This window comes from Carcharhinus amblyrhynchos, chromosome 1 (genome assembly GCF_965287045.1).
Source record: "Carcharhinus amblyrhynchos chromosome 1, sCarAmb.v2.hapA, whole genome shotgun sequence".
Taxonomy (NCBI): Eukaryota; Metazoa; Chordata; class Chondrichthyes; order Carcharhiniformes; family Carcharhinidae; genus Carcharhinus; species Carcharhinus amblyrhynchos.
The window spans coordinates 57,862,722-57,934,810 of record NC_137324.1 but is presented as its reverse complement, the minus strand read 5'-3'; positions in this window follow the sequence as shown (position 1 = coordinate 57,934,810).

The following is a 72,089-nucleotide window of genomic DNA, read 5'->3' as shown; positions in this document are numbered from 1 at the left end:
AGCCTTTTGTCAAAGCGATGTCTACACAATTTGCCTGGGCTTGGAAAATCTTACTAACTGTCTTGGCTTGAGACAATTCTCTTTAACCGGTGCTTAACACTTTCCACTCACATTATCTATATCTGTAAAGACTTGATTACCTGTTAAGACTCACATTCGAACCATTATCTTCTAATTGACTCTGTGTCTGTGAACTCAACTATTCACTCACCTAATGAAGGAGCAGCACTCCAAAAGCTCATGATTCCAAATAAACCTGGTGTTGTGAGACTTCTTACTACAACAATGGTGATGAAGTGGAAATGGTTGAGATGTTCAAGTTTAGAGGTGTCCAGATCACCAACAACCTGTCATGGTCACTCCACACTGACACCATAGTTAAGAAAGCCCACCAACGCCTCTATCTTTGCAGGAGGCTCAGAAATCTGGCATGTCTGCTATAACTCTCACTAATTTTTATAGATGCACCATAGAAAGCATTGTTTCTGGTATGGCTGGTATAGCTTGGTATGGGTCCTGCTCTGCCCAGAACCCCAAGAAACTACGAAGAGTCGTGAACAAAGCTCAAACCATAACACAAACCAGCCTCCCATCCATTGACACAGTCCACACTTGCTTCTGCCTCAGAAAAGCAACCAGCATAATCAAGAACTCCACACACCCCGGACATTTTCTTTTCTACCCTCGTCTGTTGGGAAAAAGATACAAAAGTCTGAAGATACATACCAACTGACTCAAAAACAGTTTCTTCCCTGTTGCCATCAGACTTTTGAATGGCCCTACCTCAAATTAAGTTGATCTTTCTCTACACCCTAACTACGACTGTAACACTACATTCTGCAGCCTCTCATTTCCTTCTCTATGAATGGTATGCTTTGTCTGTATAGTGCACAAGAAAATACTTTTCACTGTATACCAATACATGTGACAATAATAAATCAAATCTGTTTTTGTGACATCATTGGCATTACTGCAGCTTCATTTATCTTAGAAACTTCGTGGTCTGCTAGGTACAACTTTATTCCAAAAGGGACGCTATTTTTAAATTTTTCCACTTCCCTTGTTTAACTTCATAGACCTATACCATCTATCAAAATCCCCAGTCCCAGATGAGTCGTATCCCAGTTGCCGTGTGAGGCAAGAGAGAAGATTGCTGGGTCTTCTGATGTTAATTTTCAAATCCTGTCTGGCTGCAGGTGAGCCAAAGGACTGGAGGACAACTTGGTGTCTGTAAGAGGAATTTTCTGATGTTTTCCCCTGACGTGCCCTATAATTGTTGAACCTCACTCATAACTGTAAAAGACAGCATATAGTTAAAGAATGAAAAGGAATTTATTTGCTAATGCACGCATCAGGAGAGAGATACAGTAAATGAGGGTTGACTGTCCTCTCTGACCTAATATTTGCAAGGTAAAATTATTATATTCTGAACATTTCAATATCCTGTCTAGTCTCATCAATCAGTCTGGAGAGTCCAATCACAATATCACACATTATTACCTCAGCCAATAATGTTTCACCTATCAACAGGAATAGGAGATTATTAGCTTTTGTCCATGTAGGTTCCTTCGCCTTTACCTAAGAAACCTAACCCATGTCATTACCAGTAACCAAGGTTAGAGTTAACATCTGTGCTTTTTAACTGGTAGAAGGAGTCACTCTTTCGCTGGAAGTGGGGCCTCCTTTATCAACTTGAGAGACTGCTCCAGCCTTGCTTCTCAGGAATGAATTTATTCCCTTAAATAGCAGGCCTATTAAGCTTGCCTTTCGCATATCCAAAAGCAGATAACAGAAGCTGCCTTTCTGTGCTCTACTGCATTGAAAGAATTTGGCCTGTCTACCACTGTTTCCCATCATGCTGCATTCAGAACAAAATTGGCCAAGGTGCACAATACATATATATTGAAAATACAGTTTAAGCTTATAATACTTGGTTAATTTGTGGTTATACACTTTATAATATCTTTGGAGTTTATATTACCTTTGCATATTTTGTTCCAGGTACATTGTGAATTCTCACTGTGTATATAAGGCACTTTATAATGACCTTAAACTACTTTGCTTGTAAAGTAGAACTTAGCTTGTAAAACTAAAATGAAGGGCCTCATACAAAGAATCCTATACTACTCCCCATCAATTATTCAAGAAGGGAAATAGGGAAAAATCAGGTAATTTCCTAATATCTGAGGAATAAGTGGCCTCCTTATTTCTAACACCAAAGTGAATCATTATACACTTTGCTATATTTTTGCCATTTATCTTCCTACACTGCTTTCCCATATTTTGGTGCAATTCTCCAATTTATTAGCTGTATATTTCTGTCCCCTCAGACAGCCCCACCACCCCCTTCCTCCCTACCACCCCCTAACCACATTAGCCATCATCTGCAAATTCCATAACCATAACTCCAATTACTGAGTTCAGCTTATTTATGATCTATAGTCAATAACAGTAGAACAATGGTCCCACTCCAGAACTAGGGGATTTTCACAGTAACTTCATTGCAGTGTTAATGGAAGTCTACTTGTGACACTAATAAAATAAAAAACAACTCTGCAGGACATCACTCCTCACTTTCTGTCAGACTGAGGAAACTTCATTTATTTCTACCCCCAGTTTTTTGTTTTTTATGTGCTGTGTGATTCTATCATCCCTTTATTTACTCTTCCTATTGATGTTTCAATCCATTCTGCATTCTGGGCCCTGACTGCAAACACCTTTGTTTCAAGTCACTCATGTGGCATCTTCTCAAATGTCATTTGAAAATTCATGTCCACTCTATTTACTTGTATATTCACATGGGTATGCATTCACATGTAAATCATATTCACTGTATTCAATAAACTTGGTTACAAATGGCCCTCTTGTTAGAAATCCATTCTATTTTTATTATATTCTCTGTCCTTAGGTGTTCTGTATTTAATCTTTTTTGAAAGATCCTAGGTGGGACTTTCTCACCAAACTTGCCCCATGACCGAAAATCCCACCCGAGGTCAACAATCTTTGCAGGGTCCATGTCCCACCCGCTATGATTCCCATGGCGGGCAGGATGGGAAAATTCTGTCCCCAGTTTTTCTAACCACTCTGTTAAGCTAACTGATCTATATTAACTCACTATTCCTCTTGACTTTTACTAATGACATTTCCTTCTTCAACTGCTTCAGTTGTACAGAACGTTGGTTAGACTGCATTTGGAGTACCGTGTCCAGTTCTGATCACCTTACTGCCGAAAGGACGTGGAGACTCTGGAGAGAGTGCAGAGGAGGTTTACCAGGATGCTGCCTGGTATGGAAGGACTGAGTTACGACAAAAGATTGGAAAAACTGGGGCTCTTCTCCTTAGAAAGACAGAGATTAAGGGGGGATCTGATAGAGGTATATAAAATAATGAAGGGAATAGATAGAGTCAACAGTGGCAGGCTTTTCCCTAGATTGGGGACAACTATTACGAGAGGTCATGATCTAAGGGTGAGGGGGGAGAAGTTTAATTTGGATACTAGAGGAAGGTTTTTCACGCAGAGGGTCGTGGGGGTATGGAACGCGCTACCAAGTAAGGTGGTGGAGGCAGGCACGCTGGACTTGTTTAAGGTTTACTTAGATAGACACATGAGTGAAAGAGGGATGGAGGGTTATAGAAGACGGTATTAAAAAGGGTCAGAGCCTCAGGACGACACTGGAAATGTAATATTACATGTTAATGTTTTGTCTCTTTTAATCCACAGGTGTCGGTCCACCTTGTTGTCAAACGAGGGGCATGCACACGGTGGGTCGTGCGTGGGCTGCTCTTGGAGGTTTCGAGAGTGGCCTAGTACTTCGTGTCATTGTGTGTGCTTAATCCTGGACCAGCAGACGGGCACCACAACAGCTCAGTGACTATCACTGCTAGCTCTGCAGATACATGGATTTGGGCCTGTGTCTGTGGGAGTTTGCGCATTCTCCCTGAGGTTGAGTGGGTTTTCTCCGGGTTCTCCGGTTTCCTCCCACACCCCAAAGATGTGCTCTTAGGCTGATTGGTGTACCAAATTGACCCTACACTATTCTCCCCTGGATCTGGCTACATTAGGGGTACCATTCACATACACACGGGGCAGGGTAGGTGTAGGAAAATGCTTTGTTGAAATGGCGGCGCGGGCTCGTTGGGCCGAAGGGCCTGTTTCCCGTGCTGGGTTGTTCTTTGTTCTTTGTTCTTTGACAAAAGCCAGGATTTTCCGCCCCTCAACCCTGTGGCGTGTTTCCTGGTGGTGGAGACGGATTGCCATTGGTTGGCAATGGGATTTACCAAAGTAAATAATTATTTGTGTTGCTTGCCAGCCAAGCCACCGGGGGACATGTTGCAGGGTCGTTTTCAATGGGACCGGAAGAAAGGTTGGAAAATCCTGGCCAAAATAACTACACAATATCATCTGTGTATTTTGCTTCTGACGACATATCCCTTTCTCAATTCATTTTTTGTTGCTTATATGCCACAGAATATTTTACATTTATATATATTTATTAAATATATTCCTTGCCCTTTTCATTCCTTATTTCCTCTTTGCTGTTCAAATTGTCTTTTGTGCCTGTTTCCTAATTTCATCTGCTTGGTTTCCATATAGCTTTTAATGTTTGTATAATTTACACTGTACTCAGAATCAAAATTGTGGTGGGAAATTTCTGATAGACAATTATCTGGCTGGATAATTATGGTGAATGTCAGCTTGGTAAACTCCTTACCTCAGATCCAATGTAAGTGAAAGAAAAAACTAAAAGTGCTAAAAATCTCAAATAAAAAATAGGAAATGATGGAAGAATATTGTTAGTCAGTTGGCATCTGAAAGGAAAAATTATAAAATGCACCTTTTGTCAGAAACTTGTCAAATGAATATTCGACTTGGGATATTCTGTTCACATTTTGTTTAAAGAAAAGCAGTTGAGTTAAGGTTCATTCCAAGAATATAAATCATGTTAAAGAATAAGTTTCAATTCTTCACTAATTAACATTTCTGTATGCTTGATGTCCATTTATATTCTCCCACATAGGTTTTTCCTGATCATACAGTTCTGCAAAAGGGTCAAACGAAAATAGTAAGCTGTCTTTTTGTTTCATATGCTATGTATTTCCAACAATTTTTTAATGTAGTTTCTTTCATAAGCCTGGTTGCATTTTGTGGTTAGATATTCAAATAGATATTAAATCTCTGTGGAGAACATATTTAAACTGTGGTATGCTTTGTTTTGCAGTGTAGTTTTTCATTCTACCTCTGGAGGTCACTATCTGACCAAACAAAGCCTCATTATTTTCCAGAAAGTCATGCATTGAGGTTAGAATGCAGAACCAGTTTGTGTAGGTGTTTACTTGCAATGAGAGCAAATAGTTCTAATCACATTCAGTTTGCCTATTCCCATATCCAGCACTGGCATGGTGGGCCAAATGGCCTCTTTCTCTGCAATCCCTACATTTACTTTTATGAACAACATTTTAAGAACAAGAGAACAAAGAACAATACAGTACAGGAACAGACCCTTTAGCCACCAAGCCTGTGCCAGTATGCGGTTTCTATCTCTCTGTTTCTCTCCCGTTCATATGTTTATCAAGATACACATTGAATGTTGCTAACGTGCCTGCTTCCACCACCTCCACTGACAGCATATTCCAGACTCACCACCCTCTCTGTGAAAAACTTTCGATGGTAGTGATGATGTGGAGATACCGGCATTGGACTGGGGTAAACGTAGAAGTCTCACAACACCAGGTTAAAGTCCAACAGGTTTATTTGGTAGCAAACGCCACTAGCTTTCAGAGTACCACTTCTTTGTCAGGTGAGTGGGGAAACTCACTTTGGACTTTAACCTGGTATTGTGAGATTTCTTACTGTGAAAAACTTTCCCCATACATCTCCCCTAAACTTACCACCCCCCACTTTAAACTTGTGCCCTCTTGTAGTCGACCCTTCGCACCGTAGGAAAAAGCCTCTGACTATCCACCCTATCTATGTCTCTCATAATTTTGTAGACTTCTATCAGGTTGCCCCTCAGCCTCCATCCTTCCAGTGAAAGCAATCTGAGTTTATACATTATAACTCAGTGTGAGGGCCTGGTCACTTTAAATTCTGGAATTCCTTTACTGTTCCTGACTATCGCCCACCCAAAACAATCAAAGATGATGTTCTAGCTGTGGGATATGAGCAGGAATCAATAAGGCCAACACCATCAGGGAATGCAAGACAGTGGACTCTAAATATTAAAGATAACAATTGGCCCAGAACTTCCATGGAGGGGCAATCACTGTTGGATTGCCACTTCTCTCCTTTTTTACATAGCCAAGTCCGGAGCAGCACATTTCCCACCCGGTCCTGGTGAGAAATGTGCAGCACAGTAACTCTGGAGTCTACTGATTCTAATCAGTACTCTGTAAACTGTGTGTGCCTTTTATATGCTCTGCTGAGACCAGAACACTCTACTCACCTGACGAAGGGGCAAACCCCGAAAGCTTGTGGGTTTACTATCAAATAATCTGGTTGGACTTTAACCTGGTGTTGTGAGACTTCTTACTGGGTGGTAATTGGTCAGGTTGGATTTGTCCTGCTTTTTATCTACAGAATATACCTGGGCAATTTTCCAATTTTGTTCCAATTATAGTCATGTTCAGTGTGAACTTACTAATTACTATTGTCCACCAGTGATTGATAACATGAAAATTCCCCTCATAGAATCATGAACTTTTACCACACAGATGGAGATCCTCGGGCCTTTGTTTCTAAATCTCTCTGAGACTACGTACTTAGTCCCATTCTCCTGTCCATTTGCCTTTTAATTGTTTCTTTCAAGTACTAAATACTAAAAATTAGTCGTAGTCAGAAAGAAAATACAACAGCAAGTAAATAGCCATGTTGTTACTTTGATTTTGAAGATATGAAGAGAGAATGTCCAGATGAAAAAAAACAAGCAATTATTAAAATACTTGGAAGATCCTTTAAATGCCACAAATATTCACCTCTGTTGTAGAAATTAGTTTTAATGCTGCATGAGAGATGTTCTACAGTAATTGTTTATTTTTTAACACAAATAACCTGCGTATTTTTTTTTAACTGTTACGATCCCAGCAGATGTTACTACTGGATAAGTCAGATCCCAGGATGGAACCCATCTTGATAAATCCTGACTTTTATTTTCTGTTTAAATACATTGATGAACAGGGTCACAGGACTGCCAAAGAACTTTTACTCAAAGAATAAAACATTAAACAAGAAAAGATTAATTATAATACAATGGCCAGAAATCTCTGGCCATTGACGGCAGCGAGATTCTCTGGTCTCACTGCAGTGAATGAGTATTTGGCTGTGCCCCAAATTCTCCATCCTTGCTTGCAGTCGTGGTGGGACATAAATGGCCAGAGAATTCTAATCAATACTTCTCCACCCCAACTGTGCCTTTACAGATATATACAGATTTGCAAGGATAACACAAGTTATAAGATTTATGCTATAATGCTCACATTAAGTTCACAGTCCATGTAAAACAATAGGCAAAATGTGGTCAAACGCCCCACCCTCTGACAACATGTGACAGAAGGCACTCAATGCAACTTCTGCAGATTTCTCATCAATTCCCCACAGAGGCTTGTCACACTATGAATTCACTGGTGTCACTGGAATTGTACTGGCATGCCCGTCCTGGAATCAGGGCGGGCATGGCTCGTAGAATGGAATTCTCTTTTGGCCTCAGGCAGGATTTTACAAGCCTCACCCGAACAAGGTCATAACACACCAGCCAAGCTTTCCAATCTCCACTCTCAAAGAACATGGATTGGAATCTTGTGGTAAACAATGCTTTCTCTCGGATGTCTTCATCAAGGAATCGGTCCACGGTTTCAGCCTTTCCTTTCAGTGTTCCTTTCTTCTAAATCACCGTGTGCATTCAAGCTTTCACTTAAGCTCTTAGGTTCCAGCCACACCAAGAGTATACCACTGTTTCACAAGCTGTATTAAGGTGTCACTAACCTTTTGATTAGCCCTATATATTTGGCTTCTCACTATCTGACATCTCCAGGTTTGCACCTTGCAGCTGCGTCTTTAACTGGGAGACTCTGTCTCTGCTCATGACTTCACTGAGTTAACCTATTTTCAAGATTTCTGTTCTTTGTTCCTTTAGTGTCCTCAAACTCTCTTCTGTCCTACTCCCTAGTTTCTGGGAATTTCTATTCTTTAGCTTCTGGGACTTGTTTTCTATCACTCTATATTGTCTTTCCTGCCTTGAATGCTCCTTGCCTCTGGGTTACCTGTTTCCAAACTGACTCTTAACTACTTCTGCTTGTTCAGTATGGGCCTCTGGTTGCTAAGCAACAACTAAGTTTTTTTGACCTTTTGTTTGTTTTAAAGGTCATAAAACCTTATTACAATGCAAGCAAAGTTTAAAATGAAAATAAAATTGAACCAAACTGAATTTATTAACCCTTCTTTGCACAAACGTGCTGATACACAAATTATGCTTAAACTTAAAATGGTATCTTATTTCTAATACATACATTGCGAATACAACTTATTTAAACCATGTCTCTGTGTTAACAAATACAACAACAACATTAATTCATTTTTAGTACAATACAATTTTAGAATTGAAAATAATTCTGGCCAATTGCGCTGCAGCTAATGGGTAGTTGTGAGCCCAAAAATGTTGGACCTGCCGTAAGCTAGTAAAGCTCAATATTAATCCAGTAATTCCCATCCATTTCTTCATCTTCTCAAGGGCAAGACATGCTGAGCTTACTAGTGACACTCATGAAAGAATTCAAAAAATAAAGACAGTAAAACATTCATAATGAGGAAACCTTACACTTATCAGAGTTACCAAAGTTAGTTAGCATTTTCTGGTTATATTAGAAAGAAGCAATGCTTGTAATGTCACTTACAAGTTACACCAGGAGCTAGATTTTGTTTTAGCCTCATCCACAATAAGGAATAGAGCGAATTCAAATCTGAGGTCAAAGATGTTTTGCTCTAACAAAAGCAATATCTGCAGAGAGAGAAACAGGTTTCACATTTGATCACCTTTCATCATTATTTTATTGATTAGGAGGAGTTTGGTAGAGATGTAGGTCAATTCTCCCCATAAAACTCTAAGTATCAAATTCAATAAAAAATGGAATAAATCCCATTGTTATTTTCAGCAGAAGTTTCATAACGAATCTCCCTCACAGAGTGCACGAACGTGAATCTCACTGAAAATCAGTGCGCGGGGCTTATTCCCACTGGAGAGACCAGCAGCCTAATGCCAATCTGTCAGTGCTGAGATTGGCGCATGCACAGTAACCCTGCACTGTCCAGCCTTTTCACTGGCCAGCCCCACAACCCTGCATAGCTGCCTCTCTGACCCCTCCATGGCCAGATTGCTGGCCCCCAAACATGTCTGAGCACCCTCTTCTGCCCCCTGTTGCCTTGATCTCTCTTCCCTCCACAGACCCGATCCCCCCCCCCGCCCCCGCAATCCCAACATCTCCTCCATTGCAGCCCTGACCCCATCAGCAGGCCAACCACCCCCCCATGCCCCCATACCCAGCCATGATCGGTGGCCTCCCTTCCTCCATCACTGATCCCAGGCCACCACCCCCACTGATCGCCACTCCAGAGGCTCTGCCCTATTAGACCCTGTCGTCCTCCAGCCCTGCCCCCTTGTACTGCCTAATACCCAGTGGGCAATGCAAATATAACTCCTGGGCATTGCCAATTTGCTGCTTGGGCGGAACTGCCAAGCTGGTAATGCCCGGGGGGGGCACCCCTCTCACCCCTGACCTCCTGGGGGGGACCTCGATTTTCCCCCCTTTACTCCATCGGGGTTGGGCCACCAGTTCCTTGGAGTGAAACATTCCTGCCGGGCAAGGGAGAGATTCTAGCTGGCTCGGAGACTTCAGTCCTGGGCCCACTAATTGCACTTAAACTGTATTAAAATCAGCATTTGCATACATTATACACACCGGAGACTCATGGAGGCCACAGCACCCAATGGGAAGCTGTATTTGGGTGAGTCAGGTTTGTCCTTTTTAATGAACTGGTTGTGCACATTCTCCCATATCGTCAGGTACCTGCCAGTTTTTGACTGTAATATATGCTGAACAGAGATGCCCAGGCCTTTAGCACTACAGACTAGCATCTCCAATACACACAACTACATCTTAATGAATAAAATTACAAGATGCTGACATATATGATCCATGAAACCTCAGGAAGTGACTGAAAACATTTATCCACCATACTTTTGACTGATGATGTTTGCAAACATTTCAACCTAGGTACTATTATGTTTGATAAGGGAATATTGACATAGATTCCTCCCCCACTGATTACTTGACAATCCATTTCTATTCTTGTTGCCTGAGGTCGGGCGGAGAGCTTTTTTCGCACTTGTATGTCGTGACATAATTTGCCCTGTCTATAAGTTTTTAGTGTGTTCAGCATACAGGTAGCCCTAAGTTGTAGTTGCACTTAGTTGATACCTGTTTTTAAAAAATTCTTTCACAGGATGTAAATGAAGTCAGCGTACGTGGTCCAACCCTAATTGTTTTTGAGAATTATGGTGCTGCTTTTGGCACACCCTGTGTGTACAATCTCCATTGAATCAGGATTGTGATATTAATAGTTTGACAATCTGCTCCTATAAGTGGCCATAGCTCTCTGCCAATGTGTAAATTTGAAAAATTACACTTTGTGCCCCTTGCTGCAATATGACAATGGCAACACTTCTTGTGGACTTACTCACCAGAACTTTATCAGCCAGCCCGCCGCAGGAATCAGAGTGAGTGAGGGGTGGACAACAGGAAGGCCCGTTGACTTCAGGTGAGATTTTCCGGCCTCAGGTCAAGTGAGGCCATAATCTTTGCCTGGGACAAAATAAATAGAAATACTAACTGATGGTTTTCATCTTACTTGATTCACAGTTTAATGCTTGAATTTTTGGTGCTTCAGTGTTTGATGTTTGATATTTTGTCAAAACAGTGTCAATTCTTGTTCAGTTCTTTTGAGATGACATTTTTGTGCAACATTGTCCTTGTCTGAAGGGCAAAACAGTTATTTTTTTTGTGTCTAAATATATGCACATACTGCAAATAAATAAATGATCTTCAATGTTTATTAAGTGTTTATTTGCACAATTGTCTCTAATCAATTTTTTGCTAATTAGGAATAACGTGCTCTAGAAGTGAAATGTTATATTTATGAGCCTGCACTGACAATAATCCCACCTAGACCCTATCCCCATAACTCCACATACTTATCCTGCTAATCCTGCTGATGCTAAGGGGCAACTGAACATGGCCAAGCAACTGTGCACATGCTTTAAATCCTGGAAATCTGAACAGAAGATGCTGGAAACAATTGGTAAGCTGATCAGCAGCATGAAGAGAATAAAAACATTTACATTTTCATTAAGTTCTTTCTCAGAATGGAGAAGGAACAGTGGACATCCTTCTGCATTATAGGGATTCTATGATTCTACTGTAATATTCCCTGGGAATAGATATTGAAATCTAATGTGATACCATTTATAATTTGTTTCCTATAAGCTGGAAGGAATAGTTTTAAATGTGTTGGGTAAGAAAACAGGCCAGAATTTGCTGGAATGCGTTTTGTGGCAGGTCCTACAAAGTGAGATTTTCCTCAGCAATCAGGTTGAAACATTTTTCCAACACACATTGCGAGAAATGTAAGTTAATGGTAAAGTAAATGGACCAGTCGGAATCTTGGTGAACAAGGTAACTTATCCATTTTACCAAAAGAAATTTAAAGATACACATAAAATGGGGACAGAAGAGAAGGAAATAATGTGAATTAAAGTAAAATTAGACGCTGAAAGATAAGTAAAGAGAGGGAAAGAAAGAAGAGAGAAAGAGAGAGAAAAGAATAAAAAAAAATTAGGGAAAAAACCTCTCAGAGCAATTAAGCACCTGCAAGAGTGACCCACCATTGTTTCAAACATGTCTCCTTTGGATCTCCAAGGCTGAGTGTCCATACAAAAACAGGCCTTGTCATTCAAGTGATCCTTACATCATTAAATACCAGCCCTAGTTTCTGTGTGTCCTGTAATTTCTTGAAATTTCTGGACAGATTGAGAGACTAATTCATTTCTTATTAATTCATCAAATCTCTGTGCTACTGGCAATCCCAGCATTTATTGCTGTTGTGGGAAATTCTTTTAAGTGGCCTGATTAATTTAAAGACTGAATCTTTTTATTAAACATTTCATTTCACAAAGGCAAAAAAAATTGTTCAGTTCAGTGAAATTCTTCCTTCAACAAGTTTTATTAAAACATTGAAATGTTAGAATCAAAAACATTACACAGTCAGACAATATTCAGACAAAAATACAATTAGGGCAAGACAAATCTCATTTTGGCCAAAATGGGACATCAGTTGTCCCAACTACACAGCTAACACGCTAGCAGGCTTTCACAAAAGATCTCCGATTTTTTTTATCAGATTAGCCTGCCCAGCATTTAATTAACAGCAATCTTATTCATTCACCGATCTGTCAATCTACTGATGACATGTCTTTCAATCAATAATTGTCTGACACCTTCAAATATAACTATTATTAGTCAGTCTGTTTACGGAAGTTCTCTCTCAAAAAGTGGCTTCTTATGATTCAACACTTTTCTAACCAATTTAAACCATCTATTGGACTTACTTACCCCGGCTTAGATATGCATTGGTAACTTACTTTGTTGCATTATTCGTGCCTGACTTGTGCTGATATCTTTCATGAATACATCTTTCATTTTAATGCCATGTTAAAAATATTTCTTAGAGATATTAAGATGTTACTTATTTTGTATTATTCTCAAACCACATAGCTGCTAATTATCCTCATGTTGGGTATTTAGAATGATCAGATTTCTCAACTACATTGCTTAACCCTAACTGCCCTTGAGAAGGCGGTGGTGAGCTGCCTTCATAAGCCACTACAGTCAGTCCATGGTGTCGGTGCATCAACCATGTTTTTAGGAAGAGTGAAAATCCTGGAACACCCTCTTCAGGAAGGGAGTTCCAGGATTTTCACCCAGCAACAGTGAAATAATGACAATATAATTCTAAGACAGATTTGATGTTTGATTTATAGGGGAACTTGCAGGTGGTGAGTACCTTTGTGTCTGCCACCCTTGTTCTTCTAAGTGATAGAGGTATATATTTGGAAGGTACTGGTGAAGGAGCCCGGCAAATTTCAGGTGTTGGCTAGGTACAATCCAACAAGTGCAAAAGTTAAGTGAACTAAAACCAGAACTCCTTGGATGCTGAGGGAAATAGGCAATGTGATAAAACAAAAAAGCTACATTATGCAAGTCAGATGAATTACTCAAGCAAGAGCTAGTATAAATACACTAAGTTGAGAGGGGAAATGAAGAGAAAAATACAGCTGCTAAAGAGAGAGTATAAGAAAAAAAGGCAGTAAACATAAAATTCAACCACAAAATCTTCTAGAAATATGTAAATAGCAGGCAGGTTGTAAGAGTTGGAGTGGGTTCTATTATTGGCACAGGGGATAATATAGCTCAGAGGAGAAGAGCAAAGGCTAGAATATTTAAAGTATGTTGTATTGAAATTTACCAAGAAAAAGGATATTGACAAAGTATCAGTAGAAGCAGAGATGGTAGACGTAATGGATGACATGAAAATTGGTAGGAAGAACTAGAAAGGCTGACTATGTTTAGTGTGGATAAGTCAGCAGGTCCAGATGGCTTGCATTCTAGGTTGTTAAAGGAAGGGAAGTGGAGATAGCGAGAAGGCTTGCCTTAGTCTTCCAATCTTCCCAAGGCGCAGGGTGGTGGAAGAGGATGTCAAAGGATCGGAACATGGCAAATGTGTCATCCTTATTCCAGAAATGGGGCAAGGATATTCCTTGTAACAACAGGCTGCTCAATTTAACATTGGTGGTGTATAATGTTTTAGAAACAATAATCAGGAAAATATCAAGGGGCACTTGGAGAGGTTTCAGTTAATTAAGAGCCAGCACAGATTTGCAAAAGACAGATGGTGCTTGGCCAAGCCAATTGAAATTTTTATTGAAGTAACAGAGAACATTGATGAAGGGAAAGTATTTCATGTTCTCTATATGGATTTGAAGAAAGCCTTTGGCAAAGTATCACATAAAAGGCTAGTTGACCAAAGTGAGGCTCATAGAATAGGAGGATCGGTACCTGTTTGGATAAAAGAAATAGGCTAAAGGACAGAAAACACTGATTCATAGTAAATGGCTATTTTTCAGACTGGAGGAAGAGTCAGTGTGTTTTGATATATATGAATGACTTGTATAATGCAGTTCAAAGTAAAATTTCAAATTTGCCAATGATACCAAACTCAGAGGCGTGGCTGGCAGTGAAAATTATGCCAATCATTTGCGACATGAGATAGATAGGCTCGCAGAATGGACAGACAAGTGGCAATGGAATTTAATAGAAAGAAGTGTAAGATGATACACCTTGACGGAAGGAATGAGAGGCAATATAGACTTAATGGTACAGTTCTAAAAAGTATACAGAGACAGAGGGACTAGGAGTTCATATGTATAGCTCATTGAATGTGGCAGGACATGTTGAGAAAGCAGTTAGTAAAGCATATGGGATCTTGGTAATGAGTAAAAAGCAGGGAAGTTATGCTGAACTTGGATAAAGCTTGATTAGGCCACAACCAAAAGTATTGCATTCAGTTCTGGTCACCACAAGGAAAGGTAGGAGAATCCTTGAGAGAATGCAGTGAAAAGTTACCAGATTTGTTGCCGTGATGAGGGATGATAGTTATAAAGTTAGTTTGGAGAAGCTGGGGTTGTTCTTCTTGGATAATAGGAAACTGAGATTTGATGGGGCTATATCAGATTATAACAAGTTTAGATAAGGTAAATAAAGAAAAGCTGTTCCTAATAGCTGATGGTGTAAGAACTAGGGGCAGTAACTTAAGGCTGTGGGCAAGAGATGCAGAGGGGTGATGAGAGGAAAAACCTTAGCAGTGAATAGAAACGACCTGAAGCTCCCTGCCTGCAACAGTGTTGAAAGTGGAGACAATGAATGAATTCAAAAGGAAACTGGAGGGGTACTTGATGTGCTCATAGTCACAGGGACTCCCCCACACTTCCCCCCACCCCCACCCCCAGATATTAATGGTCGAGAATTCCATGATGGTGATGCTGTTGGACATCAGGGAATTTTTTGCCTAAAACATTAATAATTGCTGAGATTTCTATTTTATCAATGGAACCAAGGAAAGATCAAAAAGATATCCAAATTTCTTGGGGGGCTTCAAAATGAAGCAAATCAAAATTGTGAAGAGATGATGGCCTAGTGGTATTATTGGTAGACTATTAATCCAGAAACTCAATTAATGCCCTGGTGACCCGAGTTCAAATCCGGCCGTGGCAGATGGTGGAATTTGAATTCAATTAAAAAAAATCTAGAATTAAGAATGTACTGATGACCATGAAACTATTGTCTCATGTTGGAAAAACCCATCAGGTTCACTAATGTCCTTGAGGGAAGGAAATCTGCCGTCCTTACCCGGTCTGGCCCACATGTGACTCTAGTCCCACAGCAATGTGGTTGACTCTTAGCTGCCCTCCAAGGGCAACTAGGGATGGGCAATAAATGCTGGCCAGCCAGCGACACCCATGTTCGATGAATGAATAAAAAAAATTCAGGGACAATTACTCACTGAAAGTTCTTTAACACTACTGCTGAGATTGCGGTGTCCATGGTATTGGCCACAAAACAAGCTTCTCAAATTGGAGCTGAGCCAGCATACACAATACACAAGAATACACAATGGACAGGGAGTAATCTATCAAAATTCAAGCATGCCATAAGTGTGCTCAGGTGAGGCACTATCCACATGAACGTTGGAGCAAAGAAAATAAATGTAGAAACTAAGCTCTGGCTAGGAAGGCCACACAACTAAAGCATCTTGGGCACAACAAACTTCTCCAACCCCAAGGGTATGTAAACACAAGAGCATGTCAAGATCTAGAAAAGGCGTCGAAAAAATATCTGAGGAGGACGAAAATTTCCAAAATGATACCGGACCAGGGAAGCTCCAAAACTAGGTGTCCTATCCACGAAAGGGGATATCTAAAAGTTCTGGGTTTATCCAAAGTTAGACAGACAAGATGTAAAGATGGAAGTAGATAAAAGAGCTGCTGTATCACTTCTTCTGGAAAATATGTGAAATCTGAAGCAGATACACTTACCACAAGCGTAACCCTGCAAGCTTATACAGAGGAGGTAGTTCCACTGAAGAGGTACATCGTGGTCCAAGTAGAAGCAAATGGTCAATAAACAGAATTGCCTCCATACATTATAAAGGGAAATTTTTCTGCACTCTTTGGAAGAACCTGGTTACACAAAATCAAGCTAAACTGGGGAGGAAGAACATGCTACCAAAACTTCTGGAAACATTTAGGAACGTGTTCAAGGATACCCTAGGATCTGTGAATGATGTGGAAACAAAGCTCAAGATCAAACCTGAAAGCAACCCTAAATGCTTCCAGGCAAGAATTATGTCTTGTGCAATTAAACTGAAGTTAGAAGTAGAACGAGAGAAATTAGTCAAGTAAGGAGTGATTGAACCTGCAACAATGAGCAATTGGGCAGCACCAATCAGCCAAGTTATTAAATCTGATGGTTCTCTATGTATCTGTGAGGACTTTAAGACAACAATAACTCCAATGTTGTGTGTCAACCAGTATCCCTTATCACTAATTGAGGACCTATTTGCAGGAGTGGCTGATGGTCAGCAAGGTAGGCTTGCTCCAAGAATACCTTCAGATGAGGGTGGCAACTGAGTCGCAACCATTGCTAATAATTGTTACTCAAAAGGGATTGTTCCAATGTAAGCACCTACCATTCAGAATAACAGCAGCATTGGCCATTTTCCAGAAATTTCTGGACCAAATCATAAGTGGCCTCCACAGTGTCCAGTGTAATTTGGATGACATTCTAATCCCAGGCAGAACTGAACAGGAACATTTACACAGCTTAGAGGAAACACTGGAGCACCGAAGAAAGTACAACCTCGGCATGAAAAAAACAAAATGTGAATTTTTCAAATCATCCATCAATTATTTAGGTCACGTAGACAAGGATGGCCTCCACAAGGATCCTAAGAAAAATACAATGATTCTATTTGTGCTGAGTCCACAGTTATGATTATTTTTAGGATCAATTAATTGTTACAGGAAGTTGTCCCCAAATCTTACAACACTAAAGCAACTTAATACCTAATTTGTTCAAACTAACAATGGAATTGGATGAAGGAGTGGGAAAGGCATACAAAGAACAAAGACTACAGGCACAGGAACAGACCCTTCAGCCCACAAAGTCTGTATCGAAACCGATGCCTCTCTAATTGAATATTTTCTTGCCCCTATGTGGTTCATATCATGAATGTTATCAAGCGCAGAACAAAATTTTGAACAACTTGAGAAAGAAGCACTCAGCATAATTTTTGGCGTTAAATGATTTCACCAATATCTGTATGGGAGATGATTTACTTTCTTGACTGAACATAATCTGTTGACAACCATTTTTGGTCCATACCAGAATACTCCATCATTAGCCACAAGTCATTTACAAAGGTGAGCACTAATATTCTCAACGGATAATTATGAAATCAAGTATCAGAGATCAAAACTATGTGCTGGTGCACATATCTTATTGAGGTTGTCACTTCAGGACAAAGCCAAATCACAAGACAGCTACATCAAGATATTGCCCGGAATTCTACAGCTGTTCACGCTGGAGGGATTCTCCAGTGTCGCCAGCAGTGCCTGTAGGTTTTGTGGTGGCATAGGGTGACATCAATGACAAATCCCTTTGACAGCAGCAGGACCAGAAAACCCCACTGCCAATGAACAGCACATCACTTTCCACTGCCAGGAAACACGTAGCTGGGAGACCGGAGAATCTCGCCCAGTATATTTTTCCCAGGTAGAGAATGTCCCAATAATGTCGTCTCAGGTACAAATGTACATGCGGAATGACTCGGTAATTGGTAGGGTCATGGATAGTGTTTTAATAGGAACATCATTGGAAAAACAAAAGAAAATCCAGAATTCAGATCTTACATACAAAGAACAAAGAACAAAGAGAATTACAGCACAGGAACAGGCCCTTCAGCCCTCCAAGCCTGTACCGACCGTGCTGCCTGACTTAGCTAAAACCCCCTACCCTTCTGGGGACCATATCCCTCTATTCCCATCTTATTCATGTACTTGCCAAGATGCCCTTAGAAGTCATACCATATTCGTTTCCAGTACTTCCCCTGGCAATGAGTTCCAGGCACCCACCACTCTCTGTGTAAAAAATCTGCCTCATATATCTCTTTTAAAACTTGTCCCTCGCACCTTAAACTATGCCCCCGAGTAATTGACTCTTCCACACTGAGAAAAAGCTTCTGACTATCCACTCTGTCCATGCCCCTCATAATCTTGTAGACTTCTATCAGGTCACCCCTCAACCTTCGTCGCTTCAGTGAGAACAAACCAAGTTTCTCCAACCTCTCCTCATAGCTAATGCCCTCCATATCAGGCAACATCTTGGTAAATATTTTCTGTACCCTCTCCAAAGCTGCCACATCCTTCTGGTAGTGTGGCGACCAGAATTGAACACTATATTCCAAGTGCAGCCTCACTAAGGTTCTATAAAGCGTCAACATGACTTGCTGACTTCTAAACTCAATACCCCGGCTGATGAAGGCAAGCATGCCATATACCTTCTTAACTACCTTCTCCACCTGCATTGCCACTCTTAGTGACCTGTGCACCTGTACACGCAGATCCCTTTGCCTATCAATACTCCTAAGGGTTCTGCCATTTACTGTATATTTCCTATTTGTGTTAGACCCTCCAAAATGCATTAGCTCAGACTTGTCCAGATTAAACTCCATCTGCCATCTTTCCGCCCAAGTCTCCAACTGATCTATATCCTGCTGTATCCTCTGATGATCCTTATTGCTATCTGCAAATCCACCAACCTTTGTGTCGTCTGCAAACTTACTAATCAATCCAGTTACATTTTCCTCCAAATCATTTATATATATTATAAACCGTAATACAAACAATTATATTATATAATAAGGGAACTTGAATTAACTGTCCAAAATGGAGTATTGCTCTGGGAAGTCATGCACACAAAGCCAAATCCTGGATCAACTGCACAAAGATCATCCAAGGGCAATGCAGATAAAAGAGCTTGCGTGAAGCTACTTTAGTGGCCGAGACCTGACTCACTCATAGGAAAAAACACAGAGGAATGTCTGTCATTCGCTAGAATAAGGAATACTCCACCTCTACAATAATTTCACCCATAGGATTGGCCAAGTTAACTTTGGCAGAGGATACATATCGATTTTGAGGGACCTGTGGAAGGCAACATGTTTCTTGTCCTACTGAATGCACATTCAAAGTGGCCTGAAGTCAGGATGATGAAATGCACCATGACGGAAAGGAACATACAGGAGTTGGATGAGTTGTTTGCAAGACTTGGACAGCCTGAACAACCAGTCAGTTATGATAGGTTGCAATTCATATCCCAGGAATTGTAGATTACCTTTAAGAACAATGGCATACAACACGTAAGGACTGCCCCATATCATTTGTCCGCTAATGGATTGGCCGAGAGGCTACTGCAGTCACTGAAACATGGCATCAAAGTGTCAAAAGCTGAAGGCTCTATATCCAGGTCCATTGACTCATGCCATCACACAAAATTCACTGGCAATGTTCTTTCTGAGAAGGAAACTGAGAACTAAATTCAATCCACTCACACTACCTGACACTAATAGAACAACAAGCACAAGTTACTCGCCATGAACAAACATTGACACTGAGGAGTTTCATACAGGAGAAAGGATTTCAGTGAGAAAGTACTCTATAAGTGAGAAGTGGTTACCTGCAACTATTCTAGCTGAGGCAGAACCAATTTCTTATACATTGCAACTTGATGACAAGAGAATATGGTGGAAACACACGGACCAAATCCTCACTTCAAAAAGTGAATCAGCGAAGACAGCATCAGAAAGGCTTGTGTCAGACGTCCAAGGTTTTGCAATCCCTGACAAAAAGATTACTACAGAACCAAGTTCACATTCTACTCCAATAGAACAACCAACATCTCTGGAAGCTGACAATGTAGCAACTTTACAAGATGAATAATTGAATACTCATGAGGAACAGTTTACCGAGGATATCAAAGATCAGACTCCGGAATATCATATCTTACAGAAATGAAACTGACATCCACCAAAATCATTCTTGTATTAATTGTATATGTGTAGATAATAATACTTGATAATGTACCTGATCTTCATAGTGGGTAATCAATCATGTCTAAAGTTTGGTGTCTCATTACTGAAGTAAAGGGGGAGGGATATTATGTATTGTCAAACAATTGCATCTCTGTGTGTTTAGTGTGCTGGGTCATCACCAGGGGCAATCGTGGGTTTTTATCTCTCTTCCATCTTGAACTCCTATTAGGCAATGTCCTGTAAATAAATCTGCAGTGAGAAGGTTCAAAACTCACAGTGTGGCATCTTATCATCCTTTGTCATATTAGTTGTATCGGTCAAATCATCTAAGACATAACAGATAGATAAACTGAAAGTTGATAAGTGTAGTGCACTGGAAGACTTTAATGATACAGCACTTACTATTAATTTAAACCTTGTCATTTCTTAAGATTTAGGACCCAGTGTTTATTTTTGAAGCGAGAACAGCTGCATGACTTTTTCGGTCTAAACACAACTCTAGCTAACCCTTTGATGTAATCAATGCCAGAGAGTGACTGTTGGATAGGAGTTTGGTAATGTTATTTCCCCAGATAATACTGATGGCTATGAAGACTCTAGTCAAATTGCACCAACTCAAACGTTCACAACAGCAGATGGCACAACAGCTGAAAAAGTTCAAAAAGCAGCTGCACTAACAGGCTGAATGCAGAAGAAGTGTCCAGCTCGAAAATTAGTGCCTATCGCAGCTCCACCAGCTGTCGCAAATAATTAGTGCATACCAGAGTGTTAATGTTTAGAAGGATGTCTTAAGAGCAATTAGTTAGCACTGTATTTAAGGAGAAATCAAATAAGGTGAGCTCATTAAGTGAGTTAATAAGTAAAAAGTAAAGTTGCCATAGATCCAGATGACCAGAGGCTGCTTTCCCCTTTGAGTAAGAGAACTGTCCGGTGGTGATTTAACCTGAGGATCACCACACCTCAGGTGAGGGACGAGGTTGAGAAGATGGAGCCTTTATGAATAAATTTTATATGTGTACCATAAGTGGATGTGGCACAAAAGACAACAAGTCACAATAAAATCATCAATGCAAATTCACTATTACCACTAATTAGCATAAAATTGAATGAGGCCTAAAATGGACATGAGACTTAGAAAAACAAGCATGAGTATCATGATGCACAACTATCCTCTGTCCATTGCTCCCATGCATTTAGCATTCCAAACCCATGGTAAGGGCAGCAGGCACATGGGAACACCATCACCAGTAAATTTGCTTCTAAGCTACCTTGACTCGGGAATATATCGTCGGCTGGGTCAAAATCCTGGGAATGCCCTTCCTGCAGCATAGGGATGTCAACGGCTCAACTGCCCCCTGTTTAAGTGCAACTAGGGGTGGACAACAAATGTTGGTTTTGCAAAAGAAAAGTGAAAGCTGGGGTCGAGAAGCTGTCTGTACTCTTGACATCCTGTCTACTCGTTTTAAATGATTGTTTTGTACAGCTGGCACTAATTGACAAGTGACGACAAGCCTGTGCAGGGGCTACAGAATTGTGGGAGGTTACCACCACTTGAAGCTAGCCTGTGGTACGTGAAGCAGAACTAAATTAGCTTCCAGACAAATTTTGAGAAGGCAGTGGGAGCAGATAGCAGTGGCAGGCAATGTCAAGAGTACAGCTCCAAGGCTGTACTCTTTTTGTTTTGCAAGACCAGCATTTCTTATCCACCCTTAATTGCCCTTAGACAGAAGGTGGTTGAGCCACTGAAGTTCTGTGGTATGGAAATTTTGACCCAGCCGACGATATATTTCCAAGTCAGGTTGGCTTAGAAACGAACTTGTCGTGGTGATGATTTTCCCATGCACCTGCTGGCCTTGTCATAGGTTGGAATGTCTGTCAAAACAGCCTTGATGAATTGCTGCAGTGCATTTTGTAAATAGCAGACCTTTCTGCCATGGTGCACTGGTGGTGGAGGAATGATACAAATGGAGCGAATGGCATATTGATCATGTGGGCTGTTTTGTCCTGGATGATGTTGTGTTCTTTTAAGTTGTTGGAGCTGTGACATGTGCCTTATTGATGGTGGACAGATTTTGGGGAGTCAGCAAGTGAGTTACTCGCTGTAGGATTCCAAGCCTCTGACCTGCTCTTGTAGCCATAGGATTTATGTGGCAGACCCAATTAAATTTCTGGTTAACAATGACCCTCAGAATCTTGATGTTGGGGATTCAATGAAGATAATGTCATTGAATATCAAGGATAGGTGGTTAGACTCAGCCTTGTTGAAGATGGTCATTTCCTGACACTTATGCATTACAAATGTTTCTTGCCACTTATCAGATAAGCTTGAATGTTATCCAGGTCATGTTACATACAACCAAGGACTGCTCCAGTATCTAAAGAATTGTGAATTGTGCTGAATATTGTGTAATCATCAGCAAACATCCTCACTTCTGACTTTATGATGGAAGGAATGTCATTTATGAAGAAGCCAAAGATGGTTGGGCCTAGGGTACTACCCTGGCAAACTCCTGCAACTTAACTTGAGGCTGAGATGATTGGCCTTCAAAAAACACAACCACCTTCACTTGTGCTAGGTATGACTCCAACCAATGGAGAGATTTACCCTTGAATCCCATTGCCTTTAGAACAAAGGACAAACAGACCAAAAAAAAAGCACTGGTTTGATTCGTAAGTTTGCAGATGACACAAAGGTTGGTGGATTTACGGATAGCGATAAGGACCATCAGAGGATACAGCAGGATATAGATCGGTTGGAGGCTTGTGCAGAGAGATGGCAGATGGAGATTAATCCGGACAATTGTGAAGTAATGCATTTTGGAAGGTCTAATACAGATAGGAAATATACACTAAGTGGCAGAACCCTTAAGAGTATTGATAAGCAAAGGGACCTGGGTGTACAGGCACACAGGTCACTGAAAGTGGCAATGCAGGTAGAGAAGGTAGTCAAGAAGGCATACAGCATGCTTGCCTTCACTGGCCAGGGCACTGAGTTTAAAAACTGGCAAGTCATGTTGCAGCTTTATAGAAACTTAGTTAGGCTGCACTGGAATATAGTGTTCAATTCTGGTCACCACACCACCAGAAGGATGTGGAGGCTTTGGAGAGGGCACAAAAAATATTTACCAGGATGTTGCCTATATGGAGGGCATTAGCTTTGTTCTCACTGGAACGACAAAGGTTGAGGGGCAACCTGATAGAAGTCTACAAGATTATGAGGGGCACAGGCAGAGTGGATAGTCAGAAGCTTTTTCCTAGGGTGGAAGAGTCAATTACTCGGGGCACAGGTTTAAGGTGCGAGGGGCAAGTCTCAAATGAGGTGTATGAGACAGATTTTTTACACAGAGAGTAGTAACATAAGAACATAAGAACATAAGAAATAGGAGCAGGAGTAGGCCATCTAGCCCTACGAGCCTGCCCTGCCATTCAATAAGATCATGGCTGATCTGAAGCGGATAAGCTCCACTTTCCCGCTTTCTCCCCATAACCCTAATTCCCCTGTCTATCAGAAACCTATCTACCCATGACTTAAACATATTCAGCGAAGTAGCCTCCACCACTTCAATGAGCAGAGAGTTCCAGAGAATCACCACCCTTTGAGTGAAGAAGTTCCTCCTCAACTCCGATCTAAACTGCCCTTATCTTGAGGCTGTGCCCTCTAGTCCTGCTATCCTTTCTAAGTGGGAAGAATCTCTCTACCTCTACCCTATCCATCCCCTTCATTATCGTATACGTCTCTATAAGATCCCCCCTCAGCCTTCTAAACTCTAACCAGTACAGACCCAGTCTATTCAGTCTCTCTTCATAGGCTAGCCCCCTCATCTCCGGTATCAGCCCAGTGAACCTCCTCTGCACTCCCTCCAAGGCCAATATATCCTTCCGCAAGTGCGGCGACCAAAACTGCACACAGTACTCCAGCTGCAGCCTCACCAGTGCCCTGTACAGTTGCAGCAAGACCTCGCTGCTTTTACATTCTATCCCCCTCGCTATAAAGGCCAGCATCCCATTCGCCTTCTTGATCACCTGCTGCACCTGCAGACTGGGTTTTTGCGACTCGTGCACAAGGACCCCCAGGTCCCTCTGCACCATGGCATGCTGCAGCTTTTCGCCTTTTAAATAATAATCCTTCCTACTATTATTGCTACCAAAGTGGATAACCTCGCACTTGCTAACATTATACTCCATCTGCCAGGTCCTTGCCCACTCGCTCAGCCTATCCAGATCTCTCTGCAGACTTTCCACACCTTCCACGCAATTTGCTTTTCCACTCATCTTCGTGTCATCAGCAAATTTCATCACCCTACACTCAGCCCCCTCCTCCAGATCGTCTATATAAATGGTAAACAGTTGAGGCCCCAGCACCAATCCCTGCGGCACTCCACTGGTCACCAACTGCCAACCAGAATATCACCCATTGATTCCAACTCTCTGCTTCCTATTAGATAGCCAATCCTCAATCCACGTTAACACCTTACCCCAACTCCGTGCACCCTAACCTTCTGCAACAACCTTTTGTGAGGCACCTTATCAAATGCCTTTTGGAAATCTAAAAACACCACATCCACCGGTTCCCCTCTGTCAACCACACTAGTCACAACCTCACAGAAATCCAATAAATTCGTTAAACACGACTTCCTCTTAACGAATCCGTGCTACATCTGCTCGATCAAACCATTCTTTTCTAGGTGCCTCGCTATTTCTTCTTTGATGATGGATTCTAGCATTTTTCCAACTACAGATGTTAAACTAGTTTAACTAACTAGTGGGTGCCTGGAACTCATTGTCAGGGGAGGTAGTGGAAGCGGATATGGTAGTGACTTTTAAGTGGCATCTTGACAAATACGTGAATAGGATGGGAATAGAGGGATATGGTCCCTGGAAGGGTAAGGGTTTTAGTTAAGTCAGGCAGCATGGTCGGTGCAGGCTTGGAGGGCTGAAGGTCCTGTTCCTGTGCTGTAATTTTCTTCGTTCTTTGTTGGAATAGGCCCTCCAGGCCTCCAAGCCTGCTCCGACCATGCTGCTTGTCTAAACTAAAATCCCCTACCCTTCCAAGAACCATATCCCTCTATTCTCATCCTATTATTGTATTTGTCAAGGCACCCCTTAAAAGTCACTATTGTATCTGCTTTCACTACCTCCCCTGGCAGTGAGTTCAAGGCACCAACCACCCTCTGTTTAAAAAACCTGTCTCATACATTTGCTTTAAACCCAACCTCCCACAACCTCCCTCGCTCCTTAAGCCCATGCCCCCGAATAATTGACTCTTGCATCCTGGGAAAAAACTTCTTACTATCTACTCTGTCCCTCATAATTTTGTAGATTTCTATCAGGCCACCTTGCAACCTTTGTTGTTCCAACCATTCCTCATAGTTAATGCTCTCTATGCCAGGCAACATCCTGGTAAATTTTTTCTGTACCCTCTCCAAAGCCTCCACATCCTTCTGGTAGTGTGGCGACCAAATTGAACACTACATTCCAAGTGCGGTCTAAATATGGCTCTATAATGCTGCAACATGACTTGTCAATTTTTAAACTCTTTGCCCCAGCCGATGAAGGTAAGCATGCCGTATGCATTCTTGACTACCTTCCCCAACAGTGTTGTCACTTGCAGTGACCTGTGTATCTGTACACCCAGATCCCTCTGTCTATCAATACTCATAAGGGTTCTTCCATATACTGTATGTTTCCCATCTGTACCATTCCAAATGCATTATCTTACGTTTATCTGGAATTTATTCAGACTCCTTGATGCCACATTCACTCATGTATAGCTTTGGTGTTAAGCACAATCACTTTCACCTCACCTCTTGAGTTGAGCTCTGATGTCCAGGTTTGCACCAAGGCTGCCAATTGGATCAAACTCACCATTGGTGAGAAGGTTATTTTTGAGTAAATACTTACCACTACTATCAACAACACCTTCCATCACTTTGTTGATGATTGAAAATAGACTAATGAAGTGGTAATTGACCAGAATGATTTGTCCTGCATGTTATGGACAGGAACTACCTGGGCAAATTTCTAGTTTGCCCCTTGTTGCTGTGCTGTAGCCGTATTGCAATAGCTTGGCTAGAGATGCAGGTACTTCTGAAGCATTGCAGCCGCTACGCTGTAGGGACTCATAACATTTGCTGTTTCCAGTGCATTCAGCCGTTGCTTGATATCACATGGAATGATTCAATTTGACTGAAGGTGACTGCCATCCATAACCAGATATGGTAGGACTGCAGAGCTTTGATTTGATCTGTGCAAAATTGCTTAGCTCCGTTGGTAGTGGACTGCTTTCATTGTTTGACGATGATGTAACCCCATGTTGTAATTTAATCATTGATGGGTACAGAAAGCGCAGCTCCAAAAGCTAGTGGCGTTTGCTACCAAATAAACCTGTTGGACTTTAACCTGGTGTTGTGAGACGTCTTACTAAAAATAAAGATAGCCATTGGAAATGATGGGTTGCACAGAGTCAACACTTTGGGCCTGTCTGTAGATGTTCAGAAGGATTCAGCCAATCTGTGTAACGTGCTGGAGGATCAGCTGCGTGTAAAGGTGAACTTTAGAATACACAATTTGGAGCTGATGGCCGAAAAACCACATCACAAGAATCAGTCGATCAGATTGTCAGCAAGTGCCATGACAAGTGCAAGGACTGTAATTTCTCAGAAGCTAATTGTCCAACTAAATATTGGGGCTGGTTGTAGCTTCAACACTAATTGAAGCTTTCCAGAAAGATCTTATTGAGAAAAATAAAGGTCATGATGTTGACACACTGCTCAAAGATGGCGAAAAATAAGAAACCATTGTTGCTGGACATAGAGACGTGCAAGGGTATGAGCAACAACCAGTACTGCACAGTCAACAGAACAGAGAAAGCAACAAGTCACATGGAAGTGGGTTGTGCTGCACTCACTGCAAAATTGTCCTGCATTCCAAGATCTTTGTAAGTTATGTGGTGTAAAAGGGCATTGGGCACACCTATGCATGAAACCTTGTTCCAGAGTTGCGATCAGAGGTAAGATTCAATCAAACAAAAAGTATGTGCAACATACTGACAGCAACAGTAGGGAGCGCATCAGAGATTGACAAAAGTGCAAGCACAATGTGAAGGCAGAACTTCATCTCCACAAGGACTGTGTGGTGGTGTCTTCTACTGATGCTGTCACAGACAGATGGATCTGCAGCAGGCAGTTTGGTGAGGATGAAGCAAAGTGTGTTTTCTTCCTTCTTGTTGGTTTCCTGACCTCCTGCCACAGACCCAGTGTAGCAGCCATGTCCTTTAGGATGCAAGCAGCTCGGTTAGGAGTCATGTCTTGAAACACCCCACTCTGCACTCATACCTTGCTACCTTCTGTTCTTTCAAGTGCTGTTAAACATGATGGAGTACAGATTTATCAGTATTGGATCAGTGTAATGGATTACATCTGCTTCTGTATTGGTCTCATTTTAAAAACTTCAGGCACCTAGCTCCCTCGCTGCAGTAGCTTTCTATTCACCGTGTCGTCTTAGCCACATGCTTTTCCATGAACTGTTGCTGTTCCTCATCCAAAGGAGTGGCAATGCTCAGATTGTGGCATTGTTACGTAATGTGCAGTTACAATTTTACCAACCTTCACTGGGTCATATTGTTAACATCGCAGAAAATAAAACAACGAGGCAAGCCATAAAGAATCAGCTTGCTTTGATATTTCACTGAAAGAAATATGTCCTTAACCTGACAGGAACTGTTCCAGAAAATTAGAAAGTAAATTAAAGCACTCATCATCATTCATAAGCATTTTGCACATGTGAACATCTGCTGGATCCAGATCACAACTGGATGCAGTCATGCAACATCAAAGAAATTCATTTTAAGAATAAAAGCTAATTAAGTTTGTTAGGGATAAGTCTTTGGCTTTCATTTCTTATTATCATTACTCAAAGAACTCTACCATAAAGCATTAAAGGATCACTTTTGCATGACAAAGGAGGATCAAAAAGTTACTAGAAAAATCCTCTTTAACCAGTTTCTTGAACTTGATCCAACACTGTACAAGTTTTCCTCATGACAGATTGCAGGTGAAGGTGAACGTGACTGATGCTTTAGCAGTGACGATGAAGCAGTTAGCTCGCTGACATTTGCTGAGGTCCAGAAACCACTACAATTTGTCAGTGTTTAAATAAATGCCTTTGAGCCATTTCTTGCAACATTTAATTCACCTGTTTACAGAATCTGGTGTGTAGTGAATGCAACACCAGAACACATATTGATTAAGAAGCCTCAAATAAAACAGTTGTAAGAACAAAGCTGCTCTCTTTTACAAAATAGGATCAGATATACTTAATGATTCATTCCACAGTGTCCTCTAAAACTAACATCTGGTTGCTTCGCCCTATGAAGGTAATTCTTTGAACATTATAAATGCCTCAAACTCAACATCATCATCAAAGTAAAGGATTAGCACAGGTGGGGAATTGATTAGTTTGTGGACAGTTGTAACACCTGATTTGAATGGTTCAATGCTGTTGACTACTGCCTGAAATGTGATAGACGCATTACTCACATGTCACGACTTGTACCACTGGATAAAAATAGATTCATGCTTTTGAACTTGATATTTAAAAATGTTTGCTTTTGAACAGTAAAGCAGCTGGACAATTACTAGTTCCATCATATTTTAGAATTAATGAAAGAAGAGCACAAAACACTGTTGACAAAAAGCTCCTGTGTATGGGTATCTCTGCTTTTTCAGTAGCATCAAAGAGTTAAAGAAAATCTTTAAGTTTTTAGTTTGTTTATTATGTCACATGTAGGTTCACATTAACACTGCAATAACGTTACTGTGAAAATCCCCCAGTCGCCACTCTCCGGCGCCTGTTCGGGTATACTGAGGGAGAATTTCGTACGGCCAATGCACCTAACCAGCATATTTTTCAGACTCTGGGAAGAAACCGGAGCACCTGAAGGAAACCCATGCAGAAACGGGGAGAATGTGCAGTCTCCACACAGACAGTGACCGAAGCCAGGAATCTAACCCAGGTCCCTGATACTGTGAGGCAGCAGTGCTAACCATTGTGCTGCCATTTAATCCAAAATCTAATTATCTTGGGCTTCTGTACCTGGGAAATATTTCCTGTGAGCTTCATGTGTAGAAAATTTACAAATTAGTTCTACAACTTATTTGGGCTATGGCGAATGAGTACTGGAGGTCTGTTGTTTGGACTAATTGGATAGTTATTTCAAAGAAACTGCAAAGGCAAGATGGGCCAAATGGTCTCCTTTCTGCTTTTTAAGATTCTGTGATTTTTTGATACGATTTTGCAACTAACATAGTTCACAGAAAACTCGCCCCAGAACGTTGTTGCTGAAATTCTAATCAAGTTCTAGTTTCTTCAATGTTAGTTCTGGAAAACAAAATCAGTTTTCATGCAATTTTCTAGTTCTTGGTAACAGATTTTGGATTCTATTTTAATGATGTCTGTCTGGAGGATGCTTGGTGAGTGGGCACTTAAAAATTAGCTCTTTTCCTAGATTGAAATGCTCTTTTCCCTGTTTTTCTGCTTGGAGTTAGCTGGAGTGTGGGAGGTGGAATACAAAGTAGGGTAGTCATCTCTGGGTTACTCCCTTGCCACGCACTAGCCAGTGAAGAAATAGAAAGACGGGGAGGATCAGTGGATCGCTTGGAGCATGGTGCTAGATGAAGAGATTCAGATTCTTGGGGCATTGGGATAATTTTGGGACAGGTGGCACCCATTTCAATGGCTACTGGTGCATCTCAACAAGACTGGGACCAATGTACCCTTGGAATGGTTCAGAAATTTGCCCAGGGAGGGTTTAAACTAAATTGGAAAGGGGCGGCCACATGGAAGTGGAAAAGTGGAATAAGATGAGACTGTTGAAGACCGAAGATGTACTTGTGAGAGCAAAGACAGAGGCCATTCGGTTAACATTGAGAAGCAAAATAGGAAGGAAAGAACAAGCTGCTAGGGATTTTAGATGGACCTCCAAATAGTGAGAGACAAAGGCAGGTAAATCACAGAGATATGAAACATTTATAAAGTGATGATACTGGGGACTCAAATATCAACTGGGATATGTTAGAGTAAAGGGTAAGGAGGAAGAGGAATTTCCGAAATGGGTTCAGGAGAACTTCCTTAATCAATATGTTCTTTACCCCGCCAGACAGGAGGCATTGTGGGATCTGATGTAGCAAATGGAAGTGGGCCAAGTGGACTATGTGTCTGTGGGAGAACATTAGAGGAAAGTGATCATTATGTCATAAGGTTTAAATCAGTGAGGAACAATTATAGAGTTTATAAATGAAGATGCTTTGTTTACATTCCAACAAGGTTAAAAGGTAAAGGAGCCAAGCACTGAACTCTTTGAATGACAAGGGAGATAGATATTCTGATGAAACAAAAAAGTTGGTATATGATACTTTTCGGGTGAATTCTTGAAGCGAGAACCAGGTCAAATACAATAGGTTGCGAGGGGATATGAAGGAGAATATGAGCTTGGCATAGAGAATGGACGGGAATAGTATGCTAGTTATCATAACACAGAACCTGAAAATTACAGTACAATAACCAGCCATTCAGCCCAGCAGTTCTTTGCCAATGTGCATACTTCATCCTTTCTCATTTACTTCTATCAACATATCCTGTGAAAAGACAACTCCAATGCAGATTCGATCCTTCTGCATTATACCGGTCTATGATTCAATAAGAGACTAAGCCTCCACAGTCTAACTGTTCTGTCTGATAACAGAGTACATGAATGGAGTCAGACTCTCAAAGCCTCTTTATATTATGTCTTTCCTGAATTGAAAGCCGGAATTGCCTGCAATCTGGGCATCCATTGACTATCGGAACTGCTGCCAGGGGCCTCGTGCTCTGCAGTAGAGTTCACTGATCTATCATGTAGCTGCAGTGATTGGCTGCAGTGTTGTAGTACCCCAGGCCTTCACACAGATTGAAGTTGGACTTTTCATTATTTCAAATATTATGCATATCAGCTGACCCCCAATCAGTAATCAGTGAGAATAGGCAACAGCACCTCCTCCATGATCATCGTCAACATTGGTGCCCCACAGGGCATAGTCCTCATCCCCTTAGTATACTCCTTATACACCTATGATTATGTGGCCAAATTCCCCTCAAACTCAATTTTCAAGTTTGCTGAAGAAGTGGGTTGGATTTCAAACTATGACGAGACAAAGTACAGGAAAGAGATGGAGAATCTGGTGAACTGATTTGAGGACAATAATCCCTCCCTCAAAGTCAACAAAATGAAGGAGATAGTCATCGACTTCAGTAACTGTAGTGGAAGACATGCCCCTTCTACATCAATGGGGACTAAGTAGAAATGGTCAAGAGCTTCCAGTTTTTAGGTGTCCAGATCACCAACAGCCTGTCTTGGCCTCTTCATACTGGCACTATAGATAAGAATGCCCACCAATGCCTCTACTTTCTCAGAAGGCTAAGGAAATTTAGCATGTCAGCTACAAATCTCACAACTTTTACAGATACACTATAGAAAGCATTCTTTCTGGTTGTATCACAGCTTGGTATGGCTTCTGCTCTGTCCAAACCTCAAGAAACTACAAAGGGTCAGCCCATCACTCAAACCAGGCTCCCATCCATTGACACTGTCCACACTTCCTGCTACCTCATAAAAGCAGCAACATAATTAAGGACCTAACGTACCCTGGATGTACTCTCTTCCACTTTCTTCTAGAACATAGAACATAGAACACTACAGCACAAACAGGCCCTTCGGCCCACAAGTTGTGCTGATCACATCAATACCTACCAATCCATAGACATATCTATAACCCCCAATCCCATTAAATCCCATATACTCATCCAGAAGTCTTTTAAAAGACCCCAGCGAGTTAGAACATAGAACATAGAACATTACAGCGCAGAACAGGCCCTTCGGCCCACGATGTTGCGCCGACCAGTTAAAAAACAATGACCCTCTAACCTAAACCAATCCCTTTTCATCCATAAACCTATCTACGGATCTCTTAAACGCCCCCAAACTAGGCGCATTTACAACTGCAGCAGGCAGGGCATTCCAATCCCTCACCACCCTCTGGGTAAAGAACTTACCCCTGACATCCGTCCTATAACCACCCCCCCTTAATTTAAAGCCATGCCCCCTCGTGCTAGCTTTCTCCATCCGAGGAAAAAGGCTATCACTATCCACCCTATCTAAACCTCTAATCATCTTATATGTTTCAATAAGATCCCCTCTTAGCCGCCTTCTTTCTAGCGAAAACAACCCCAAATCCCTCAGTCTCTCCTCATAGGACCTCCCCTCCATACCAGGCAACATCCTGGTAAACCTCGTCTGCACCCTCTCCAAAGCCTCCACATCCTTCCTATAATGTGGGGACCAGAACTGCACACAGTACTCCAAGTGCGGCCGCACCAGAGTTGTGTACAGTTGCATCATGACACTGCGACTCCTAAATTCAATCCCCCTACCAATAAACGCCAAGACACCGTATGCCTTCTTAACAACCTTATCTACTTGATTCCCTACTTTCAGGGATCTATGTACACATACACCTAGATCCCTCTGTTCATCCACACTATTCAGAGTCCTCCCATTAGCCCTATACTCGACACATCTGTTATTCCTACCAAAGTGAATTACCTCACACTTCTCCGCATTAAACTCCATCCGCCACCTCTCGGCCCAGCTCTGCAACCTGTCTAAGTCACCCTGCAAACTACGACACTCTTCCTCACAATCTACCACACCTCCGACTTTGGTGTCATCAGCAAATTTACTAATCCACCCAACTATACCCTCATCCAGATCATTAATAAAAATTACAAACAGCAGTGGCCCCAAAACAGATCCCTGAGGCACACCACTCATAACTGAACTCCATGACGAATATTTACCATCAACCACCACCCTCTGTCTCCTATCTGCTAGCCAATTCCTGATCCAATTTCCTAGATTACCCTCAATCCCATACATCCGCATTTTCTGCAGAAGCCTACCATGGTGAACCTTATCAAACGCCTTACTAAAATCAATATATACCATGTCAACTGCCTTACCCCCATCCACCTCTTTGGTCACTTTCTCAAAAAACTCAATAAGGTTAGTAAGGCACGACCTACCCGCTACAAAACCATGCTGACTATCTCCAATCAATTCATTACTCTCCAAATAACTATAAATCCTATCCCTAATAATTTTTTCTAAAACCTTGCCCACAACAGAAGTAAGACTCGCCGGTCTATAATTCCTGGGGAAGTCTCTGTTCCCCTTCTTAAACAATGGGACAACATTCGCTATCCTCCAATCTTCCGGTACTATACCTGAGACCAACGACGACCTGAAGATCAGAGCCAGAGGCTCTGCAATCACCTCTCTTGCCTCCCAGAGAATCCTAGGGTAACACCGAAGAGAAATATTGGTTCAATGCCTCACCAATCTCTTCCGGTTCCACACACAACTTCCCTCTGCTGTCTGTAACTGGCCCTAATCTTGCCCTAACCAACCTTCTGTTCTTAACATACCTATAGAACGCCTTAGGATTCTCCTTAATCCTATCAGCCAAAGTCTTCTCATGTCCTCTTTTAGCCCTTCTTAATTCACTCTTCAACTACCTCCTAGCCAATCTAAAGCTTTCTAGTGCACTACCTGAGCCCTCAAGTCTCATCCGAACATAAGCCTCCTTTTTCTTTTTCTTTTTTTTTTCTTTTTCGCCTCCACCACCACTGACGGCAGCCGATTCCATTCACTCACCACCCTCTGAGTGAAAAACTTACCCCTAACATCACTTCTGTACTTGCCTCCCCGCACCTTAAATCTGCGTCCTCTCGTAGCGACCATTTCAACCCGGGGAAATAGCCTCTGAGAATCCACCCTATCTATTCCTCTCAACATTTTATAAACCTCTATCAGGTCACCTCTCAACCTTCGTCTCTCCAGGGAAAAGAGACCCAGCTCCCTCAACCTAACTTCATAAGGCATGCCTCCCAGTCCAGGCAACATCCTTGTAAATCTCCTCTGTACCCTTTCAATAGCTTCTACGTCCTTCCTATAGTGAGGCGACCAGAACTGCGCACAAGGAAAAGGATCGGGAAAAGGATCTAAATGTCTGAGGACACACTGATTCAAAAACAGCTTCTCTCCTCCTGCCATCAGACTTTTGAATGGACGTATCTCACATTAAGTTGATCTTTCTCTACACCATGGTTATGACTGTAATACTATATTCTGCACTCTATCATTTCTTTTTCTATGAATGATATGCTTTGTCTGTATAATGTGCAAGAATAATAAATCAAATCAAATCAAATCAAATCAAAATCAAACCCCATCCACAACACATTCTGACACTATCCCTACATAACAGCAAACTTAACCTTTGCTCCACCACTCTTCTAATAGTGGATGGTACGCATCAGAGTATTGGAGGCAATAGTTCTATGTTAAATTGTTACTAATTTACCTGTAAAGAAGGCTTTTCAGTTATAATTCAAAATGGGCATTGACCCAAATACTCATGGTGAAATATTAAGATGTGTACAGAACTACGTAACTATTATCAATTGTTTAATTTCAATCACACTTTTCCTTTCTCTTAGCATATGTCACATGATGAAATATTTTATAAAATTAAGTTTTGCTCATAGATATATTTGTGCACCATTCAAGTTGACAAAGATAAAAATATTAAAATGATAATATACAATTAAAATGACCATGTAAACGCTTCTGTGAATATAAGTTCCTTTTAACATTCCATTAATTTTACACACAAACTCTGAATTATTCTGTTGGAGGCAACAATGCTAATATTTATAAAGCATTTAATTACCTCTGAGCATGAGTGACTTAACTAAATAAAGAATGACAAGGAATGGAAGACCTATGCAAGTGTTGTGTCTAAAGAAGTTAAAATTTACAAAATCTAGAACCCCCCCTCTCCCTCCCACCATTCCCTCACCACCCCCTGCACCCTCCCCTGCAAATTTCTTTAGGTTTCTTGTACGAAAAATTGTTTTTTTCATCCAAAGTTTGCCTGGCCCAGAATTTAGGTGCAGACACCACAACACATAAAATTAAGGAGTGATTACTTGTTCGTCTGACAAACTGCAGCACCTGAAGGGATATATGGATGCATTGGAGGCTTTTTTGTTCTGATATACTACCACATGAAAGTGTATGAAGCACAGATCATGTAAATCAGATAGCACCTGCAGATTTCTAATCTTCTGAAGAAAGCAGGTGTATTTAACATATTGAAAAGCAGTTTGGCCACATCTATGAAAAACTTCTAACAGTGAAACATTCACAGGGATAAAACATTTTGGGGAATAACAGTATTATATTCTCTTTATTACAGTATACACCACTGTTGCATAATGGGAACCTTCAGATGTTCTAACCCATTTACAACTATGGTAATTGCCCAAGTTATTTAAACTTCCAGTGGGTAGGTTTGCGCTGCTCAGGCCCCTCCATGAATTTCTCTGCCGCTGACTTCAATTACTTTAGTGTTGTCCAGCTGCTGGTTTCTGCCACAGGTCAGTGATTAACAGCACAGCTCACCCCATCACATTTGCCACACACCATTCACACTCCCAACCTACTCTCCGAACTTGATGACCCCCCAACTCAACTGCCCATCTTGCCTATAACACCCCAGCTTGACAATGCAGCCCTTTTAACCTGACTACTCAGGGCCTAATCCAGCTACCTCACCTGATTACCCACTCCATTGACTCAACTACCCATTGCTGCAAGATGACTGCTCACTGCCCCGGATATTCCCCTGAGCCAAATACTGCCACCTGATTACTACACTGTCTACCAACCCCACCACCACCCCCCATCCTCACCACAACCCCCCCCCCACCCCCGCATAACCAATCCAACCAACCATTCCCAACCCAATCACCCACCCTGCCTACTCAATGATGCATTCTCCCCAGCTTAATTAACCACCCAACTACTCCTCCAACTTATCTATTTCTCTGATTACTGGCCCCCACATTGACTACCCAGCCCACCAACTATCCACCTACTGAATACCCACCCCCTGACTACCAATCCCCCTGACCACTCATCCCACCATTCACTCACCCGCCCACTCACTCACCCATGTACTCATTCACCCAACCATTCACAGACCCATTCACTAACCCATGAAAACTCCTAAGAACTTTAAGACATACCGGAACACCATAGTTGGCATAATAAACAGGGTGTGAGCTTTCCGTTGCTTCTCCTTGCTATTGGTTTTTGTGGATGACTAAACCAAGGGAGTGCTGCTGCAGCTGATACAGGAAGATCTGGCTGTGAGGACAGAAAAAGCTTCAATTATTTTCATAATCAGCAGCGATTGCCCCACTAGCCCAGCAGATCTGGTTTAATAACATCCAGTGGTATCAATAAATAGTCCCCAACATTTCACTCTACTAAAATTTCCAATTGCCGTTACCTCATCCATCATCCAATCCTGGATGATTAGAAAATTCCTCCACCTAAGCATCACTTTCATAGGATTGTACTGTAGGCCCCCAAATAGTCAGTGGGAAATTGAGGAGCAAATATGTAAGGAGGTTACATTTAGCTCCAAGAAAAATAGGGTGGTAATAATAGGAGACTTTAATTTTTCCAACATTGACAGGGACAGCCATACTATTAGGGGTTTGGATGGAAAGAAATTTGTTGAGTATATTCAGGAAGAATTTCTCATTTAATATGTAGATGGCCTGACTAGAGAGGGGATAAAACTGGAACTTCTCTCGGGAAATAAGGAAGGGCAGGTGACAGAAGTATTAGTGAGGGATCACTTTGGGACTAGTGACCATAGTTCCATTAGTTTTAAGATAGCTATGGAGAATGATATGCCTGGCCCAAAAAACAAGATAAAAAAAATTGGGGCAAGGCCAATTTTGATGGTATCAGGCAGGAACTTTCAACTGGAGGAGTCTATGCGACGGCAAAGGGATGTCTGGTAAGTGGGAGACTTTCAAAAGTGTGTTAACCAAGGTTCAGGGTAAGCACATTCCTTTTAGAGTGAACGGCAATGCTGGTAGAAGTAGGGAACCCTGGTGATTCAGGATATTGAGGCCCCGGTCAAGAAGAAGAAGGCGGTATATGACATGTATACGAAGTTTGGATCAGGTAGAATTATGAAGGAAATCAGGAGGGCAAAAAGGAGACATGAGATTGCTTTGGCAGATAAGGAAAAGGAGAATCCAAAGGACTTTTACAAATACATGAAGGGCAAAAGAGTAACTAGGGAGAGAGTAGGGTCTCTTAAGGATCAACAACGTCATTTATGTGTGGATCCACAAAAGATGAGTAAGATCCCAAATGCATATTTCTCACCAGTATTTACTGTTGAGAAAGGCATGGATGTTAAGGAACTTGGGGATATGTACATATTACGAAGAAGGAGATGCTGGAAGACATAAAGCACAACAAGGTAGATAAATCCCCAGGACCTGATGAAATGTATCTCAGGACATAGAGGGAGGCTAGGGAGGAAATTGTGGGCCCCCCTAGCAGAGATATTTGAATAATTGATAATCACAAGTGAGGTGCTTGAAGATTGGAGAGGCAAATGTTGTGCCTTTGTTGATGAAGAACTGCAGAGAAAAGCCTGAGAGGGGAGAGATACAAAAGTCTCCAGAGGGGCAATATTTTCACACAGAGGGTGATGAGTATCTGTAACGAACTGCCAGAGGTAGTAGTAGAGATGGGTACAATTTTTATCTTTCAGAAAGCATTTAGACAGTTACATGGGTAAGATGGGTATAGAGGGGTGTGGGCCAAACACGAGCAACTGGGACTAGCTTAATGGTAAAAACTGGACAGTTGAACCAAAGGGCCTGTTTTCATGCTGTAAACCTCTATGATTCAATGACTCTCAGACCAAAATCATTGTCTTTGGCCCTTGCCACAACTCAGTTCCCATCTCATCTATTCCCTCCATCTCCATGGCAACTGTCTGAAGTGGAACAGACTGCTCACAACCTCAATGTCATAATTGAACCCAAGAATAACTTCCAATGACATTTCCATGTTTAGGACTCCGCGCCTGCATAAGATCATCTGTGACTGAAACTGACTGTTTAGTGATCTCCCAGCTGGTCTCCATATTCTATGCTACTTGAGGCCATCCAAAAATCTATAGTCCATGTCCTAACTCACCCGAAATCCCATTCAGCCATCACCTGAGTTAAGCAATGCCTTGATTTTAAAAATCCATGGTCTTGCCTTTCCTTATCTCTAATTTTGGTCTCTGAATCGCCTACTTTTAATCATTCAGCCAATGATAGCTGAGATTTCATCAGCCAAGGCCACAAGCTGTGGAATTCCCTTTCCACACATCTCCAGTCTTGTACCTCTGCCTCCTCCTTAATGCCGCTTAACACCTACCTCTTTGATCAAGTTTTTGGTCATCTCCTGTAATATCTCTTTGGATGGCTTGGTATCAAATGTTGTCAAACATATGCCAAACTCTTACTGGCATTTACACCGGCGGGAATTTATAGTACTGCCGAAGGTGCGGCAAGGGATGTATTCAGTGGGAAACACCACTGACAATGAAAGGATCATAAAATCCTGCCATCAGTGAACAGCACACCGCCTCCTGCTATGGGAAAACACTTCATGGGGGGGGGGGAATCCCTTAAGATGTGTTACCATGTTAAAGGTACTATATAAATACCAATTTGCTATTATTTTTGTTGAGTTTATATCAACCCCGCACTGGAGTCTGAATTGTTGAATGGTTTCAAGAAGGAGATAAATACATTTCTAAGAAAATAAAAAGGATAATGGATATGGGGAACAGGTGGGCACGTGGATTCAAGATCTGATTGAATAGCAAAGCAGGCTCAAAGGACTGAATTTGCCTACTTCTGCTCCTGATTTCTATGTTCCTATGTTCCTCCCATCTGTAAATAAAGGCAAGTTGTTGGTCCACCAATGGCAGCCCCTATTCTGTAAAGAATCAGAGAAGATTGCTTATTTCCACCACATCATTCCCACTCCACATGGTTTATAGACCCAGTCTTATTTTTGATATTGCAACAGTGAACATATTTGAAACATGAGGAACACAGCATTTTATGTAACCATGAAGTGACCACTGTATTGAACTCTTTTGCTACCTCAATGTTTTTTGTCATATTAGTCCAACTGCAGCTCGCTATTGGTAATGCACAGTGTAAATTATGACCCAAAGGGGATGAGAAGTAGCCTGTTTCTACAGAATAGCACTCTCCCAACAAGTGCAAAGAGCAATTGATTAAACACATGGCTTCTGAAAGCTTCATGCAATAACTTCCTCAATTCTATTATGAAAAGATTCACTGTTATTCAGAACCAATTAGTTTGTGACACCAGTCTTCTTTCCTGCATATTAATGCCTGCCACCCACAAACATAAGAACATAAGAACACAAAGCAGCCAATACAATTTCATTATCTGTCAGACTAGTCTTGATGACACAAAGCCATGCATCAGGATGATAGACTGGTGACGAAGCTACCCTTATGCCAGCAAATGGACATCTGCTAACAGAGAGGTGATAGATACAGTGAGAACCGTGCAGCTAAAAGAAGTGTGATTATGCAGTCTATAGAAATTCTCAAGTCTTGTTTTAGGAAGCTAGATAGATGCAGCCAAGCAAGAGTCTCCAGATCATTGTGGCTTGCTGCATACAACATAACATTGTGGTGAAGAAAGTTTAGGGATTTTGAAAAGCTGAAGGTTTTCATAATGATGACAGGGACAAACACTTCAGTGCCTCAAACATGAAGAGAGAACCATCTGCCAAAAATCAGAGAAAGGAAGAGACATCTTATAAGCCAATGCTTTCAATAAATAAAGATGGTACACCAATTAAAGCCACTTCATGTGTACACATTCTACTTTGTACTCCTAAATTCTTTCGGTGAGAAAATCATTCAATTTCTCCTTTTTTCAGCCATCATTCAACTCCAAGAAGTTGCATGCAAATCTAGAAATGAAGTCAGAACACTAAATGGGCAAGTCCTATCCTGTTTACTTTCTGGACGAGTTTGTCCCAAGTTGTAGACAAATCCAGCCACACAATATCCATTCTACATCTAACTTGCCTATTCTAACTCCAAATTTACCACCAGGCAGATGATGATATCTTGGCAAAGTTACTGGACTAGTAATCCAGATGCTTGGGCATCTGTCTAGAGACATGAATTCACATCTCACAACTGCTGCTGGGAGTTTTTAAATTTAATTAATCAAATTGCAATTAAAAATCTTGTCTCAGTAATGATGATCATTAAATGGTCAGTTGTAAAATCCTATCAGTGCACTACTGCCCTCAGAAGGAAATTTGCTGGTCTGAGGTACATGCGACTCCAGAAACACAGCAATGTGGTTAATTCTTTTTTGTGTCTTAAAATGACTGAGCAAGCCACGCAGCTATATCAAAACACAGACAAAAACATTATATAAGAATAAAGCAGGATGGAACATCAAACTGGGCACTGACCATGATGCAGGCACACAGCTCAGTTGATGCTGTAAATTTCTCCCTCTAACATCTGGGAACCTGTACCAAAATTGGGAAGATGCTCAATAGGCTAGTCAAACAATGCCTGATATAGTCATACTCATTAAATCATACCTGACAGCCAAAGTCTCAGATTCCGCCATACCATCCCTGGGTATGGTCTGCCTCTATGGGAGGACACTCCCACCATTGGTAGAGACACAGTATGTAGAGTGGCCCTTGTCACTCATCGCCTGGTTTGATATTCCAATCTGCTTTATGCTTATGTAACTTTTCTGTCAAGTGTTTTGATACAGCTCAGTAGCTTGCTTGGTCATTTCAACATTTACTCTGAGCCTAATGACACCAGGTGATGGAAATCTCCTGTTGTTACTACCTACTGTCCTCTCTCTGAGAGGAGCCAAAGCATATTGTGCAGCCCATCAAGCCTGTTCTACCATTCACTATGATCCAGGCAAATCACTGGCCTTAGCTCCACTTTCCTACCTGCTTCCCCTATCTTGTGATATCCTGAGACACCATAAATCTGTCCATCTCAGCCTTAAATATATTTAGTGATACAGCATCCACAGTCCTCTGGGGTAGAGAATTCCAAAGATTCACAACCTTTTGACTGAAGAAATTTCTTACCTTAGTCCTAAATGATTAACTCATCTAATTTTCAGCATTTTTTGTACAAGAACACCCAACTCTGTCAGAACGTCAACATTTAGAAGTTTTACACCTTTTAAAAATATTCTGCTTTCATATTCTTACTAGAAAAGAAAATAACCTCCCACCTACATCGCTCTCCATCCTCTTGTTGTCCACTCACTTAATCTCATTGCAGGCTCCTTGTATCTTCTTCACAATTTATATTCCAACCAAGTTCTGTATTATCAGCAAAAGCTGGATATAGTGCGATCTGCCTTTTTTGTTTAAGTCATTAATATAGATTATAAATAGCTAAGGCCCCGGCACTGTTATTGTACTATAGAATCATAGAATCCCTACAGTGCAAAAGAAGGAAATTTGGCCCATCAAGTCCACAGCATCTCTCTGACAGATCATCCCACCCATGCCCTATCACTGTATTTACACTGCTAATCCCCCTAATCCTATACATTTTCAGGCACCAAGGGGTAACTTAGCATGGTCAATCAACCTAAACTGCACATTTTTGGAATGTGGGAGGAAACTGGAGAACTCAAAGGAAACACACACAGGCACAGGGAGAATGTGCAAACCCCACACAGGCAGTCATCCAAGGCTGGAATTGAACCTGGGCCTCTCGTGCTGTGAGGCAGCAGTGCTAACCACTGCATCACCGTTGTGCTCACAGTAGTACTAATCTAATGTCATTGGGCTCAAAGTAAATGTTGAGGTCTCTGAGGGCCTCTCCCACCTACTGCACCTCTACCAATGGTGGGTCTGTCCTAGCATACATGTAGCACTGTAATAGCTGTAAACTGCCAACTTATAAATGCCCCATTTATTACTATTCTGTTTTTTACCCATTAACAAATCCCATATCCATTCTAATAAGTTATCCTAAACTCCATGAACCCTTACATTGTGCATTAACCTTTTGTCTGGCACCTTATTGAATGTCTTTTGCGAAGTATACTAAACCTGCTGGTTCCCCTTTATCCACCCTATCAGTTCTTACTCTATGCTATTACCACTATTACTACTACTACTATAGTTACGACAACTCTCTCAGTTATATTCTCAAACAACCCTAATACATTTATCAAATACGATTTCCCTTTTATAAAACTTTGCCTGATCGTTCAATATGTGCATTGTTAAGACTTCATGGAAAAGAGATTTGAGCAATTTTCCAAAACAGATGTCAGGCTAACTGGTCTATAGCCAATGTTTCTCTTCTCTCTCTCTACTTCCTCTCTCTCCAGTTTTGAATGGCAGAGTTAATCAAACAGTCGTGACTATTCTAGATTCTAAGGACTTTTAGAAAATCATAACTAGTGTAGTCATTATCTCTGCAGCTACCTCTTTTATAGATGTAGAATATAGGCCCTTGTGTACTGGTGATTTGTCAACTTTCATCCCTTAAATTTCTTCAATTATTTTTCACTGCTGACATTAATTATTTTAAGTTTTTCAATGTCTTTAGCTACTTGATTCCCTACCATTTCAATTTGCATTTTCTATTGTGAAGACAGGAATAAAATATTTGTTTGATGTTTCTTTATTTTCTCATTCCTTGTGACAGTTTCTACTGTCTGCTTCTAAGGGACCTAATGTGTAATTTAACTACTTTCCTCATTTTGAATACTTGTAAAAACTTCAGCAATCTGTGTAATGAGGCTTGGCTGAGAACCCAAATTCTTAAAAAAAGAGGATTATAAGAATGAGTTAATTTATACAGGTGCAGAGAAGTGTTGACTATGCTTGATTAGCATCTCTGTGAGGTTATAATAAGTAGTTATTTTTGCAAATGCCGGCCTTCTTTGTTCCAGTTTATTCTTTCATTGGGTGTTGCTGCCATTGAAAAGGCCAGCATTTGTCACCCATCCGTTATTACCCTCAAGCTGAGTAGTGTGCTAATCCATTTGTTTATCAGTACTAATAATTATTCACGTTAAATAATACAGAAGCTATTTTCTTTCTAATTTTGCTGAGTAGCTTGCTAGACCAGGGGTGGCATGGTGCTATAGTGGTTAGACTGCTGCCTCACAGTGCCAGGGACCCAGGTTCAATTCCGGCCTCAGGTCATTGACTGTGTGGAGTTTGCACTTTCTCCCTGTGTCTGCATGGGTTTCCTCTGGGTGCTCCGGTTTCTTCCCACACTCCAAAGATGTGCAGGTTAGGTGGATTGGCCATGCTACATTGACCCTAATGTTAATATTAGGGGATTAGCAGAATAAATACGTGACGTTACGGAAATAGGGCCTGGATGGGACTGTGGTCGGTGCAGAATGCTCCTATGTCTTCTGGCCTTATGGTCTTATGATGGGTCAAATGGCCACATTCTGCACTGTAGGGATTCTATTCTATTCTATGATTTCAAGGCACAGTTGAGAGTCAACCACATTGCAGTGGACCTGTCATCACGTGTAGGTAAGCATGGCAGATTTCCTTCCCCATATGGGCATTAGTGAACCAGAAAGGTTTTTAACAGCAATCAAAGATCGTCGTCACCGTTCCTAAGACTAGCTTTATATTCCAGATTTGTTAACTGAATTTAAATTCCACCAGCTGCTCTGTTGAGGTTTAAATCCAAGGCCCATTAACATGGATCACTGGATTGATAGCCCAATGGCATTACCACTACAGCACCATCACAACAATAACTAGTCATTAATTAGCCAGTAAAGGACCTCAGTAGGGCAGCACATTGGCATAATGGTTAGTACTCCTGCCTCACAGCGTTTGGGCCCGAGTTCGATTCCCAGCTTGAGTCAGTGTCTGTGTGGGAATCTGCACACTCCCCCTGCATCTGCATGGGTTTGCTCTGGGTGCTCTGGTATCCTTCCACAGTCCAAAAGACATGCTGGTTACATACATTGGCCACGCTAAATTCTCCCTCAGTGTTCCCAAACAGGCGCTGGAGTGTGGCGATTTTCACAGTGACTTCATTGCAATGTTAATGTCAGCCTACATGTGGCACTAATAACTAAACTTTAAACTTAGGCCCAGGAGTGGGTAGGTTGATGCCTTGCCTACCAATCGCATTATGCATCACAGCTCAGAGGTGGATGGGAAGGCAGTGGGTTAGTCACCTGTCCTACTTTATGTGCCTGCCCGCCAACTGCAAATCCACCATGAACTTAACTTAAACATTTTCACTGGCTACCTGACTTGCTGAGTATTTCCAGCATTCTCTGTTTTTACATTGGATTACTAATTTCTACCACAAACTATAACTGGTACCCGCAGGAGAAATTTTTTCTCTTGGTGTTTAAAATTTAAAACATGTACCTATTGGTATTAGGAGTTTTGTAAAATATAGAAATGAAATAATTTTGCGGTGCTGATATCAGAACTACAGCCTCAGATGTTGGTGATGGTGTAATTGGTATTAATACACATTTGTATCATGCTTATAAATATTATACTTCCACTTGTTGACCCAATGACACTCTAAATCCATTCTCTAAACTTTTGTGGAATGAACAGTTTGAAGTATACAGAAAGAAAGTAGCTTCTTCATGATTTAACAAGAATATTTATTAGTACTCATAACCAGCAGAAAAATACATTAAAAGTACAGCAATTTATTAAATTGAACAAAGAACAAGAACAATAAAACACAGGAACAAGTCCTTAGGATATTAAGGTGGCGCTTATACATGATTTCTATCCCTCTGTTCGCCTCCTGTTCATCTGTCTATCAAGATACATTTTGAATGTTGCTAATATGCCCGCTTGCACCATCTCTACTGGCAGCATGTTCCAGGTACCCACCACCATCTGTGTGAAAAAGTTTTCCCGCATGTCTTCCCCAAACTTACCACCTCTCCCTTAAACCTGTGCCCTCTTGCAGTTGACCCTTCTATCCTGGTAAAAAAAACCTCTTGACTATCCACCAAATGCCTCTCATAATTTTGTAGACTTCTATCAGGTCGCTCCTCAGCCTCCATCTTTCCAGTGAACACACTCCGAGTTTATCCAATCTCTCCTCATACCCTATAGGTTTTTTAAACTGCCTTCTGCTTTGCTGAAGAACATAAGAAAGCAAGGAATGATAATTTGTAAGTCTGGTTGGTCCACAGATTGCATGCGATTTATTAATCCCAGATTCTTTTCTGAAATGTTCTTCTGATCCCTGAATATTTTCAAACACAATTGCAGGACAGTTGCCAATCCTTTCAATCTATTATCTAACTCCGGCTCACAACCAATGAAGGCATTTATCCCCTCAATCCCATTTCCCAACCTCTGCAACTGATGAGTGGAGCACAGTGTACCAAAATCAAATGGAAGACTTTGTTGGTCATCTCACATGCTAATAGATAGCCTGGTGATGACAGCCCATTTGATTTTCCTTACCATTTTCCATAGGAAGAAATAGAACCTGCCTTCTACTAGTACAGCCTGGCCAAGATCAGGAAGCCACAAAGTCAAGTTTAAACCTGAATCCTTCAATTTCATGTTACATAGATGCTTAATCCATAGAATAACTACATTGCAGATCAGTAATTTTTAAGGAGTGCGTAATGTCTATTATGAATTGAATACAGAATTTATCAAGAGCAGTATAGGGCTAAAGCAGCTTAGTGAAAAGTACAACCCTTGATCTTTATGGATAAAGGTTACAAATACAACATTGTTATCTATATTCTACTGAATATGGATACAGATAACCCAGCAGGTCAGGCAGCATTGTTCATACCACATTATGATGTGAATCCTCTGCTGCTAGACAGTCTGACTAATTCTGGTCTAAATGGTGAAATGTTGGGCAGGGGAGGGGAAGTTGATGAATAAAGAGCCCAGGTGCACAAACCATTAAAAGCTGGCTTGCAGGTGCAAAAGAATTGATCAAAAGGGCTTATATGATGCAGGACTTCACCAAAAGATATTTGGAAGATAAAAGCAAAAGGATACTTACTATAAGGTACTTCACATAGTCTACTTATAAATACCCAGTCCTAGAAATAATATGATTGCCTTGAAGAAAGTTGACTGATGATTCACAACTAAAGATCTGAACTGAAGGATCTGATTTATGATCGGAAACTGGGTAAACTCAATTTATACCCCCTGAAGATGTAAAGGTTATGGGCTGATAACATTGAAACACTCAAAATAATAATGTGATTTACCAAGGTAGAGAAGGTATAACTTCCTTTTAATAAAAAGCAGAAACAGGGGCAGGCATTGCAATCATTGGTGCAAAATGTATGCTAGTAATTCAAATGCAGAAGGCCTATTTCAAGTTTGGAGTTTGCTCCATATTGAATGAAAACAACTCAGAAAAAGGCAAAATACAAGCACTTTAATTGTGAAGAGGTTGCATGCAACCATATACAAACTCACTGGATTCCAGAATAGATTTCAGAATTGAAAATTGGGCATATATAAATTTCAGGAAATTGAAAACAGTTAAGGCTCTTGAGGAATACAAAGATAGAAGGAAAGAGCTTGAACAGGGACATAGGAGGGCAAAAAGCGGCCATGGAATGTCCTTGGCAGGCAAGATTAAGGATAATCCCAAGGCTTCTTATGCGTAGATAAGGGGGAAGAGGGTAGCTAAGAAAAGGATAGGTCCACCCAAGGACGGTGGAGGAAATTTCTGTGTCTTCTGCACCCAAGGCTCATCATCCCAGGATTTGGCCTGTTACTGGCCTGCTAAGTGCCTCAGTAGAGCACAATGTGATGGGTCATCCTGGAAAGAAGCGACTCTGAATAGTGTTGATGAACAGAGGGATCTAGGTGTATGTGTACATAGATCCCTGAAAGTTGGGAATCAAGTAGATAAGGTTGTTAGGAAGGCATACGGTGTCTTGGCGTTTATTGGTAGGGGGATTGAGTTTAGGAGCCGCAGCGTCATGATGCAACTGTACAAAACTCTGATGCGGCCACACTTGGAGTATTGTGTGTAGTTCTGGTCCCCACATTATAGGAAGGATGTGGAGGCATTGGAGAGGGTGCAGACGAGGTTTACCAGGATGTTGCCTGGTATGGAGGGGAGGTCCTATGAGGAGAGACTGAGGGATTTGAGGTTGTTTTCGTTAGAAAGAAGGCGGCTAAGAGGGGACCTTATTGAAACATATAAGATGATTAGAGGTTTAGATAGGGTGGACAGTGATAGCCTTTTTCCTCGGATGGAGAAAGCTAGCACGAGGGGGCATAGCTTTAAATTAAGGGGTGGTAGTTATAGGACGGATGTCAGGGGTAGGTTCTTTACCCAGAGGGTGGTGAGGGATTGGAATGCCCTGCCTGCTGCAGTTGTAAATGCGCCTAGTTTGGGGGCGTTTAAGAGATCCGTGGATAGGTTTATGGACGGAAAGGGATTGGTTTAGGTTAGAGGGTCATTGCTTTTTAATTGGTCGGCGCAACATCGTGGGCCGAAGGGCCTATTCTGCGCTGTAATGTTCTATGTTCTATGTTCTATGGAGCTCTCACTGGCTGTACAGACAGCAGCGAGACCCTCCCATCACCTCCTTAACATTCCAATCCAAGTCACTGCAATGGCACACCTAAACCATTTATCTCTATTTGTATCACTGGTCTAACAATCTTATTGCAGATACTCTGTGCATTCAGATAAAATGACTTCAATCTTTCTTTTTGCTATTATTTTCTGCATGCCTTTACTCTATTATTACTTTTAAACTCTCTGTACTTTTCTGGCCCATTCAGCTTGTCTTTAACCACACCTAGATTGTTGCCTCAATTACATTTGGAATCCCCTTTCTTCTGACCTTCCGCCCACCTCCCCATTTTTCCCTTCTCTGACCGTCTTTGCTGGTACTCACGTTTGTACGCTCCCTCCCTATCTGTCACACTCTGGGTACTATCACCTGTATCATTACCCAGCCTTGTCTCAACATTCCAAATATTCTCTCATGTGAACCTTCCCCTCTTGTACCCATTCTACCCCTCTCCCCCACCCCAACCCAATCTGTTTATTTTGAAGGATTCTTTACTGCCCTAGTTATGGGACTGAGCAGGACATCAAGGCCCTGGCCCAGTGTGGTTCATGTGAAGGTTTCATTGAAAGGAATACTGTATAACAGAAAACCTATGCAGTATAATTAACTTACTGCTCCCATTAAAGTCAAATGTCTGCTCACAAAGCCAATTGAGGCATTTTGAGATTTACTTTGAAAATGTGTTTAAAGAAAATGGAAAAAGGCTAGAGAATTGGGATTAAAGAGAAACTGCCAGGAATAGAACAATGGGCAGAATGGCTTACTTTGTCTTTGTGGTTAAAAGGGAGGCAGATAGAAGGAGACTCTGATTATAACTACATGTGAAACTTGAGAAACCAACACCGTTGAAACTCTTATGCCCACTTAATGGAAATATGTAGCGTCAGTCTGCTGCCCCACGCGCTCAATCAGAAATCTAGTTATTGGTATTCCTGAGAGTATAGGAACCAAAGAGCCAAACTGATTGGTATGAGTCATACTGAAAGAAATACTGTGTTGCACTGAAGTGACTTTGTAAATGAGCTGAGATTCTGAGTAGCACCACATAGGGTGGAAAATCAGATATCTTGTAACAACCTTTTAACATTACACCATTAAAGAGCTGGAAATATAAACCCACAGTATCAAAACACAGCAAGACTTTGAAAACATCTGATATACCATGCAGGCATTTCAACTGGAGAGAGGAGAAGATGGAAGGAAGCGAGAGTGGAAAAACTTGCATGTTCTTATTAAAGCTTAAGAAGATCGTTATATTATTTGCAATGATATTTGCAGCTGCCAGGCGAAAGACAATAAAAAAATTGATTTGTATCCAAAATGGCATCAGCTATTTCTCATCCAGCTACATCAACAAAAGAAAGAACTGACAGGTGTATTCAGCAGTGTTAATATGATATCTGAGTCAATGGCCCATCTCACTGATATCTGTAGCTTAATCAGTAAGGGTTTTTTGTGTGCATTGGTTCATGGGTAGCACGTCAAGCAGAGACAAGTCTCTTGAATTTTGTCTGAGATAAAGCAGTAAACTGATACACATATGTGTGAAACTTCACACAAAATTTATGATTCAAAGATAAGAGCAAAAATGAGTATCAAATGTCTTAAGATGATCAAATGTTACAGGTGGTACCTAACCAGGAACAGTAGACAAACTCTATCAATTTAAATATATTTACCTGGGAAGTACGTACCAGAGTTGGAGAACATGATACCAGCACTTTTCTCCCACAACTTTTATATCCATAAGGTGAGGAATGATAATGTAAAGAAATGTGATGTTTTCCCTTACAGGCACCTACCTATAGGCAGCATGGTGGCACTGTGGTTAGCACTACTGCCTCATAGCTCTAGGATCCTCAGTTCAATTCTAGCTTATGGCTACTGTCTGTCTGGAGTTTGTACATTCTCCGGTTTCTTCCCACACTCCAAAGATGTACGAATTAGGTGGATTAGCTGTGCTAAATTGCCCCTTAGTGTCAGGGGAATTAGCAGAGTAAATATGTGAGGATACAGTGATAGAGTGTGGATGCTTGTTCAGGCTTGATGTGCCGAATGGCCTCCTTCTGCACTACAGGAATTCTATGAAGCTAGTTATTATTGAGAAGTTAAATTATGGTTATTGTGCCAGTGTGTCACCCATTAAAAAAAATTTCTATTACATCACCAAAAATAATCATTCTCAGTTTCTATAAGCTGCTTCATTTCCTTACATGCATTTCAAAAATAAATTAATTTACATAGAAGTATCGGAGCATAGAAGAAAAGAGCAGGAGGAGGCTATTTGGTCCTTCGAACCTGCTCTGCCATTCATTACAATCATGGTTGATCATCCAACTCAATGGTCTAATCCTGCTTTTTCCCCGTAATCTTTGACTCCATTCGTCCCAAGTGCCAAATCCAGCCATCTCTTGAATACATTTAATGTTTTGGCATCAACCACTTCCTGTCGTAATGAATTCCACAGGTTCACATAAGAACATAAGAAATAGGAGCAGGAGTAGGCCATCTAGCCCTTCGAGCCTGCCCCGCCATTCAATAAGATCATGGCTGATCTGAAGTGGATCAGTTCCACTTTCCTGCTTTCTCCCCATAACCCTTAATTCCCTTGTCTGTCAAAAGCCTATCTACCCGTGACTTAAATATATTTAGCGAGGTACCCTCCACCACTTCAACGGGCAGAGAATTCCAGAGATTCACCAACCTTTGAATGAAGAAGTTCCTCCTCAACTCCGTTCTAAACTGCCCCCCCCTTATCTAGAGGCTGTGCCCTCTAGTCCTGCTATCCTTTCTAAGCGGGAAGAATCTCTCTACCTCTACCCTATCCATCCCCTTCATTATCTTATACGTCTCTATAAGATCCCCCCTCATCCTTCTAAACTCCAACAAGTACAGACCCAGTCTATTTAGTCTCTCTTCATAGTCCAATCCCCTCATCTCCGGTATCAGCCTAGTGAACCTCCTCTGCACTCCCTCCAAGGCCAAAATATCCTTGCGCAAGTGCGGTGACCAAAACTGCACACAGTACTCCAGCTGGGGCCTCACCAGTACCCTGTACTGTTGCAGCAAGACCTCCCAGCTTTTATATTCTATCCCCCTCGCTATAAAGGCCAACATTCCATTCGCCTTCTTGATCACCTGCTGCACCTGCAGACTGGGTTTTTGCGACTCATGCACAAGGACCCCCAGGTCCCTCTACACCGTAGCATGCTACAGCTTTTCGCTCTTTAAATAGTAATCCCTCCTACTATTATTTCTGCGAAAGTGGATAACCTCACACTTGCTAACATTGTACTCCATCTGCCAAGTCCTCGCCCACTCGCTCAGCATATCCAGATCTCTCTGCAGACTTTCACCACTCTTTGGGTGAAGAAATGTCTCCTCACCTCCATCCTAAATGGTCTAGCCTTAATCCTCAGGCTGTGACCTCTGTTCTGGATTCCCCCACCATCGGGAATATCCTCCCTTCATCTACCCTGTCTAGTCCTGTTAGAATTTTATAAGCCACTATGAGATCCCCCCTCATTCATCTGAACTCCAGTGAAAACAATCCTAACCTTGTCAACCTCTCCACATACATCAGTCTCGCCATCCCCAGAATCAACCTGGTAAACCTTCACTGCCTTCCCTCGAAAGCAAGAATATCCTTCCCCAGAAAAGAAGACCAAAACTGTACAAAATACTCTAGGTGTGGCCTCAGCAAGACCCTGTACAATTGCAACAACACATTCTTGCTTCTGTACTCGAAACCTTTTGCAATGAAGAATCATTTGATGTGAAATCCTGAGAATAAATTAAGATTCTCTTGAATACATCTAATGTTTTGGTATCAAATACTTCATGTGGTAATAAATTCCATAGGCCCACCACTCTTTGGGTGAAGAAATGTCTCCTCATCTCCGTCCTAAATAGTCTACCCTTATGAGAAACGTGGCAGATGCCGGGCAGAGATCCATCGTTCAGTACTCCGTGGTGATGTACATTGGTTCTTCAGAATGCTAAGCTATCATTTTAACTGAGAGCTCAGTTTTTAGTTCACTGCTGCAATATGACAGTTAAAGGAACATTTGTTGATTAACATGGGTTATCTGAAACATTTTGTCATGTGCTGATAAATAAGAAAATAATCAGGGCATTTGAGAAGCCCAAATAAAAACTGGAAAATGCTCTTTGAAAGTAGCTAATGATGGGCATTGTCACAACTTGAACAATGCAATCCTTGGCTTAAGTAGTAGAAAATCATTTGATTACTTGATATTAATTCTCAATTTAGTGCCTTTCGACTTAAGTTTTGTATCATTTTGATAGGGATTCCAGATTATGCCACTTGATGGCAGCAGTTCTTCTGGGTCAGATTAGTAACAATATAAAAGTTTAGTATCAGCAGTACAAACTTATTTCATTGAATCCTAAAATCTATTATGCACATTTTTAAATGCTCTGATGATAGATGAAGAATTATTTTCAGAAATTATTTGTTACATCAGCATTTTTCCAAGAAAAGGTTTCTTACAGCACTAAGCACAATGCAGCTGGAGTTTTTCCTCAGCTACTTTCAGGTGCTCTTTTTCCTGCCAGCTCTTGGTCTGATTTGATTTGATTTGATATATTAGTATACAGTGAAAATTTTGTTTCTTTCTCACTATACGGACAAAGCATACCGTTCATAGAGAGGGAAAGGAGAGGGTGCAGAATGTAGTGTTACAATCATAGCTAGACTGTAGAGAAAGATCAACTTAATGAGATATAGGTCCATTCAAAAATTTGATGGTAGCAGGAAAGAAGCTGTTCTTGAGTGAGTTGGTAGGTATCCTCCGACTTTTGTATCATTTTCCCAATGGAAGAAGGTGGATGAGAGAATGTCCGGGTTGCGGGAATCCTTAACTATGCTGGCTGCTTTTCTGAGGCAATGGGAAGTGATAGAGTCAATGGATGGGAGGCTGGTTTGAATGACGGACTGGACTTTGTTCATGACCCTTTGTAGTTTCTTGCGATCTTGGACAGAGCAGGAGACTTACCAAGCTGTGATACAACCAGAAAGAATGTTTTCTATGGTTCATTTGTAAAAGTTGGTGAGAGTTGTAGTGGACATACCAAATTTACTTAGTCTTCTAAGAAAGTAGAAGCACTGGTGAGCTTTCTTAACTACAGAGTCAGCGTGGAGGGACCAGGACAGATTGTTGGTGATCTGACACCTAAAAACTTGAAGCATTCAACTATTTCGACTTCATCCCCATTGGCTTAGACAGGAGCATGTCCTCCACGACACTTCCTGAAGTTGATGACTATCTACTTTGTTTTGTTGACATTGAGTCAACAAAACTCTGCATTAATGGTGAAACATCTTCATGTGCTAAAAATTCACTGTGTGCATATAAGGGTGAATCCCCCCTCTGAAAAGTTGTAGATTCATAGATATTTATTCATAGAATCCCTGCAGTGCTGAAGAAGGCCATTCAGCCCATCAAGTCTGCACCAACTCTCCGACAGAGAGTCTTACCCAATCCCCATCCCCATAACACCACATATTTACCCACTAATCCCCCATCTTGGGACACTAAAGAAGAATTTAACATGGCCAATCCATCTAACCTACACACCTTTGGACTGTGGGAGGAAACTGTAGCACCAGGAGGAAACCCACGTAAACACAGGGAGAACATGCAAACTCCACACAGACAGTGATCCAAGGATGGAATTGAACCTGGATCCCTGGACTGTGAGGCAGCAGTGCTAACCACTGTGTTCACAGCACAGAAGGAGGCCATTCGATCGATCGTATCCACTCAGTCAACAAACTTCTGATAGCTAATTCCATTTTGCAAAGCTTGGCCCAGATCTCTGAAGGTTACGACAGCACTAGTGAATGTCTAAATACTTCTTCAGTTTCCCAGCTCAGATTGCTAAACGAGATTTTACAATCAGTTGATCTATTTCTTCCACATGCCTCTCTGACTTGAGAAATTTGGGCTAATTTTAAGGTAAACAAATTGTTGCCAAAACAGTCATGTGCATCAATTATCCCTCTCTAATGGAAGAGATGCTTACAGTCCTTTGTGCATTAATGCTGATTGCATAATTATATGGGCTGGAATTTTCCAGCAGTTGTTGCCAGCAAGATCTTCCGGTACTGCCGACAGTGAACCTCCGCCAATTCGAAAGGGAAAACCCAGTGACAGCAGTGGGATCAGAAGATCCTGCCACCAGCCGATGACAGATTCCTTCCGGGCCGGGGGGAGCCTGGAAAATCCCAACCAAGTTGTCCAAGCAGAAAGTATGTTCCTTACTTTGACAGCAATTTTATAATGAAACAGCATTGACTGAGTCAACATTAAATGACAAATTCTTATATTGTGAAGTTACAAAAAAGAGTATACATCAGCATGGCAAATTATATACAACAGAAACAAAAGTTCTATAGGATTGTTTATGGTGAATTGATAGGCAGGATAGATTAGAAATTTGACATGCTGACAGCAGATGGAGAGTCAGTGGAGCCTCAGTATCCAGCCCAATTCAACATCAGTCATCAACAGAATATGGCACCATTTGCCTTGAGCACCAGTTTGTGTCTAAGGTGCTTTCCCACCTATATAGCGCTGCTTTTCAGGTGCAGCCATCGGTTAAATTTCTCCTCCAAAGTTTTGCAATGATAGTTTCTGTCATTACATCAGGGACACTAATTTATAGTTACTGGATAAATCAAGTTTTACTTAAGTTTCGCTGTGAAATTCTGCTGGGAATTTAGAGTCATCAGTTCAACAAGTCTATTATTCTGTGAAAGTTGTCTTTCTGAAAGTCAACCTTGGCCCAGCAGCAGTAAACTCACCACTTCAGGGACTTGTGTACACAATCTCAGCTGAGTTGTTATTGCAGCACATTGCTGTTTTGTCAGAGAAATTATTTTACAGGTGAAACTTCAAATGAAGTCACAACTGACCTCACAGGGGATTTTCACAGTAACTTCATTGCAGTGCTAATATAAGCCTACTTGTGACACCAATGAATGAACTTAAACTTCAATTTAAATGTAGTCACAGATGAATCAAAGAAGGAGTCGGGGGCGGAGGGGTTCCTCCAATGTCTAACCACAAAAAACAATAAATTTATAACCTTCCTTATGCTTCTTACGGGACATTGCAGGGCACAAATGAGTTCTCATGCCTACCTGCAAATGTCCACATTACAAAAGTCTTTGAAAGTTTTTTCCACCACCTGGAAATTCCCCTCCAAGTCACTCAGCAATCTGACTAAAAAATAAATTGCCATTCCTTCAATGTCACTGGGTTAAAATCCTGGAACTCCCTCCCTAATAGCACTGTTGGTGTAGCTACAGAAGAGAAACCGCTGTGGTTCAAAAAGGCAGCTCACATCACCTTTTCAAGGGCAATTAGGGATGGGCAATAAATGCCGGCCTAGCACTTGATTGTTAGGTTGATTGGCCATGCTAAAATTGCCCTTAGTGTCCTGAGATGTGTAGGTTAGAGGGATTAGTGGGTAAATATGTAGGGATGTGGGGATAGGGCCTGGGTGGGATTATGGTCAGTGCAGACACGATGGGCCAAATGTATTGTACAGTTTCTATGATTCTATGATGACTTCATTTCCCTTCCTTGGTTCCCAGTATTTTTCAACTTCATATTAATATTCTGTTTAGAAGTAGTGAGCCCAGACAAAATGACAGTCTGCTGTTTTCTTTATCTTTTTTATGTCAACAGGCCTGCATATTTTCAACAGGATTTTTATTTCATATTAATGTTCGCTGGCATTTTCCTTTACATATTGTTTCATGTGTATACAGCATATCTTGTGATGGCACTAAACAGATTGGTAACAGTAATTCCCATGTCAACTTCCATAACACGCTCGTGTCTTCTCAACTGGAGAGTTCTATAACCCTTGATCTGCTAATATCAGCTCCATTAGTTGATCTTCTACTTAGGCTGATATTAGTTTGTCAGCTGAATGCATTTTTCTCAATATTATTCAATCTTCCTGATCTTGTACAGGATTTTCTTACTTTGCTGATTTTTGAACAACCTCATCTCAGGCATGCAAGTTGAGCAGTAGAGTAGAAATGAATGACCTTGATTCACTCTCAATGCTATGATCATGTATGATCACTATCCATGCTATGACCTTTATAGCCAAATCTACCTCTATTAAAGATCAATAGTAGCATATGTCAGAAGGTTGTGGTCTGACTTCAGACACTCGAGCACAAAAATCTAACTGATGTGTCAATGTAGTTTTGAGGATGTGCTGCACTGTTGAAGGTCTCTTCTTTCAGATGAAATGTTAAAGCAAACACAGATCTATCCTCAGAATTGAATATGAACGATTGCATGGCTGTATTCAAAGAAGTCATAATGTGGATATGCCGGTGTTGGACTGGGATAAACACAGTAAAAAGTCTGACAATAAATCGGTTGGACTGAAACCTGGTGTTGTCAGACTTTTTACTGTATTCAAAGAAGACAGTCCAGCACCCAACCATCTTTAACTGCTGCATCAATGATTATCCCTCCATCATGAGGTCAGAAGTGGGAATGTTTGATGCAAATTACATCGCATTCAGCATCATTCATGGCTCCTCAGATAATGAATTAGCTCATGTCCATGTGTCGAAAGACTTGGATAATATTCAGGCTTGGGTTGAAAAGTGGCAAGCTGCATTCACATCACAGAAGTACCAGCCAATGGCCATTTCCAACAAGAGAGAATCCAACCATCCCATTGACATTCAATGGCATTACCATTGCTAAATTTCCCACTATTAATATCCTGGGTGTTATTATTGACCAGAAACTGTACTGGACTAGCCTTACAATTATTGTGGTTATAAGAGCAGCTCAGAAGCTGGGGATCCTGCAGTGAGTAACCTCCTGAATCTTGAAATCCTGTCCACCATCTGCAAGGCACAAGTCAAGAATGTAATGGAGTACTCTCCACTTGCCTGGATGAGTACAGCTCCAACAACACTCAGGAAGCTCGACACACTTGATTGCCTCCGACATCCACCAGCTGAACATATCTTTCTTCCCTTTCACTTTAACCCTATTCCTTCTTCAAATTTCACCGCTTGCCTTATATTTACAATACCCTATGACCTTCTCCTCCTTGAGGCCAAATGATCTGTACTTAGCAAAGGATTCAGATTTGTCATCTTATGCTCCCACCTCAAAGAATTTTAAGCTTGGCATGACATAGAACTTCTCTCCCTTTTGCCTTTACCTACATGCTCAATTCTTTGGCCAGCAGTCTACCCTCTCTCCAGCTGGATCCCTCCCCCGACATCTTATCTGGGGTTCTTGATCTTTGAGAACAGTTGGCATGACATCAGCCATCTTAATTTCTCTGCTCCAAGCATTCAATCTATCCTGTTCTCCTGTGAACTTATTGCACTCTTTTCTTTCAGTTCTAGCCCAACATTGTTACCAGTTATCAAAACTGCTGACAAGGATGGTGCTGTTGTTGTTTGCCATACTGACCTCTATCTTGCAACGGCTGAGTGCCAATCCTCAGGCATTTCCACCTATCTGCTCTTGAACTATGACCCCATCACCTTTTCCAGGACTGACACTGACCTCATATCATTTGGAGATCTTCCCTCCATAGTTTCCCATCTCATAGGGCCCAACTGCAAACAGTCCACTCAATCAGCTCCCCAAAATCCACAAAAATATTTGCTTTGGTAGATTTAACATTTCAGCCTGTTCCTGCCCCACTGAACTTAGCTCTTCCTTTCTTGACTATTTTTTCTCCCCTTGTCTTGTCTCTTCCCACCTACATTTGTGATACTTTTCACATCCTCCATCATTTAGACATGTTTCAGTTTCCTGGCCTGAACCACTCCCTCTTCACTATGGACATCAGTTTCTTTAAAAATTCATTCATGGGATGTGGGTGTTCCTGGCAAGGCCAGTATTGTTGTCAGAAGCTCTTTCCCAGGGTGGAAGAGTCAATTAATTGGGGGCATAGGTTTAATGTACGAGGGGCAAGGTTTAGAAGAGATGCATGAGACAAGTTTTTTTTTACAAAGAGAGTGGTGGGTGCCTGGAATTTGCTGCCAGGGGAGGTAGTGGAAGCAGATACAATCGATAGATGATCTGGAGGAGGGAACCGAGTGTATGGTGTCGAAATTTGCTGATGACACCAAGATTGGTGGAACGGCAAATTGTGCGGAGGGTGTGGAGAGTCTACAGAAGGATCTAGATAGGCTGGGCGAATGGGCCAGGAAATGGCAAATGGAATTTAATGTTGGCAAGTGTGAGGTGGTCCACTTTGGTAGGAAGAATGGTAGGAAGGACTATTACTTACGGGGCGAAAAACTGCAGCAGGCGACGGTGCAGAGGGACCTGGGGGTCCTTGTGCATGAGTCGCAAAAACCCAGCCTGCAGGTGCAGCAGGTGGTCAGGAAGGCTAATGGGATGCTGGCCTTCATAGCAAGGGGGATTGAATATAAAAGTAGGGAGGTCTTGCTGCGGCTGTATAGGGCATTGGTGAGGCCGCAGCTGGAGTACTGCATGCAGTTTTGGGCGCCGTACTTACGCAAGGATATTTTGGCCTTGGAGGGAGTGCAGAGGAGGTTTACTAGGCTGATACCGGAGTTGAGGAGGTTGAGCTATGAGGAGAGGCTGAATAAACTAGGCTTGTACTCGCTGGAATTTAGAAGAATGAGGGGAGATCTCATTGAGACGTATAAGATGATGAATGGGATGGATAGGATAGAGGTGGAGAGACTCTTCCCACTCAGAAAGGACAGTAGGACTAGGGGGCACAGCCTCAAGATAAAGGGGAGGCGGTTTAGAATGGAGTTGAGAAGGAACTTCTTCACTCAAAGGGTGGTGAATCTCTGGAATTCTCTGCCCGTTGAAGTGGTGGAGGCTACCTCGCTAAATATTTTTAAGACGCAGGTTGATGGGTTTTTGATAAGCGAGGGGATTAAGGGTTATGGGGAGAGGGCGGGAATGTGGAACTGAGACACGACAGATCAGCCATGATCTTATTGAATGGCGGGGCAGGCTCGAAGGGCTAGATGGCCTACTCCTGCTCCTATTTCTTGTGTTCTTATGTGACTTTTTAAGGGGTGCCTTGACAAATACATGAATAGGATGGGAATAGAAGGATATAGTCCCTGGAAGGGTAGGGAATTTTAGTTCAAATGCGCAGCATGGTCAGTGCAAGCTTGGAAGCCGAAAGACTTGTTCCTGTTCTGTAATTTTCTTTGTTCTTTGTTCTATCCCTAATCGCCCTTGAACTGAGTGACTTGCTTGGCCGTTTCAGAGGCATTCAATTAAGAGTCAACCACATTGCTGCATGGGTCCGGAGTTACATGTAGGCCAGACCAGGTAAAGACAGACGATTTCCTTCCTTGAAGGACATTACTGAACCAGATGGGTTTTTAAAACTATCGACAATAATTTCCTGGTCATCATTACACTTTTAATTCCAGATTCTTATTGAATTCAAATTTCACCATCTGCCATGATGAAATTTGAATTCAATTTGACTCCTTAGCATTACTCTGGGTCTCTAGAATACTGATCCAGAAACATTACAACTACGTCACCACTTCTCTCTATAGCTGCTTTCCCTATCAGGATAGTCCGAAGGCTCCTTCCTTCAACAGAGGCCCAACCAGACCCCATCCACCATTATCCTCTCCCATTAACTGAACTTATTCTCTGATTGAACAATTTCTCCTTTAACTTGTTTCACTGCCTCAAATAAAAGGTATGGCTGTGGGTACCTGCATGAGTCCTAATTTCTGCCTTGACTTTATATGGATCACGTGGAATATTCCTTTTTCCAGTGCCACTTACCCCCTCTCCAAATTCTTTATTTAGTACATTGATGACTGTATTCGTGCTATCTCCTGCTCTCACCCAGAAGTGGAAGAAAATCATTGGCCAGAATTTTCTGTCCTATCGCACCCCGCCACCACTGCAAGTGAGGACAGAGAATTCGACACTCAGCCAAGTCTCTGTTCACTGCAGCGGGATCAGAGAATGAGCATGTGTGAATGGTTGGAAAATTCCGGCCATCATCTTTTCTTCCAGTTTCCCCTCCTTTTACCTTTACGCGGTCCATCTCTGATACTTACCTTCCCTTCCTTGACTTTTTGATCTTCATTTCTAGGGATAGGTTGTCCACTAATATTCATTACAAGCCTACCACCTCCCACAGCTACCTAGACTATACCTCGTCACACCCCACCTCCTGTATGGACTCCATTCCATTCTCCCAGTATCTCTGTCCCCGTCACATCTACTCTGTTGATGGAACCTTCCACAACAGTACATCTGATAGGCCTTTCTTTTCCGTCAACTGAGGATTCTGCTCCCTCTCCCCCATATCGCCATTGCAGTTGACATAACCGTCAACCATGTTTGACCCATTTCCCACCCTTCCACTCTTGTCCTATCCATTCCCTCCCAGAATCATGGCTGGGTTTCCTTTTCCTCACTTTTCATCTACCAGCTTCCACATTCAAACAATCATCTTTGCCATTTCCACCACCTTCAGGATGATGCCACCACCAAACACACCTTCACCTCCCCTCTATGATGTCCTTATCCATTCCTCAATCACCCCCAACACCTCATCCCCTTCCCACGGCATGATGCCATTCAATCACAGGGGGTGTGACCCCCGTCCCTTTACTTCCTCTCTCCTTTCAAATGAAGCAGTAATTTGCTTGTGCTTCTTTCAATGTAAAATACTGTATTTGCTGCTCACAAAATAAAGTTTATTTATTAGTCACAAGTAAGGTTTACACTAACACTGCAATGAAGTTACTGCGAAATTCCCCTAGTCACCACACTATGGTGCCTGTTCAGGTCAATGCACCTAACCAGCACGTCTTTCAGACTGTGGGAGGAGTCTGGAGCACCTGGAGGAAACCCATGCAGACACAAGGAGAACATGCAAGCTCCACACGGACAGTGGCCCGAGCCAGGAATTGAACCTGTGTCCCGTGAGGCAGCAGTGCTAACCACTGTGCCACCATGCTGCCCAATGCGGTATCCTCTACATTCAGGAGATTAAATGTAGATTGGGAGATCGCTTTGTGGAACACCTGTACTCAGTCCACAAGAATGATTCCCAGTTTCTGGCTATTTGCCATTTAGATTAACTACCTTGATCCTTCGCTCACATTTCTGTCCTGGGCCTGCTACAATGTTCCAGGGAAATCTCAACGCAATCTCAAGGAACAATACCTCATCTTCCGTGTAAAGGGTTAACACCTGATACTTATGTAACTACCGGGGTAACTATGCTGCAATGTCACATGACTAAGAAGCTGAGATCTGATGGGAAGCAGAAGTACACCCTTATGTAGAGTCAGTTTAAAATTTATTTATGAGCGTCACAAGTAGGCTTACATTAAAACTGCAGTGAAGTTACTGTGAAAATCCCCTAGTTGCCATACTCCAGTGCCTGTTTGAATATACTGAGGGAGAATTTAGCATGGTCAATGCACCTAACCAGCACATCTTTCAGACTGTGGGAGGAAACCGGTACACCTGGAGGAAACCCATGCAGACACGGCGGGTATGTGCAGACTCCACACCGACAGTGACCCAAGTTGGGATTCATACCCAGGCTTCTGGCGCTGTGAGGCAGCAGTGCTAACCATTGTGCCACTGTGCTGTCTATTGTACTGAGCACTGAGATATACATTGATCTGTAAATGAACAAGAATGTGTTTTTTATGAGTAACAATCTCTGGTGGCATTCTGAGGGTAACAGGCAAACCCTGAAGAAACTCCGTCTAGACTTCAATCTCAAACCCATGCACATCCTGCTTTTATTTTAAATAATCTATTTTTTTTCTCCTTTGTTGGCTGGATTATGCTGTACATAAATTGGCTGTCACATTTCCCCACTTTAAAACAATGACTCGCACCAAAATGGGGTGCGGAGTTATCTCTGCAAACTCCTGTGTGTCCAAATGCACAATTACATGAAAATAGATTCTCAGGTACATCCAGACATTCCTTATTACTTTTATAGCGTGTGGGTGCCAGATTTTTGTTGCTAATCTTGTTATTAACACCCTATTAGATTAATGCCTAAGTATGGTCTTAAAGTACATATGGATGAGTAGACACTTGTGTTCAAAGTTTGGATAATGTTGAAACCTTGATGTTTTTAAAACTTCTATGCTAGCACAATGCCGTCCTACCATAATTCTTTTTGAACGTATTCCATTACAATTACAGCAATAAAGCAACCTGACTGATTCTACTTCAAACATACTGGCCGGAATTTTCCTGCCTCGCCCTCCACGGGGAAGTGGTGGACAATGGAAAGGTCCATTGACCTCAGGTGGGATTTTACGGTTTTGGGATAAGTGAAAACATAAAATCCTGCCCTCCATCATCAAAGCAAAGAGCAGTGAAACTGAATAAGAGATATTTGATCAGTATTCACCTCATAAAAACCCATCACATTTCTATTTTCCTTCTGGTCTAAGAAGTGTCACATTCAACTCAAATCATCAACTGTTTCTTTCCACAGAAGCTGCCAGACCTGCTGAGTGTTTCCAGGACTTCCTGTTTTTTCCTAGAATTCCAGCATCCACAGTATTTTGCTTTCATTCACAACGCAAAACTACTTTTTAGTCATTCATTAGCCCCATGTGCATTGGGATCAGTCCATCACTATGAAACGACACAAGCACAGCAATCTCAGAATTCAAAGTAGCCTCACTGTACAAGTCCATTGTCCTGTCCTCAGCTATTTGTCCTCAGGAATATTTCACAATTGCTTAGTAACTTATCATTTAGTATTATCCTCAAGTTGAGTAACTCAAAAGTATTTACCCAGGTAATTTTAATATCACAAAGTAAAGCAGTAAGTATTCCACTTAAATCAAAGTTTGTTTTTAGGTGACAAAATTAGATGTCAGGTTTTTCACATCCTGTTGCTTATATTTCTCTGCAGCCAATAATTATATTCTATATTTCATTTTGTTTCCCATTAGGCACAATTTTAAAAATGCACGGATTACCATAGTCACTTCAGAACAGTATAATGAGAACACAGAAATATTGAAAATAGGAGCAGGAGTAGGCCATTTTGCTCTTCGAACCTGCTTCACCATTCATTGCGTTCACAGTTCATCAGCCAACTCAATAGCCTGACCTTGCTTTCCCCGCCTTTTTTTTAATCCTTTAGACTCGAGGCCTGTATCAAACTTCTTGAAAACAAACAATGTTTTGGCCTCAACTGCTTTCTATGATAGAGAATTCCACAGGCTCATCCCTCTCAAGGTGAAGAAATTTCTCCTCATTTCAGTCCTAACTGGTTACCCCATATTATCAGACTGTTCTGGAATTCCCCACTATCAGGAGCATTCTTCATCTACCCTGTATGGTCCTGTTAGAATCTTATATCTTCCTATGAGATCTCATGTCATTCTTCTAAACTCTAGTGAGTATAATCCGAACCAATTCAATTTCTCCTCATACTTCAGTCCTGCCATCCCAGGAATCAGTTTAGTAAACCTGCACAGCACTCCCTCCATAGCAAAAACATCCTTCCTTAGATAAAGAAAGCAAAACTACACACAATATTCCAGATGTGGCCTCACCAAGGGCCCATATAATTGCAGCAAGACATCGCTACATCTGTATTCGAATCCTCACACTATGGAGGGCAACATACCATTTGCTTTCTTTACTGCTGCGCTTGCAAGCTTATTTTCAGTGACTGGAGTACAAGGATACCCAGATCTCGTTGCATATTTCCCTCCCTCAATTTATAGCCATTCAGATTATAATCCCCTTCCTGTTTTTGATACCAAAGTGGGTAACCTCACATTTATCCACAATGTATGCATCTTGCATTTACCTACTTGCCCAACTTTTCCAAATCATATAGAAGCATCTCTGCATCCTCGTCACAACTCAACCTCCCACCCAGCTTGTGTCATTTGCAAATTTGGAGATATTACATTTAGTTCTGTCATTTAAGTCATTAATGTACATTGTGAATAGTTGGGCTCCTTAGAATGATCCCTGCAGTACCCCACTAGTCATTCCTGCCTCTTGTTTATTCCTATTCTTTGCTTCTAGTACACCAACCAGTTTTATATCCATCTCAATATATTACCCCTATTCCCATAATTTTACATGCTAATATTGTGTAAACTCATCAAACTTTGGTCAACTTTAAACCAAAGGTTATTGGTACCTAGCCAGAACATAACATAAATGTGAAGGTCTGGTCCAGGTCATAACCAAGATAACTGTCAAAAGCACCAGACGTGAGGTGTTACACAGCAAATTGTTACAGTCTGGAATTGTCTGCTGAAAAGAGTAGTGGAAGCAGATTCAATGATAACTTTCAAAAGGGAATGGATAAATACTTGAAGGAGAAAAATTTCAGGGAAATGGGGAAAAAGCAGAAGAATACGAAATGGATTGATCTTTCAAAGGGCCAATAAAATGAACCAAAAGCCCTCTTTCTTTGCTGTATCATAAGATCATAAGGTATAGGAGCAGAATTAGGCCATTTGGCCCGTTGAGTCTGCTATGTCATTCAATCATGGCTGATAATTTTCTCAGCCCCAAAAACTTCCATTTTTTCCCTGTTACCCTTGACCCCTTTACCAGTCAAGAATCTAACTATCTCTGTCTTAAATGCACTCAATAACCTGGCCTCCACAGCCTTCTATGGCAATGAATTCTATGGCAACAGATTCACCACACTCTGGCTGAAGGAATTCCTCCTCGTCTCAGTTCTAAAGGGTCGTCCCTTTACTCTGAGACTGTGCCCTCAGGCCCTAGTCTCTCCTACTAATGGAAATATCCTCTGATTTTATAACAATGAGACCCTTCTAAGAGGAGACTTCAAACAGACGGAATAGAACTCTTCTACAAACAAAGTCTAATAACAATATTCCTGAAGAATTAAATTGATCACGTCATTACTGCAAGATCACAAAAACATAATCTGCAGTGGATTAATGAACGATAAGCTCTTGTTTACATAATATAAATTCTGATTTTTCTGTTTTCATCTCAGTATTCAATCAAGCTAAACTTCCAAATGTTTAAAGGACATTTTATCCTGATGGTTATATGGGAAAAGATCTTGAGACAACATGGAGCCATTGTTTATTTATTTCAAGAGTTCCCAGCTACTTTGCTATTTGAGTGATGATTTGCATTATTGCAATGCTACAGAGAATGAGGATTATCCACAACATCTTTTGTTGCTGTTTAGTATGTTCATCACAAGATTATTCTCAGCAATGTATATTATGAAAGAATGTCTCATTAGACCAGCCAACAGATCCTTGGATTCTCAGCTTCAAACCAATGTTACTACTGGCTGTCTGCACCTCTGTAAGATGCAGCAAAAATATGACAAGATAAATATTTATGTTAGTCATGATGAATGCTTTTAAATTGCTCATTAAGAGCTGAATAACAAAATGATGTGCCTCACGTCAGCTACAATAAAAGCATTTAACTGCAAGTGAAAACCCCATGCAGTTCAACAACAATTATTCAGTTTTTCCAGCTCATAACCAGTTCCATCTAGAAGGACAAGGGCAGAAGATAATGGGAACACCACCACCTACAAGATCCCCTCCAGGTCACTCGCCATCCTGACTTGGAAATATATTGCCATTGCCTCACGGTTGCTGGGTCAAAATCCTGGAATTCTCTTCCTAACCCACAGCATGTGGACTGCAGTGTTTCAACACGGAAATTCACCATCACCTCCCCAAGGGCAAAAATGCATGGGCAATAAATGTTGGCCAGCCAGCAATGCCCATGTCCCATGATGGAATTAAAAAAAAATTCTTCTGTCATGAGTAGGAATAGAGCAAAAAGTCTGACAACACCAGGTTTTAGTCCAACCTATTTATTTGATAATATACTCGCAAGCTTTCGAGGGGTTACCCTCTTCGTCAGGTGAATGGAGAGTTCTGGCCTCAGACAGAGCATATAAAGCACAGACAGTTTAGAGATTACTGATTAAAATGCGAATCCTTACACCTAACCTGCTGTTCAAGACCTGAAGTGGCTGATAATGTGAGTGGTAGGAGCACTGATCACAGTTTAAAGAGATGTGTATTGTCTCCAGACAGTACAGTAAGTGAGGTTTTGCAAACCCAGGCAAGTCACGGGGGTTACAGATAGTGCGACATGAACCCAAGATCCCTGTTGAGACCGTCCTCATGTGTGCGGAACTTGGCTATCAGTCTCTGCTCAGCGACTCTGCGCTGTCGTGTGTTGTGAAGGCCGCCTTGGAGAATGCTTACCCGAAGGTCAGAGGCTGAATGCCCGTGACCTTCACGGGCATTCAGCCTCTGACCTTCGGGTAAGCATTCTCCAAGGCGGCCTTCACAACACACGACAGCGCAGAGTCGCTGAGCAGAGACTGATAGCCAAGTTCCGCACACATGAGGACGGTCTCAACAGGGATCTTGGGTTCATGTCGCACTATCTGTAACCCCCGTGACTTGCCTGGGTTTGCAAAACCTCACTTACTGTACTGTCTGGAGACAATACACATCTCTTTAAACTGTGATCAGTGCTCCTACCACTCACATTATCAGCCACTTCAGGTCTTGAACAGCAGGTTAGGTGTAAGGATTCGCATTTTAATCAGTAATCTCTAAACTGTCTGTGCTTTATATGCTCTGTCTGAGGCCAGAACTCTCCATTCACCTGACGAAGAGGGTAACCCCTCGAAAGCTTGCGAGTATATTATCAAATAAATAGGTTGGACTAAAACCTGGTGTTGTCAGACTTTTTACTGTGTTTACGCCAGTCCAACGCCAGCATACCCACATCATGAGTAGGAATGCCAGTGATGCATTACAGTCATATTTTTTAGTGCTTCACTGGGGATTCTGTCTGAAGATGGTTGGGCACTACTCTGAGGAACTCTTGCAGTGATGTTCCAGAACTGACATGCTTGACATTCAACAACCACAAACATCTTTCTCTGTGCCAGGTATGACTCCAAGCAGCAGAGAATTTTACCTGATTCACTCAGATGCCACACCTGATCAAGTACTGCCTTGTTATCAAGAGCAGTCACTTTCACTTGATCATGTGTTTAGCCATGGTTAAACCATAAGGTTATGGGCCAAGTGACCCAAGTGGAACTTAAACTGACCATCAGTAAGCAGGTTATTGCTGAGCAAGTGCAGCTTGATAGCACTGTTGATGACTCCTTCTATCACTTTATTGATGATTGAGAACAGACTGATGGGGTGGTAATTGGCCGCATTGGATCTGCCCTGCTTTTTTGTGCTGGACATACCTTGGAAATTTTCCACATTATCAGATAGATGCCAGTTTTGTAACTGTACTGGAACTCCTTGGCTAGTGTTGCAACAAGATCCCGAGCTCAAATCATCAGTACTATTGCCAGAATATTGTCAGCATTTGCACTATCCAGTGACTTCAGCCATTTCTTAATATCATGTGGAGTAAATTGAACTGACTGAAAATTGGCACCTGTGATGCTGCTAACTTCTGGAATAGGCCAAGTTACATCATCCACTTTGCAGTTATGGCTGAAGACTTTTGCAAATGCTTCCTTCAAGTGGTGTTCAACATGGAGGAGTACTAATTCATCAGCTGAGTGGGGTTGGTGAGTGGTAATCAACTAAATGTTTCCTTGACAGTGTTTGACGTGAAACCATGAGACTTCATTGGGTCCTGAGTCGCCGTTGACAACTCCAAGGGCAACTTCCTCCTGACTATATACCACTATGCTGCCACCTCTGTTTAATCTGTCATGCCAGTGGGATAGGACATAGCCAGGATGGTGTTGATGATTTCTGGGGCATTGACTGTAAGATATGATTCTGAATATGAGTATGTCAGGCTGTTGCTTGACAGGGAATTCTGGGTTTAGCCACTTCACAAGTTCAGAAAAGCAGAATATTTTTTAAAAGATGTGAAACTTGTAATTGTTGATAATCAGAGAGATTTGGGTGTACTCGTGCATGAACAAAAACCATAAGCATTCATGTACAGCAAGCAATTAAGAAAGCAAACAGCACGTTGACAACTATTGCAAGTGGATTAGAGTACAAGAATGATGAAGCTTTTGCTGCAATTATATTGGGCTTTATATCTCAACCTTACACTGTCCTTAACTAGTATTCATGAAGATGCACATTCTGGAAGAGTAGTCAAATGTCAATCAGAAGTGTGAAGTCTGGCTTTTTTGTTTCTCGAGTGCGGAAGTATCAGAGCTAAATGTCATAGGAATGCACTTCACACCACATTGGTAAAGGCATTGCAATGTTAGGGTCTTTTATAAGCAAATAAAAGACATAGTGCATGTTTTAGGCCAACGTCATATTGGCTTGTTATTTTCAGGATTGACAAGTCTGCATTCGGCTTGACCAGTGATAATTAAAGGCTCAGGTGGAGGCCACACCACAAGATAAGTTTTGTAAAAATATTTTCTTCAACAAGAAGCACTCGTCCCAACTCCACAACAGTCCCCAAGACTGTTGCTGGCTCCTGATCATTTTGCCACACCGCTCCATCACCATGACCCAGGCATCTCCCCATTTCAGGCATTACCCGAGGATGGCTACCATAGTCAAAGCAGACTGAAAGTGATGTCCACTTCTCTGGAGTGATTTTGGGGATAGACATTAGATGCATACAAGTTGCATGTCTAATTTGTATCAAATCTAAGATTCAATTTTGGTCGGACTTCAAGCATTCCCATTCCAGTGCAAGGATTGTTACATTCAGCTAGTTTGTGTGACCATGCTGGCCCTTTCTAATTCTCCCCACACCCCCACCCACCACCTCTGACTTAGAAAAAGTCTTGTCAAGTTTCACAAAATCATTTATTTTTAAGTTATTTATGTAGCTAAGTTTTTAATGCAGAAAATAAATTGAATTTATTGGAAGTTATGAGTACAATCAAATAAAATGAGAAACTATCAAACTGAGAAACATTTTTTGTGCATGTTTAAACAAGACAGAAAACCATTCATACATAATCCTTTCAAGGATTGATTGCAAAGTTGATTTTGGCCCTATGAAATTGTGTTACATTAGTTAAACTTGGATGCCAATCGGATTAAGATCACACGCTAATAATAAGAGATAAAGTTGCTCTCTGTCAAAGATGTTTAACTACTCTTTTTGTGCCTAGTTTCTTTGATGAACAAGGTAAGTATTTGGCTTTCTTTGGGACTGGAGTGTGAATTTTAAAGTAAGGTCTTTTTGTTCCCCTGTAAAGGTGGTTTAGTTTTATCACAATATTTGCCTCCTTTTGTGCAATTTTTTTTTGCATTCTGCCCACTATAGAATTAAGTTGCTTGAAGTGTGATTGCTTAATTTTGATTTTGTTGTATATTTACAAAATCAGAGAAGTAAATGGGCAAAATTGTCTCTTCATTGAACTCAGCGACTTAAGAGTTTTCTACTCATTGAAGCAAATGTAATTCCTGGATGTTATACATACATTGGCCACACAATCTATTGTTATGAAACTCAAGTGTTTACCCTTGATTTAAAGTCAGAATATCCAGTTCCTGGTGAACCTTGAACCTTTTATGCATATGCCCACTGGAAATGGACATGTACATTTGTGTCTTTTTGCATTCTTTTGTCTGGAGACTGGCCCTGCGTGCCTGTGCTGAAGAAAATAAATGAATGACATGACCTGAACTGGAGCGTCATTGTGCTGAGTGTGTCACAGGGAGCAGGACACTGGAGAGGGAGAGTGAGAAGGTCCCAAACTAGTGAGTGGGCAGAAAGAGTCCCAGAAAAATGTTCCAGATAAAGAATAAATACAGGCATCAGGAATCTTTTCCCTTAAATAAAGCTAAAAATAAGGAGCAGAAAAATAAGCAGCAAATTAAAGACAGAGCTGAAGGGATTGAGTTTGAGGGTAGCCCAGAAGGTTCAAGAGGACACCCAAAGGTTGTGACTCTGTGCTGTGGGTCATAGGGGCAAAGGTACACTTTTTAAGCGATGGTGTTCTGCTTGGCACAGCTGATGATCTGAAAATGTACTTGGAAGGAGGAGCTTGAATACATGTGGAGATTCAGGGGAAAGAAAGGCAAGTTTGAAACCCTGGAAGTGGGTCCTTATGTAGCTAAGTCAGAATGATGCTTAGAGAGAATTCCAAAGAGAGATCTTCAAATGTGGCATTTGGAAATCCTTGTGAGAAAAGCAAAGTTTTCATGACACAGGTTAGCTCATAATTTGACAAGCGGCTGGATGGGTTGTTGAGAAATCCATGGGATTTGCTTTAGTCACATCTGTCGTTTTCTTTACCTGTTAATTCACATGTGCCTCATACTTACCCTGAATATTAGAGTATAAGATAGATATTGTAAATTGTTTTATCTTTCTGAATTTTTATGTGTCTGTAAAGATATTACTAGGGCGAAGGAATAGTGAGATTTATATCATTTTCCTGCGTTAGTTTTGAAATCTGTCCAACCTCTTTGTATGGTATAATGAAGTTTATTTTTCTTGCTTACTAAATATTTTATTCATTGCTTTAAAAGTTCATCAGTAGACTCCTGTGAATTTGTTCAGTAACTTTCCTCCACAGTTTCTAAAAAATAGGTAGTATCTATCAAGACAAGTTTCAGTCTGGGATCTGACTTTTCCAGTATTAACCACAAGTGGGATTGTAACAATTTATTGCAATAATTACAGCTATACCTAGAACATGCTAATGGACTTTCATTTATCGATTTACTATTTGTTTATAGCAACTAGAAATGGATACACTACTGAAAGTGGTTCATGGAGCACTAGAATGTAACCAATGCAAATTGCCAACATGAAGAGCACTGGACTGCACTTTACTGTGTTCAGAGCTCTGAATGAAGTATTTTTATACTTTTGAATGGACTTACCTTGCATTAAGTTAATCTTTCTCTACACCCTAGCTATTACTGTAACACCACATTCTGCACTCTCTCATTTCCTTCTCTATGAACGGTATGTTTTGGCTGTATAGCAAGCAAGAAACAATACTTTTCACTGTATGTTAATACATGTGACAATAATAAATCAAATCAAATCAAAGTATGTTATTGTATCACTCAATGTACCTAGTTCTTCTTACTTTACAAGCCCCAAAACCTATCCATTTTGAAATATTCCCACTTTAATTTCTATCTTTTAGAAAACAGAATCATGGAATCATAAAACAGTCCTGTACAGAAGAGATTACTTCTCCACTAGATTTGCACTGGCTTTTTAAATAAGCAATCCAGTGATGTTTATATTTTTTAAACATGGACCCTTGATGATTTGTTTTACAATGGGATAATTTTTGTGCTATATTTTTCTATTAGTTCAACAACAGTTTGTTTAAAAACAAACATAGTTCAATTACGTTTGTGACAGAATCCTCAGCTTGTTACTGGTTATTTTGTACAGTGCTTGGTAACAGTAGATAACTGAAATGCTATGCTCCTCATCAAAACATTGAGAAGTTATCAGGGATTTCCTCCAATCACCCAGTATTCACCCCTTTGCTCTTGAAAGTAGAGACACTTGCTAGGGTGTGATTCCACTGGCAGAAGTTAGTTGTTACAATTCCTAAGTGACCTTTCTTCTCATCCCTGTGCTGAGTCAGTGGACAGAATTTTCCGGTCTCGTATGCCCTGCCACTGCTACCAGCTAGATCAGAGTATTTAACACGCAACCAAATCTCCATTCACTGCAGCGCGATTGGAAAATCCCATCCACGGACAAAGTCGGAGAATTTCAACCAGTAAATTTTCACAGGCTATTGGCTACTTGTAAGGGAAAGGGGACCAAACCCAAACATCTATGGTATATAGCAGTCATGTTTGATGGCTGGTTCCAAGCCTATTGCCACCCAAGCTGAAATATACTCTCCCAACCCTGTAACAAATCTTGTACCTTCCGGTCTTCACGGCATAGGCACTTTGCCTCCTGAGGGATAGATGAAAAATCAAAACAGTCATAAAGTGCTAAATTAACCACAGAAACATTCATGTACTTTAAAGCGCGTTCCTGTAATTTAGGATGGAGTAATTTACTTCATAGCCTGTAACCTAAATATTTATTTTGTTATGCTATTGGATTTTAAATCATTTTACCAATATGGGCAAATTATACAAGAACTCCACACAAACAGTTACCCAAGGCAGGAATTGAACCTGGGTCCTTGGCGCTGTGAGGCAGCAGTGGAAACTATTTTGTTCAC